This window comes from Rhamphochromis longiceps, linkage group LG23, assembly GCF_057381845.1.
Source record: "Rhamphochromis longiceps isolate RC_006_pf linkage group LG23, R_longiceps_female_GT1.1, whole genome shotgun sequence".
Taxonomy (NCBI): domain Eukaryota; kingdom Metazoa; phylum Chordata; class Actinopteri; order Cichliformes; family Cichlidae; genus Rhamphochromis; species Rhamphochromis longiceps.
Window position 1 is genome coordinate 10071985 of NC_140578.1, and position 57341 is coordinate 10129325.

At 44.4% G+C, this 57341-nt stretch overlaps 4 protein-coding genes across 8 annotated transcripts; all 4 read left to right on the plus strand.

Moving 5' to 3' along the window:
- Nucleotides 1–2053: 2053 nt before the first annotated feature.
- Nucleotides 2054–8809, plus strand: rp2 (RP2 activator of ARL3 GTPase). The gene is made up of 5 exons (XM_085399347.1): nucleotides 2054–2361; nucleotides 5598–6266; nucleotides 6992–7106; nucleotides 7825–7910; nucleotides 8001–8809. The coding sequence occupies exons 1-5, from the start codon at nucleotides 2197–2199 to the stop codon at nucleotides 8082–8084; spliced, it is 1119 nt and encodes a 372-aa protein (XP_085255473.1). The 5' UTR covers nucleotides 2054–2196; the 3' UTR covers nucleotides 8085–8809.
- A 3423-nt stretch (nucleotides 8810–12232) lies between these two features.
- Nucleotides 12233–21621, plus strand: jade3 (jade family PHD finger 3). Of its 3 annotated transcripts, none has more exons than XM_085398087.1 (12): nucleotides 12233–12744; nucleotides 13989–14050; nucleotides 14149–14208; nucleotides 14895–14977; nucleotides 15057–15214; nucleotides 15726–15916; nucleotides 16550–16761; nucleotides 16907–17074; nucleotides 17261–17377; nucleotides 17556–18014; nucleotides 18234–18351; nucleotides 18930–21621. In XM_085398087.1, the coding sequence occupies exons 3-12, from the start codon at nucleotides 14160–14162 to the stop codon at nucleotides 19685–19687; spliced, it is 2313 nt and encodes a 770-aa protein (XP_085254213.1). In that variant the 5' UTR covers nucleotides 12233–12744; nucleotides 13989–14050; nucleotides 14149–14159; the 3' UTR covers nucleotides 19688–21621. The 3 variants fall into 3 exon arrangements, with proteins under 3 accessions (XP_085254213.1, XP_085254212.1, XP_085254211.1); XM_085398086.1 differs by having other exon boundaries at nucleotides 12233–12723; XM_085398085.1 differs by having other exon boundaries at nucleotides 12233–12439.
- Nucleotides 21622–26471: 4850 nt separating this feature from the next.
- Nucleotides 26472–35737, plus strand: plcxd1.1 (phosphatidylinositol-specific phospholipase C, X domain containing 1, tandem duplicate 1). Of its 3 annotated transcripts, none has more exons than XM_085399019.1 (7): nucleotides 26472–26677; nucleotides 26892–27008; nucleotides 30013–30155; nucleotides 30383–30511; nucleotides 32701–32856; nucleotides 33331–33514; nucleotides 33604–35731. In XM_085399019.1, exons 2-7 carry the CDS (start codon nucleotides 26900–26902, stop codon nucleotides 33846–33848), a joined length of 966 nt encoding a protein of 321 aa, XP_085255145.1. In that variant the 5' UTR covers nucleotides 26472–26677; nucleotides 26892–26899; the 3' UTR covers nucleotides 33849–35731. The 3 variants fall into 3 exon arrangements, with proteins under 3 accessions (XP_085255145.1, XP_085255144.1, XP_085255146.1); XM_085399018.1 differs by having other exon boundaries at nucleotides 26895–27008; XM_085399020.1 differs by lacking the exons at nucleotides 26472–26677; nucleotides 26892–27008 and adding an exon at nucleotides 30723–30903 and having other exon boundaries at nucleotides 30017–30155; nucleotides 33604–35737.
- Nucleotides 35738–42202: 6465 nt separating this feature from the next.
- On the plus strand, nucleotides 42203–54135 carry thop1 (thimet oligopeptidase 1). The gene is made up of 14 exons (XM_085398358.1): nucleotides 42203–42319; nucleotides 43928–44134; nucleotides 46235–46383; nucleotides 46595–46702; nucleotides 47332–47434; nucleotides 47855–48012; nucleotides 48343–48478; nucleotides 48641–48783; nucleotides 49204–49427; nucleotides 51015–51216; nucleotides 51349–51535; nucleotides 52051–52179; nucleotides 52515–52651; nucleotides 53836–54135. The coding sequence occupies exons 1-14, from the start codon at nucleotides 42307–42309 to the stop codon at nucleotides 53995–53997; spliced, it is 2058 nt and encodes a 685-aa protein (XP_085254484.1). The 5' UTR covers nucleotides 42203–42306; the 3' UTR covers nucleotides 53998–54135.
- Nucleotides 54136–57341: the final 3206 nt, after the last annotated feature.

Sequence of the window (57341 nt, forward strand, 5' to 3'; positions counted from 1 at the left end):
AATGATGCTGAAACTGAACTTCTATAATTCCTCCTGATGCACAGGGTTCCCAGCATCTCTACTCCAGCAGGCTGCAGGCAGAACAGGAGCTACAAAGACATCGGCTAACCTCATGCTACTAGATTACCACAATAAACTGGAGTAATATGACACCACAAGATCTAATGAGCATGGGACTTCCTCCCATGTGGATGAAAGTGAAGTGGACACATTAAACAATGTCAGCTCATTCCTGGAATTAAAATCTATCCCCATAGCGATGTTTTAGAAAAAAACAATCAAGGCCTACAATAAGACAGAGAAAACCCAACAATGATATGAGCCCTGATGAGCAAGCGCTTTGGCCACAGTGGATCAGAACCTGATCAGAACTTGATCCAGTGAGCCATTGATGGGCTTTGATCAGTGGTCATGACAATTTGTATATTAATGATCAATTAATGAGAGAAGCTTCAGCAGGGAGAGGAGAATTACCTATAATTACAGTGGCCTGTGGCTTAACTTGCAGGCTAATCTGTCGCGAGCGTGTGTGTGTGTCTGTGTGTGTGTGGTTTTTGGTTGCGCACAGTTAGACCTCAGCACATAAACATGGCGGCCTCAAAGCAGCAGCTTTGAACTACATGATTTTCATGTCAGCGGTAATTATTTACATCACAATAATATGTTTGTGGAAGCTGCTTTCTGGTGTGAAGGAAGCAGCCTCAGGGGCGTGGCCTGGTGTCACTGCTGCTGCCTTTGCAGTACTCTGTAAAAATAAGAGTTTTTAGTTTTCACCTGGGTGGGTGCTGCCCACCTCTGTTTAGGTGTAGATGTGGAGCTAGAAACATTTTCTTAGGGTGGCAAAATCACAGTCATTTCTTTACACATATGCAGGTGTTACATCCTGTAATATGCATTATATATGGTTAAAATACAGTAAGTGCAAACATGTTTCTTATGAACATAGTCTGTAAATTTCTTACTTTCTGTAGCCCAGATAATTAAACATTTCAGTTACATAAAAGATGTGAATTTTTATTTTTATATACTGTATAGCCTGGATAATAAGTTTAAAATCCAGAAGGCTACACAACATAACGTGGTTTGGTTAGAAATACAAGTCTAAGTGAAGTTTCACACTCTTTTGTTACAAATAATCAAATTGTTATATGCTCAAATTTACAAAAAATGTCAGAAATCTGCACCGTGACAAAAAACATCAAATCAGAGTAGAAACAATGTAATTAATAAATTAAATAATTTAATACATAAATCATGAATTAAATGGCCATTCATTCCATCTAAAACATTTAATAAATTGTGTAATATGTATTTCCAATTGTAATTAATAAATCAGAATCAGAATCAGAATCAGAATACTTTATTGATCCCTGGGGGAAATTATTTTTTGTTACAGTGCTCCATTTTAAACCAACATTAAGACAAGACAGACAATACGCTAACTAAGAATAGTACAATATATACATATATATACATACATACATACATAAGTCACTTATAAATAAATATTTGGAAAAGAAACATGTGTAGTTGTAGCAGCAAACAGTGTGTTAAGTGGATGCGTTGTACAGGGAGATGGCCACAGGCAGGAATGATTTCCTGTGTCGTTCAGTGGTGCTTTTCGGTAATCTCAGTCTCTCACTGAACGAGCTCCTGTGACTGACCAACATGTCATGGAGTGGGTGGGAGGTGTTATCCAACATTGTCTTTATCTTGGACAGCATCCGCCTCTCCGACACCACCTTGAGGGAGTCCAGCTCCATCCCCACAACATTGCTGGCCTTACGGATCAGTTTATTAAGTCTGTTGGCATCTGCGACCCTCAGCCATATTTAATGATTTATTTAATTAATTAAATATTTCATTTTAGAGCTTCTGGTCTTCCACACTCTTCATGTGCGTGTTTCGCAAACATAAATCAGAGTTAGACTGGTTCTGAGCTCCTTTTTCCTACTTGTCCTTAAACGTCTTGTGAGCGTGCCCCTTGTGAGCGTGGTTTCGTCACTATGCTCACGTCTGTGATTGGCTGACACAGCGACCCTCGGGGTTTCGATTGGTTGCGAAACGAAGCCGTGAAACGGGAAGCTGAAAAATACCGAGCCAAGCGAAGAGTTCCAGCCTGAGCTTCGGCCGCATTAACCGCGTTCTCCGAGCACACAAACCCGCTCCCGCTTGCCCCGTCGTTTCGAGGCCACCATGGGCTGCTTCTTCTCCAAGAAATCCAAGAGAAAGTCGCCGGAAAAAGAGGAACGGGCGCCGACCACAACCTCCGCCGAAACTGCGTCGACGGGCAACGCGGTTCCCCTTGGCAACAACAGCGAGGAGGCTCCGAAGCAGTACAGCTGGGACAAGCGAGAGAAGGTAAGCAGCACCGGGACACACCCACAGCCAGGCTTTAGCGCAGGTAGATCACACCTGGCAAAAGACGCCGGAAATAGCCCTCTCAGGTCACCGACATTTCTGTTCCTGTCGTTGTTCACAGCCAAAACAGCCAGATGTGAATGTGTGAATTTAAACGAAACTTTATGTGTTACAAAAAAATTAAAGACAGCAGCTCGAAGCTGAAAGCAGAATAATAAGCCCAACAATTAAAAATGCAGAAGAAAAAAAGTTACACTTGAACTCAGTTTGCATGCATCTAATTAAAAAAAGCCACATGATTTAAATAAATTCATCAAAAAATAACAATAAACTCTGTGTATGCTAAATAAAATGCCATACCATGTCCTTATGAAAGGGAAAATAACTCAGCTGAGCAAAATAAAGAATAAGAAGTGTAATGTGCACAGGTCCAGCTGGAGCTCCACAGCTAAAAATGGAAAAAACACAGTGAGATCAGCAAGTCATGAAACCAAGTCCACAAACAAAAAGCTTCAATATATAAAAACGGCTCCATTATGTATACGTATTCGTTTAGGGAAAACCAGAAAATACAAGAGATGAATAAATACATCAGAATGTTGTTGGAAAAGCTCATTATAAAGTTCCAGTTGCCTACGTAAAGCTCCAGGTCATATGTTAATCAACAATAATCTTTGCTCTCATTGGTAGTCTCCCTTTCTCTCCTCAAAATAGAGAAAAGTTTAATGTGTCCATCCTCGTAGTGTCTGTGGCATTCAGTTGCCAAGTCACTTCCTGTTTGGATAGAAGTGGTGACATACACAAAAAATCGGAATAATCGGAACAAATAACACTGCATAAAAAAGTGTGGGCCTAGCACCGAACATCGTCACATGATCATCCCTGTGATGTCACATATCTGTCAGTCTCAGTGATGATAATAGTGACGTTATCTGCACTGACGGTGCTTTCGTGGGCTCCTGTTCTGGAAACATGTTTCCTGCTGTTCGCCAGCCAAAGATTCAGCTTCACGTGTTCGCTGTGAGCCGAGCAGCGAGCTAAGACAGCATGGCTCAGGCACCCCCACCCCTCCCTCCTGCAGCCGGTGTTATCTGATTATCAGATTTACTACCAAACGGCATGTGGTTCACGTGCACCCCTCTCACACATTAAAGCTGCGGTGTTACCCCACAGGAGGTCACACCTTTAAAAGTGACAACCAAAATATCCACCAACCATAAACCAGCTTCAGTTTGCTGCAGGCTCAGAGGGATGTGGTGTCAGAGTCACACATCTCAGATATCTGAACGTGTGACAGGGTCGAGTTTTGGGACCGATATTAGCTAAAAACACATATTTGTGTAGATATATCAAACAAGCATGCTTTAGAAGCTGATGAACCAGCGTCGTGTCTCAACATCACGCACAGTTGAGCAAGGAGCCAGTTTTAGGTTGTGCGTGCTGCTCTTTGTTAGCAGCAGTGATGGGAATAACGACGTTACTAACGGCGTTACTTTTTTCAGTAACGAGTAATCTAACTAATTACTATTTCTATTGTTACAACGCTGTTACCGTTACTAACAAGAAAATGCGGTGCGGTCGCGTTACTTTTTTTCAACAAACAGACGGTTAAAGCTGTCTTCAGCTTACCGCACCTTATATCAGTTGCACGGAAGTAGCTGACTACGTAAGTAATCTGGGCACTGCTGCTTTGAGCAATGACATTTGGTTGTTTAGGAAGAGGGGGAAGTTTTAGGAGCGACAGCGAGAGAGAGAGAAAAAGAGAGCGAGTTTTGAGATGTGAGAGATTTGTGACGTTTAGCGTGTTTGGAGTGTGTAGTTAATGTGTTGTCTTGTGTAGTTGGTGTGTAGTGTTGTGGATAGTTTTGCGTTGTGTGTCAGAACAATGAGGCGACTGCTGAATGAAAACAGGAAGAATGATACACCTCCTGCTTTCAGAGCTGCGGGTATCAGGATGTGATGTTCTCCTTTATAGTGGACAGAAATAATTTTTTGGAGTGGTACAGATAATTTGTGCGGCATCTTATTGAATGCAGAACACCTGATTGTTATGTAAATAGTTTGAAATGGTTATTTTAAAAAGGGTAAAAGGTAAATGGCTGCAAGTAACTTTGTTGTTTGCAAAACTTGTGCATATGATTTTAAAATTGACAATTTATATTTTCATTTAAAGTTATGAAATATGAGGTCTGGGGTCCCTTTTTGCGGTACATTGACAATGTCTCTTAGACATTATGATAAATGGTCTCTTAGAGGGATATTTCATGTGTCATTGGTATTTTGGTTGTTGCCTTTTTTTTTTTTTTGCACCAGGGGGTTTTACCCTTATTCGTTTTTGTTTTTGCTGATGTTTTCCAGGAGGCGGTGTATTATTTTGTTTCTCCTGGGTTTTATTTATTTTATTTATTTATTTATTTATGTAATTATTTTTTTTTTTTTTTTTTTTTTTTTTTTTTTTTTTTGTTTGTTAGTGTGTTGTTTGTTTGCTTGTCTTAGTTTGTTTGTTTGTTTAGAAATGGACAGAGAACTGACAGTATGATTATTGCAGTTGTATATTTATTTATTAATGTTTCTGTCCATCCAAAAATATTAATAAAAAAAAAAAAAAAAAAAAAAAAATAAAGTTATGAAATATGATTCAATAAACATGTTTGTGGTTGTTACAGTAAAAAAATATAAATTTTTCTACTCGGATTTTATGTTTTATGTCTGATTTTAGATCAACTGTGTTAATACAGTATGTCAAAATGAAAACATAACTGTAAATTCAGACACATGAGGTTGTGCTGAAAAGAATGATACCAAACAAGGCAAAGTAAATAGTTTTTAAAGGTGAAATGTAGAGGGAAAATCAAAAGTAGTTAAAAATGGCCAATTATACCCTGGAATTTTGTAACTCAGTTACTAACTCAGTTACTTTTTTGATGAAGTAACTAGTAACTATAATTAATTACTTTTTCAAAGTAACTTGCCCAACACTGGTTAGCAGCAGCAGCCTGCTGCAGAAACACATCATCGTTCTTTAGTTGAATATGACACAAATGTCAAAGATGACACAACGTGAAATAAAGTAGTACTTCTGGTCCAGCTGATTCCCACACATCTGTTATCAGCGTGTTTTTAACTCTCAGACTTTGCTTTCGGATCTTTAATGGTCACAGAAGGGTTAAAAATGGTGTCTCTGTGCATCCGTAAGAGTGTGAACAGTGTTTGAATCCTCTGTTCTCTCTGCACAGGTGGACCCGAAGGACTACATGCTGACCGGCCTCAAAGACGTGACGGTGGGCCGTCTGCCCGGCAAACTGAATGGTCAGCAGTTCGTCATCCAGGAGTGCGAGAACTGCAACATCTATGTGTTCGATCACTCGGCGACCATCACCATCGACGACTGCGTGAACTGCCGCATCGTTCTGGGGCCCGTCAAAGGCAGCGTGTTTTTCAGGGACTGCAAAGACATCAAGTGTGTGGTGGCATGTCAGCAGTTCCGCACACGAGACTGTAAAAAGATGGAGGTGTTCCTGTGCTGTGCCACCCAGCCCATCATCGAGTCGTCCACGGGGATGAAGTTCGGCTGCTTCCAGTACTACTACCCCGAGCTCGCTTTCCACTTCAAGGACGCAGGGCTGAGCATCTTCAACAACAACTGGAGCAACATCCACGACTTCACGCCCGTGTCCGGGGAGACCAACTGGAGCCTGATGCCAGAGGATTCACCCGTTCTGGATTTCGTTCCGGCACCAGACCCTGAGTCCGATTTCAAGTCAGTGCGAGTCTCCGCCGACCCCGCGCGAAGCATCGTGCCACTGACAAAAGGTGGGAGGTACAAGGACAGCGAGGAGTCCTGCCTCTTTGTCTTCTTCGCTGGAGAGTACACTACTGCAAACGCCCGCAAGCTCATTGACGAAGTGAGTCCATCGCCAGCTCTGAATTGCAAAAAAGTGAAGTTTACTTGTTAATGATGCGATCCTTTAAATCTCTCAAACACACAGGTGTGTCATACAGACAGCTCAGTACACTCTTTACTTCTGTTGGCGGCTTTATTTGATTTTAGATTATACAGTATTTAATAATGTACAACAGAATGTATACAATAGAGTAGCTTAGCATGAGTCACAGTTCAGTTCAGTGAACAGCTCATTTACAGCTCATTTCTCCGCTCTCTGTGACGTCACACAGATCCAAGAGCAGAAAGCTGAGATGAATGGAGTGTTCTGAGCTTTTGGGCATCGAGGATTGCTATTCATACACACTGAGCTGATTATTAGAACCTCTAGCTGTGGACTCTCGCCATCGGCACCTGTCCTCAGGTAGATAAAATGAGTTGCCGAAGGCTGTAAAGCTGAGCAAACAAAGGCATGTACGATGAACCCGCTCGGTCACGCTCCTGACACAGACTTGCTTCCTCGTCTCAGAAATGTTTTTACCGCTCTGAATTCTTTCAGTTCCGGCTCTTGAGGTTGACAACAAGGTGATGACTCAGTCCTCCATCCTCTGCTCGCTATGTTGAAACTTGTGTGACTCCAGCACTCAGGCATGCGGGACATGCTCTGAATCTGAGCATGCTCACTGACGGTTCTTTAAAGTGTCACTGCGAACTTTAACCTCTTTAACCTCTCTCCGATGTGGTCAGGCGACCGCTAAAGGCTTTGTGCTGATCCAGACGAAAGAAGTGTCGATGCGGCCGGAAGACGTGAAGCGAGTGTTTCAGAGGGACGCCGATGACCTCACGGAGTGGATCACCAAAGGTAAACTCGCTCCTTCCTCACTGATCAGCTGATCAGGAGCTCTTTCGTACTGACCAGAGGGTGTGTGTCAGTCAGTGTGTGATATTTGTAATCACACTCTCATTCATTTATTACATATTTGGGTGACAGCAGGTAAAACACCTGAACAGATACAGCCATTTACGTCATGTTGTAATGTAACACTCCTGGTCATAAACTGTATGTAAAAGATTGACATGACTTCAGTGATGTCACCTGGTGGTTTTGGACTGCACATTTTAGCATCTAAAGGTTACTGTTGTTTCTACAACTGAGAGGGTGGAGCTAATGCTTGTCCACAGACTGTACAAGTATATCAGTCTGACATAGATACCTGCTAATCAGTAACATCCAATCGAAATTCTGTAATTTCACTTAGCAAAGTTGGAGTTCAGCCTTGTTGGACGCTCTGTCACTACTGTGACCTCACAGCAGCCATGTTATTGGTCACGTGATGGCAAATAAAAATGCTCCAAAAGGCTCCAAAAGCACAATCACAGTCCACAGGTCCAGTTCAGGTGAAGCTAGCAGACAGCTGTCAGTCAAAGAGGCTATGCATCTAACAATGCAGACAGGCGACTTATAAAAACAATTTTTATGAAGGGGGGAGTTATGTTTGTATCAGGCTGACTCACAGGTGGAGATGGGGCGGTGGTGCTGTCGGTGTCCTAAAGGTTTGACTGTCGTGTTTTCCCCGAAGGCCCCGTCATTGCCCTTGAGATGAACGGGGACGGAGTTGTTGAAGCATGCAAGAACATTGCCAGTGAGGTGTTCAGCGGGACGAAGGTGAGCGCAGTGCGGTCCCGGCCCGATCCTTATGGCTTCACTCTGCGTTTTCGAAGATGTCACATTTACTGATATTTTTTTGTCTTGCAGCTTTTTGTCTCCGACAACAAAAACACGTCGTCTCAAGACGTCGACAACTTCTTCAATTTCGCCGACATGCAGATGGGCTTGTAGGTGATGTGATGTCACGGTGACTCCGCCCTCCACGCCGTCCAGCTCAGACTAAACTGATGGTCCTTCTGTCCTTAAAGAGTAGAGGAGGTGAAGGAGCGCGTGATGAGCTTGGGTCAGGAACCCCGCTGCACCTTCATTGCTCATAGCTGTGAATATTTATATCGCTCCGAATGTACTCGGTGATGTTGCTTCATTGTGAATGTAGCTCTGTGCTGAACCTGTAACCTGACTGTAGTTCAACCTGCTGCACGAGGGATGCTCGCGCTGCCCGAGAGAGCCAAGCCCTCTTTGTGTGTCTGACCAGGATCTGGGTGTGTTTGAGTCTGTGTTAGAGAGAGGGAGGGGAGTGTGAGCGAGAGGGAGGGGAGTGTGAGCGAGAGGGAGGGGAGTGTGAGAGAGAGGGACTGTGTGAGTGATTCACATGACAGACTCATGTGTGTATCTGATGTATTGATGATTGTTAGGCCAAAGCTGGACTGATTAAGTGATCGCTGTGTGAACAGTAGCTGTGTTTCTGATGTAGGCACTTCTGTGTGATCGTTTTTTAAAGAACAACATTTGTAATATTTGTTTTATACTCTGCTGATGTTTTTATATAGGAACATGAAGGGTTTCAATCCCGATGTTTAGTAAAAGATTCATTATGTGTGGCGTCTTTTGTACTCCGAGAATAAAACAACTTTGTTTCAGGCCGAGCTGACAGACTGGGTGATCCTGATGTGGTCAATGATCGTCTCAAGCCATCAGCACACACTCTGTGGAGTCAACTTTACACAAACACAGCATCTCAGAGTGAATAAGGGAAGCTCTCTTCTTCCTCTTTCTCAGATCACCAACATGTGTAAATGACGAGCTTTAAAGGTCACAAAAAGCTAAAGTGTGTCGGGTTGTTTGTGATCAGGTCCCGTTAGGCGATCACAGGAAGGTCAGAAATGAGTGGGAGGTTATGATCATGCTTCTGTCCTCATTAACTCAGTGTCCAGCGTTCTGGCTTAGTGTGGTGCGTTACTACTCCCTGACTGTGATGTAGGGACATCACCTGTGTTTGCACACTTGTTATACCTGTGCTGCAAGGCTGTAGTCTGTAAAGTAATGTTGTTATAAAAATCAGATTACAAGCTGAAAGATCTTGTTTTCAACCCTTCTTTTCAGTGTAAGTCCGCTTCTGCTGATGGAGGTCAGGGCTTAGAGCATGTTCTCTTTTTGTGTGTGTGTGAGTGTCAATCTAAAGAAGTCAGAGGTCAGTGTTTATACCACGCCTTGCTTTAATGACCATCTTCTTTTCCTGGACTTTATCAGTTCTGATGTGCTTCAGGGAGATTTCTTCTGATGTCTGAAACTTTCTGCACATTCAAAACACACTCACTGGTCACTTTATTAGGTACAAGTAGTACCAGGTTGGACAGTCTGCTAGGAGCATGCTTCACATGTTCCACCGCAACGAGGCGTTTCCTCCCAGAGCGCTGCTGCTCGCTCAATACTTTCTCTGTAAACTCCAACCACTTGGTGGGAAAATCCTAGAAACACGGTCGCTGAGGTCACCTTTCTTCATTGTTCTGATGCTCACTTTAAACTTCGGCAGCTCTTCTTCATCAGGTCTATATGCATAAATGCACCGAGCTGATAAGATACATGTGTTAAAGGGAAGATAAATAGGTGTAGCTAATGAAGTGGCCAGTGAGAATACTTACACACGGTGTCTGTATTTTATGAATCAGGTCTGTCTCCACTGTGTTACTGAGGGTTGACCAATATCTCCAGATTAACTGTAAAACCCAGGAAACCCTGACTGATGTGTCTGAGAGCAGAGGTTCAGTGAAGCTGGAGCGAGCGGAGGTGGTGAAGCTATGGAGCCCCCTAAAGGAGGGACAAGAAAGCATTTGAGAGGACAGGTGTTATTGTGTTTTGTTGGCAGCAGTTATAGTTTTGTATTTTCTGCCTAGTTTTATTTTTATTTAGTTTTTTAATTCCAGTTTAGTTTCCATAGCTGGTTTCATGTTTCAGTTTAGCTTTTATCGTCTTTTTTTTTTCCACTTTTAATTTTAGTCTCTGTGACTGTTACTGTATGGAGGGTGTGTGTCAGAGCCAGTCTCAGCACAGATGTAACAATTAAGATTTTTTGACTGCAGTCACTCCAGAGTGCGTCACTCTGTGTGCATCTGAGCTTCATCAAGCAAACTAGCAATACTACCGCCAGGCGGCTGGTGGAAAAGCTGATGCTTGTTTCTGTGGACACTGCAACCTGCGAATAGGTTCTCAGCTTCCTGACAAAGTGACAGCAGACAGTGAAGGTGAGCAACCACACATCAAAAACCATTTCAATGAGCACAGGCTCACCTCAGGGCTGTGTCCTCAGCCCGCTGCTGTTTAGTCTGCTCGCACAGATCCAGCACCAACCACACTGCAAAGTTTGGAGATGACACCACAGTGGTTGTTCTCATTATTACAAGTAACAATAATGAGTTCGCGTGAAGAAGCTTGAAGTGGTGTGTAGATTTCAGGAGGTTTGGCTAAGATCACCACGCAGACCTCACCATAAATGGTGCTGCTGTGGAGTGTCAGCAGTGTTCCTTGGTGTGCACTTAGCTGATGAGCCGTTCTTCTCCGCTAACACCATAGCAGTCATCAAAAAGCACAAAAGCCACCCCCTCGGAAGATTCAGGAAAGTAGGGCTCCCAACACTTCGCCTCACAGCCTTCTATAGAGGTGTAACAGAAAACATCCTGATGCTAAGCTTCACATCCTGGTTTAGCAGCTGGACGTCCCGTGAGAAGCGACAACCCAACAAGATCGTAGGACTGCCAGTAGGATAGTAGATGCTGGATGAGTTCTTTGCACTGTGAGACTGATAAATGGACTGTGCCCCCTACCCACTCACACTGTAAGACCCACAAACCAGGGGCGGATCAAGAGAAATTTTCTTTGGCTGGCATGGAAATCAAATGGGGTGGCAAAATCAAAGCCTTTTTTAAACACATATGCAGGTGTTACATGGGGTTAAAATGATTCAAATGCATAAAGTTTACGTTTCAAATAAATATAGTCAATAACTTCATTATTTTCTGTAGCCCACATAATTAAACATTTCAGTTACATAAAACGTGAACTTTGATGTCCTGTATAGCTTGTATAATAAATAAATATGTAGCCCAATAAGTATAAAATCCATAAAGTTACACAATATGGGGCCGTTTTATTTAAAAACACATATCTAACTTATGTTTCACACTTTTTTTGTTAGGAAAAAATCAAATTGTTACTTAAATTTACACAAAATATCAGAAATCTGCACCGTAATGAAGAGAAATTTGAACCTAATTTTCCATGATTTGCTGGTTTAACACTCTGAGGTCCAAATTATAATTGGCCATTTTTACTACTTTTGGTTTTACATTTGTATTTCACCTTTAAATTTTTTTTTGTGTTGCGTGGTATAATTATTTTCGGCCCAACCTCAGGTGTCTGAATTTAGAGTTATTTTTTCACTGACGTACTGTATTAACACAACTGATCTGAAATTACACAAAAAAAACCCATAGAATCCTAGTAGTAGTTATATATATATATATATATATATATATATATATATATATATATATATATATATATATATATATATATATATATATATATTTTTTTTTTTTTTTTTTTTTTTTTACTGTAAAAACAACAGACACATTTAGTAAATTATTTTATAACTTTAAATTCAAATAATAATTGTAAAGTTTGAAAACGTATGCACAAATTTTATAATCAATAAAGTTTACAAAATCTACTGAAAACTAGTGAAAACAAGAAATAAAGCCGGTCTGCGCCATGGGTAAAACCATTTGTTAACGGTGTGTGTGTATGCAATATATTCAGTTTTAGGATTTATGTTCATTTTTAATTGTTGCTGGGCTCAAAGTGTTAATGCTACCTTATTTTTACTTAAAAACAACACTGTCACATGCAAAGCTAGGGTGGCACTAGGGGTGACAAGAGATAATTTTAGAGTGGCACCCTATGCCAGCTAATGCCACCCCTGCCACAAACGGACTTTTTCATTTTCCAAAAGTCTCGTTTTATCGAACAAAAATCTGCCTGGGGTTCACACTCCCACCGCTTGGGGCGGTAATGCAGCGTTAGCACCACTCCGAGGAAGGCGGAGGCTGACTGCGACGGCGGGGTTTAGGACCCGGTGGGCTGCGCTGTACAATAGGGCCGTTGTGGCGTGTTGGTGTCCGGGCAGCAGAGCTGGATCCTCCCGTTGAGCTGCGGGGACAGAAGTACCGAGTCCGGAACCAGAGCCCGGGCCGAGGCCGTGTGAGGACCGTGTGAGCGGAATAACGCGGGCGGCAGCGGCGGGACTGCAGGTATGAGCGGGAAAATGTGAACAATATGGTGGCGAGCTGAGCTCTGGGCTCTGCCCTGGACTGTCCCTTCAGGCCCGGGGCCTGCGCTCTCTCTGGGGCCGTCCTGCCTCTTTACCCCGGTACCACGAGCGGCTGGTAGGCTCCCGGGGTATGAACCCAGCGGAGCAGCACAGATGCCCGCCTCAGAGCCTCCGAGGAAGTGACATGTTTGAGTGATGGAGGCGCCTATGTTTGATTTCCCAGCCCGCGGGCAGGCCTTACAGTTTGGCGCCAACACTACACAGGTGTGTGAGGCTTTCTTTCAGGTGAGCCAAGAAACGGCACAAAACAGGAAGAGGGAGGGAAGTAAACAGTGTGTTAGCCTTTTCTCATCGTTTCCTGTCAGATGAGCTTTTTAAACAACCTGACGTCATATCCGTACGCCCTCCCTCCACAGGTTAGATGTCAGGTGGAGAACACCTGCCACACCTTGCTGTGGAGTAATGAGATCTTACATATATGAACCTGTTTGAACAGCCTCCACACACTGTACATGAAAGATGGAGGGAGCACTCATCGTCAGCGTGGAACCCTCAGCATTGAAGTGGTAGCTGCTGCCATACTGGTTTTATTTGGGGGCAGAAGTGAGCCCACTGTTTAGTATTAGTACCTACCCGGGTAGGCTCGTCGCGATTTTTAGGGTTCTCTGTTAGGGATAGGTTATAGTACCCGGTATTTTTTTGAACATATTCCACCGTGTTCCAAGCGATCTGAAAAAGTGATGTCAACAGACTGCATGATACCGATTGACTAGTCAATGGCGTCACTTGAGGAGTCATGAGAGTGTCTCCTTCATGAGCCACTATTTTAAAAACCTGGCGACGAGGAAATTGGCAACATAGAAACAATACTGTGGTCCTCGAGTCCATGAGGGAGTCTATGAGAACTAACTCACTGCTGCCGCTGCTGGAAAATAAAGGAACTGCAGCTTCTGGTGCTTAAGGTTACTGAAAAGTCAAGTGGAAAAGCACAAACATGGAGTGAAAATATGATTTTTGTTTATCAGGGAGAACCTGCTGTTATATTTACCAACAGCTTCCAACACTGTAAGTTGACTTGAGCTTTTCACGTGAGGTGTACGCCACTATGATATGGCAAGGAGAGGGGCTCCTGGCTCCTCCTCTTCCTTGTGTCTTTATGGGGAATGTCAGGCTTGTGCCCCCTGTTGAAACAGCGTTCTGTATCTAGGACTGGTGTCGCTCTGGCCTCTTCCACCTCCTGTTTATTGACACAGATATGCTTTAAAAGTTATAAAAACCAACATCACACACAACAGTCTTTGTTGTGTGTGATGAATCACTACACCTGTGTCTGTATGACACCTGTGAGGCGGGTGAGTGCTGCTCCGTCCTTCACAGATAGAGATGCAACACAAAGTAATAAAACAAAAGTGATCATATGTGATGATGACGCGTTAAAAGCAAGTGAATTAGAAAGTTACAGCAGAGATATAATAACATGTAATAGTTGAGTAATTTTATAAATGTCTTTATTTACTTGTGGTTTGCAGATATGAACTGAAGCGGTCTGACAGAAGAATCTACTAGTATGCTTTTCAATTTGAAGTTTACGGTGAGTACAAATTTCTTCTTTGTGTCCACAAACTTCTGTTCCGTTGGCCTTAAAAATCATCAATATTTGAATGTCATCATCTTTTTTTGCTGCTGCAGGATGATACAGGATGAAACGCCTCCGGTCCTCCAGCAGCAGTGACACTTCTGACAATGAGAGTGAGTCAAGCTTGCCACTTCGTTTCCAGCGTCATCATCATTTCTAACCTGTGACTGCTCTGTAACTATTTCTGTAACAACAGACGAAAGTGATCTGTGTGCAGTCTTGCCTGTTTGTGCAAAAGAATCAAAAGGATCCCATTTGAATAATCAGTGTGAGACGGCAGCATCATTAAAACTGGAAAATAATAAGCATGTTCCAGTTTTAAAATGTGAAAACGCTCTTCGAGCATTTCAGATTTATGCTATTGGTGCGTCACACTTGTAAATGTGCCTGACGTGCGTCTCCCTGAACACGTCACATGGATGCTGTTCGTGGTTCTGTGGAGACATTGTCTTAACATGTTTAAAGAATTTACCAAGGCCAAAAAGATTCTTATTTAACCTTTCTGATAAAAAAACAACCAAAAAAATTAACATCAAAATCTGATGCCACACCTCAGCCTAACGTCGCCCTCTAGTGATGGCAAGTTTCAATTGACTGAAGAGTGTCGGTCACAGAGAGAAACTGTGCTGCCTCCTGGTGTTTTGGATGTGAGAACAGACGGACACAGGTACACCACTCTCAGGCTGACCACACGTCTCAGGCTTGGGGTCCAAAAACAGTCGCGGCATGGCAGCGTGACCCGTAACCCAGACCAAACTGTCTCCTTCATTTCTTTTTATTCGCCTCTTTCTTCTTTCAGGTCCATCGACCTCGTTCTGCTCCTCCAACAAATATGGGAGCAAACCTGGAACGCCTGCATCCAACCCGAAGAAGCCAGCTGAGGTGCGTATCAGACTTTGCTGAGCGTCAGTAAATGTCAGGATGGCGTTTGACTACCTGTGTGCGTCTCTCTCCCCCACAGGTGTTCAGGAAAGACCTGATCAGTGCAATGAAGCTGCCTGACTCCCACCACATCTCCCCAGAGGACTGCTACCTGCTGGCAGACACCTGGAAGCAGGAGTGGGAGAAAGGAGTGCAGGTACCAGCGAGCCCAGACACCATCCCAGAGCCGTCCGTCAGGTGAGTCTGACCGCCTCCCAAACGTCTTAGTTTGCCACCTCCTCTTCATACAGGTACTTGAGTACGCTGATCAGCGTACTCAAGTGACAAGTTTACACGAGTCAGCCGTAGCTGAGCACATGACCACGTCAGACACAGCCTCAGAGACTGAACGCTCTGGAGGAGCTCCACCCCAACGGGAACCGGCTCAGGTATCTCATGACCCAGTGGTAGGAGCCCTGGGGGGGAATTCACCTGTCAGCTGGATCGGTAATGCTCCTGCGTCTCCTGGAGGAGGAGGAGAAAGAATCTGTGCCATGGCTTCAACATGACCACAGACCAGTCTGAAAGTGCAAACAGGAGAGCAAATACGTTCGGCGTCAGCTGATCGCCTCGCTCTCTCAATCACAGCAGGAGGAGATATCGCAATCATTACAGCTTTGACCTTTAAATGTGTTTGTTGGCTCTCTTTGAAGCAGGTTCTGGTTGGTTCAGCTATTCAGTCTAACGGCTCTCTGCTGTTTCTTTTCAGAGTAATCGTGGAGAAGCAGAAGGAAACGCTGTACACCCACCAGAAGAAGTACATCCAGTGCTGGAGCCAGGAGTCCAAGGAGCCGGGTTTCGTGAGCATCAAAGAGCTGGCGGAGGCCATGTGCCGCTACGACCTGGATGACATGGACCTCTACTGGCTGCACGCGCTCAACCACGAGCTTGAACGCATGGGTAAGACGGGCCCGATGATCCAGCGTGATGCTTAGTGACGCTGCATCTTCCTTTTTTCTGTTTCTGCACATTTGTTTTTGTCTTCTGTTGGCTTTGTATTTGAGGCTTTTTACATGTATTTTAATATTTGGCTGTTTTTCAAAGTTAAACCTTCCTGTTTATTATGGTAAATGGTAAATGGCCTGTATTTGTATAGCGCTTTTCTAGTCCCTAAGGACCCCAAAGCGCTTTACACAACCTGTCATCCACCCATTCACACACACATTCACACACTGGTGATGGCAAGCTACAATGTAGCCACAGCCACCCTGGGGCGCACTGACAGAGGCGAGGCTGCCGGACACTGGCGCCACCGGGCCCTCTGACCACCACCAGTAGGCAACGGGTGAAGTGTCTTGCCCAAGGACACAACGACCAAGACTGTCCAAGCCGGGGCTCGAACCGGCAACCTTCCGATTACAAGGCGAACTCCCAACTCTTGAGCCACGATCGCCCCATTATAAATGAGGGCCATCTGCAGCACCGGTGCTGCCCACTGGGGGGGCACAGTCCACACTTTGAATACTTCAGACACCTCTGTTCTTGTTCTCGGGAGTGTCTGATCACGTGGGGTGTTGCTGTTTGGTCCTGCAGGTGAAGAGCCGGTGGACGAGCTAATGATGGAGCGAGCGATGGAGGCGCTGGAGAGGCAGTGCCACGACAACATGAAGCACGCCATCGAGACAGTGGAGGGTCTGGGGATTGAATATGATGAAGACGTCATCTGCGATGTGTGCCGCTCTCCGGACAGCGAGGAGGGCAACGACATGGTGTTCTGTGACAAGTGCAACATCTGTGTGCACCAGGTAGGAAACGCCTTTCTGCTTTTGCTAGCCCTGACCTTGTGACCGGAGCGTGTGTCGGAACCCCGGGCAGCACACTTGTGTTTTTGTGTTGTTTCTGTTGATGTTCTGGTTACACATCACTTGCATCCCGCTGTTCTTTCCGCAGGCGTGCTACGGCATTGTTAAGGTGCCCATTGGTAACTGGCTGTGCCGGACATGCGTCCTCGGTATTGACCCGCAGTGCCTCCTGTGTCCCCAGAAAGGCGGGGCCATGAAGGCGACACGAGCCGGCACAAGGTGGGCTCATGTGAGCTGCGCTCTGTGGATCCCTGAGGTAAGTGAATCCGGGATGAGGGGAAGCGGGTGCAACAACACAAACAGTGACAAATAATGTTTTGGGGTTTTTTGTATCAGAGACTAAGATGAAAATATTTACTGCTTTGGTCTATAGACCTTTAATAAAGGAGCACACGTGCAGAAATGATAGTGATAGTGACAGTGAAAATGTGTGGTCCTGCAGGTGAGCATTGCCTGTCCAGAGAGGATGGAGCCCATCACCAAAGTCTCCCACATCCCCCCCAGTCGCTGGTCTCTGATCTGCAGTCTGTGCAAGCTGAAGACAGGTGCGTGCATCCAGGTGAGTTATTCCTTCCGTTTTATGCCATAGAGATTACTTTAGAATGATTGCATGTCTGCAGACATTCAAGTTTGATTTTATGATCCTCGAAGCGTCTGCAGCAAGAAGTCTGCACTGGAGCTGGACGTAAGCTGGCTTTTCCCTCAAGTAACTCGATCCGCTCTCTCCCCCTGTTCAGTGTTCAGTAAAGAACTGCACCACCCCCTTCCACGTGACCTGTGCGTTCCAGCACAGCCTGGAGATGAAGACGATCCTGGATGAAGGGGATGAAGTCAAGTTCAAGTCGTACTGCCTAAAACACAGCCAGCCCAAAGCCGGAGAGGCCGGCCTGAGCCCGGCTCGATCCAAAGCCCCTGGAGAGGCGGGGAAGGGGGGCCAGCGAGCTCAGCGGCTGCAGGAGCTGGAGGAGGAGTTCTACACCCTGATCGAGCCCGAGCAGCTGGCCCGGGACCTTGGGCTGTCCCCGCACCTGGTGGACTTCATCTACCAGTACTGGAAGCTGAAAAGGAAGAGCAGCTTCAACAGGGCTCTGCTGCCCCCTAAAGAGGAGGAGGAGCAGCTGGTGCTCCAGCCGCAGGAGGACAGCATCCACACCCGGATGCGCATGTTCATGCACCTGAGGCAGGACCTAGAAAGGGTGGGTGCTTCCTCTGTGCCATGTGTGTGTGCAGCCTGTGTTAGTGGTGATGTGGTTTTTTAGCTTTAGCCTAAAAGATCAGAGCATGTACTCAGTGTCAGAGCAACCATTGCTGATTCAGTAGCATTTATAGAAACTCTGAGGAGTGAACCTGCTGTCACCCAATCAGATCCCATCTATACTGCTGTCTTTAATAAAGTTGTGTGTATCTGGCTGCAGGTGAGGAACCTGTGTTACATGGTGAGTCGGCGGGAGAAGCTGAAGCTGCTGCAGAGCAAAGCTCAGGAGCAAATGTTCAACTTGCATGTGAAGCTCACGAACCAGGAGATTTCTGCAGGTGAGTTCACAGTGAAAAGCAGCACCAGCTCCGTGACTTGCTCTTTGTATCAGCTGACCTCAGAGCAGGTCATGTGACGCAGAAAAATACAAAGCAAAGCTCAGACTCGGCTCAGTTCAGAGGGATCATCCCACATAGGATGTCAAAGCTTTCCAGTGAGAAATTAGTGATTTTTGACCCCTATGAAAAGTTTCTGTGTATTTTACCTGTTAATGAGCAGGTAGAAACCAACACTCGGTATGTGATAAGAAGAACGTCCTGTCAGAATCATAAATTAATTTTATGATTTGGATCCTTTTAAATCAGCCCAGATTTTAAAGTGACTAATCAGAAATGGGGTCGAAGTTCACACTGTAAAATGATCTGGTTTGAGTTTTGAATAATTATGTAAATTAATATATGTAATGCCTGTAACACAATAACTTGGGATCAGCAGGATTTATGATGGATTTATGATTCTTTTTTTTTTCTTTTTTATGGTGAAGTAAAGGATAAAACAGTTTGTGAGGACTCTTAAGCTGTCTGTGATGTGATTATGGAAAAGAGAAAAAGGGACTGAACATGTGTTTTCTCTGCAGGTCTTCCTGCTTCGTTCCCCTTGGAGAGTGTGCTGTCCCGGCCTCCTCCGAGGATCACTCTGAAGCTGAAGATGCCCAAAGCTCTGGGTGTTGGGAACGGACCGCTGTGCCCAGACAACAGCGGGAACGTGGGTGAGCACGGCGGTGAGGGGGTGGGCCAGGGGAAGCCTCAGCTGCACGGCCGCAGCATCAGAGACGAGCGCTCCACCAGCCGAACGTCTTCGACCAGTGGTGCACCGCAGCACGTTAAACCAAGCGGGAAACCTCTGACGCTGCACGGCGCGCTTCACGGACAGCCTTCCAACAGCAATGGCAGACTGGAGCGAGACCGAGCACGCCTGGCCAAATCTAATGGCGTGCTGGAGAAGGGCGCTGCTCAGAGGGACGGCTCATGCCAGACGCCCGCTGACCGCAACACTGCAAACGAGAAGAGCGTCTTTCGCAAGTCCGCCATGGAGCACTTTGGCCGCTCCTTCAAACAGGCCACAATCAACCTGGTCCGGACCACCGAGGACCTGCGGGCAGACAAACTGTCCCGGAAGAGCGGTGCCAAGGAGAGGCTGTGGGCCAAACCAGCACCGGAGCACCGCTTGAAGAGTGCGCGATCGTATCAGGACAGCGACGGGTACTGCCCCGACGCTGAGCTCAGCGACTCTGAGCCAGAGGCCAAAGGTCAGTGCAGGCGGCCACTCGGGCTGCCGGACATTCCGAGGAAAGGGAAACAGGCACCAGGCTCTAGGCACGCCATGCAGAGGTGACGGCTGTGCAAACTGTGGGGCTGACGGTCCGCACGAGGACGCACGGTGAAGGCGATCGGCTCGCTAAGTCCTAACATACTGACCATGTTTCCGGCCCCAGCATCTCTTGGAGCGCACGTGCAGAAACAGACACACCCGGCACTGTCTTCCCATCATGTGACGATGTTTGTCTCCACCCATGTTGGTCCTGAGAACGGTCAGTGATTTCACAGCTAATGAGCAGATCGCCAAGAAGAGGACAGGATTTCTGAAGGGACGCTCGGGGTGGGAGGCGCTGTGGGGTGGGGGGGGGACCCTAGTGTATTGTGTGCACACGGGCATGTAAATATCACGTGACTCCCGCCCGTCAGCGCTGCACGTCTCCTTGTCTCTGCCTTCACACCGAGGTGCTGCAACTCTTTGTCTACCTTTCTGAAAACACGAATGCCTTCTGTGTGCAGAAACACTCCACACGCTTTAGCTTCCAGAAACAGTTAGAAACAATAGAAACACATTCCATGGTGCGACAGACACTGGACTGAGGTCTTCAATCATCATGATGAGCCTTTATTATATCACAACCTTTAATTGTGAAAGCGAGCTGCAGTTTTTGTTACGAGGTGCAATTCTTGCTGCTCAGCCCAAAAAAAATAGAATAAAAAGTGGGCGTGCTCTTCTCCTTACTTCCTGTCGTGTACCTGCACTTCGTGCTCGATGATCGCGTCAGTTGAGCTCCAACTCCTCTGAACACTCAGTTTATCAGTTTGTTTTTTTGTTTTTGTATATCTTTGGCCCTCTGAAGTCACAGAGAGAGAATAGAAACCCCGCCTACAAGCTGTTTGGAACAGCTAGAGGGGCAGCTAATCAGAAGACGATAACCTGGAGCAGTGGTAAACAGCTTGTTTCAGGTGGAAGGGCTGTTGGAGCTGAGAATCACGCAAAGTTGCTGTCATAGGGCGGAGTTTAAACCTCAGCTGTGATCTGAAAATCAGGAAAACGTGTTCAGAGCTCGACTGACGCGTTCGGGTGTAGAAACAGGGTAAAAGACAACATCTGTGCTGCTTCCACATGATCTAACCGCCTCTCTTAGGGCATCTCCACTTGTGTCACTACGAGCAGCCGAGAGGTTCGCTTTGAGGATTAAACCATCTTGGAGAGCGACTTCACTGCGAATGCTTCAGTGTCGATCAGGTTCAGTTATAACGTTCAAATGCAACCTCTGGTGAATGTGCGTGTGGTCTTGAGTCGACGTTCTGACCTTCAGATGTCTGCTTTTGGTTTATTGCAGTAATGATATTAGTCGGCGGTCTGAGTTGAGCTGCGTGCACACTGTCGCTCAGTTTTCGTGTCCTGTTTGCTGCCCACGAACCACTAAAGCTCGAGTGTCCGCAAACATGGCCAAAACAGTGACATCATCTCCAGGACCAAAGCACCAGTAGCGTGACGCGGCGGTCGGAAGCTGGAGGCAAGCGCCATATTTGAAACGAGTCGGTTTCTTTTTTTGGGTTGAGCTGCAGAAACAGAACCCGTCATGGGTTTGTCCTATTTTTCTACAGATGCTGAGTCAGTGCTTTTATTTTATACCTTCATTTTTACCTCATTTTTATGCAGATCCTTCCTCATTTAACAGAAACCGTCTCTCGTGGCTCAGCGTGGTGTCTCCACACAGACCGCAGGCATGGTCACAGGCTGTAAACGGGCCTGTCGGCTCAGCTGCGAGCAGAAGGTTGAATCCTCGGCGGCTCCAAGCAGGTGGAGCGGCTGCAGGAAACACTACATGAAGCCCAGAGTTAAACTTTGACCTCCATCGCTCGCCATTCTGAGCCTGTGTGTGAGAGTGAAGCTGTGCGCCCACCCACGGCGCTCCAACACTAACGTATTCGCAAAGATCTTTTTTTCATGTTTTTTCCTCGTTTGGAAAATCATTTTTTAATAAAGTCTAAATGTTAAAGTCTGATGCTTGAATTAATTGAATGTTCATCAGTTTTCAGGGAAAGTCAGCAAGCAGGTTTTCTGTTTGTGGTTTCAGGTACTGCTGCACAATACTGCAATACTTATGGTATTAATCCAAGGCCAAGTAAGTAGAAGGTCAATACTGCTGGTACTGGTATCGATACTCGTGTAGGGGAGAGCAGTGTGTCGTCATCTATGAGATAAATTTAAACTTCACTCAGTCACAATAATAATAAAACACTTCATTCTTTTATCTTTCCAAAGCTTTCAGGACACCGGGCCTGTGAAATGTACAGTACCTGTGATGCTCTTAGCGTGTGTAGTTTAAATAAAACCGTTAACAAAAAAACATTCAGATGTTTTTCACTTCAAAGTTAGTTTTATTGTCAAAAACCACGTGTACAGATCATACACAGGAATTTGAAATTGCAGTTCTCCCACACCCCTCAGTGTGACACTTAAGTCTTATATACAACACAATCTTTTATAAACAATAGTGTCAAACACAATCAGAGTTCTTGTAGGGTGGTTGGGTCAGAGGTGGGTATGGAGATGGTGTGTATGATAGAGCAGGGAAAGAGTTCACACCACCCAGTCACCTCTGTCCCGCAGCAGTCACACATTTGTGTTTTATTGGCACTGCCTTCATTTTAATTGTTTCCATTTTAACTCATATTTAATCAGCCAATCACAGCAGCAGCTCAGTGCTCTTGATGATGAGCCGCTTAACTTCAAACTGAGCATTGTTTTAGGATCTGCTGGGATTTTCCCATGACCATGTCTGGATCCATCCTGCCTGGTTCCCGGTGGTCGTCAGCTGTGCGATGATGTCACAATGATCAGCTCTGAAGCGTCAATCTGGTGCTAGTGAGGTGTACCTAGTGAAGTGTCCAGTGAGAGTAAGTGCGCATATTTGCAGAGACCCTCTCCCTAAACTAGATGGAACTGTGATCGAGATCCTTCTGAGGTTGTGGCTGTATCCCAATTCAGGGTCTGCAGCCTTAAAGGCCGCATTTTAAGGCCGATTACGTCACAGCGACGAAGGCTGCTCCAAATGCGGCCCTCAAATGCGGCCTTCATTTCCCTGAATTTTAAGGATGTGGCGGTGTACACTTCGTGGCCCAACATATCCCAGAATGCATAGCGCGGCGGTGGGTGTGGATAATTTTGCCGAAAAAAACGGCGGATGAGGGGCGCCCGAAGAGTGAACTTTAAGTGAGTACTGAATATTATGTCACTTATTTATGTGCAAATGTTCAATAACGAAGAACATTAAAACATCACTGTTGGCCACATGTCGGCAAAGTTATGTGACATTAGTGACGTTTGTACTAACTTGGTTTTAAAGCCTTTACTTTAAAATATACGCCGTTCAATAGCTGACTTTAATCTTACAGAGAATGTGGTGATTTTATGGATAATTAAAGTCAGTCATATATCCACAAACACAAGCTGAAAGTCAGTGATGCTGCTCGGTTTGCAGTCCTGAATATCACGGCACAAGCAGGATTCACTGCACTGTTAATGTTAGCTGTGTTATATTGCTGCCTCTGTTCGGTGGGGTCGACCCAAACGGACTTTAACATGTGTTTGAACGAGCTGACGGTTCACTCGTTAAGCTGAAAGAAAGATGCTTTAATCACAGGAGTCACACATGTGTCCACTGTACCATCTGGGAACTCTTCTTGTTTAGCACTCTAATAACACAAACACTAAATCCTCCTTCTCTGGTGCTGTTTTGTAGCAGTGTACACACCTGAGACTGTCACCTGTCTGTCTGTCCTGCACTTTCTCTCTGTTTCTTTCTCTCTGATTGTGTAATAAAAGTATGAACATGTATTTAAAAGTTACACTTGTGTTTGAATCCTGCAGCTTATCACACATTTGATTTCCATGTGTGACAACTGCAAGTGTCCCGAGTGAGGACAGACTGAGGGACCCACTGCTGCACATCATCTGTGAGGCTTTGCACCCCTGATGATCCACCAGGACAAACTCAGCAGTGTGTGAGGAAGAGGAGGAGGAAGAGCCTGCAGCAGCTGACAGATGGAGAGAATAGACAGACTGTTCCCTGTTTGTGAAGGACTGCTAGAAAAGTTTAAACTAACTGTCTGTCCTGAATCTGTCTTATTAGGTAATGTTCAAATAATTTTATCATTCCAGTGTTTTCAGTGTGGGAGAAAGTACTCAGGGCCTTCAAGTTACACACTATGAAAGGCAGCAAGAAGTTTAATGTTCAGAAACCTAAAGTATGTATCAGCAGCAGAATGGACCTAAAAATAAATGTTTGTTTCAGTTCTATGAAGCTTTGAGTATTTAGCATTAGTAGTACTGCTGTGTTTGTTGTATCATCTTGCTGTAATTGTTTATATGCTTTATATATTCTGAGGTAAGTTGATCTATAGTGTTACATCATATTCTATAATGATGTTATGTGTTTGTATACTTTGTGCCCAGTTTGACCCATTTAGCAGAAGTCAGCCTGTTTAAGGCTCTGATATCTATTCTGTATGACGTAAAGCAGTTATGACATGGTATGATTTTCTCACCCAACAAAGGAATATTTAATATACTCTTCATTCTATCAGAAACAGTTTTCACAGCTCGTGCATTTTCTTTTTAGACATATATGTAAGCACTGAGCCAAATGTAATGTAATGCCAACATATTAAAAGAACAATATTTGTCTCTTATGTATAATACATCTGTATATACACTGTCAAAGGTAATTGTCTTTGAGTGAAGATTTAAGGTGATAGGAAATATAAATAACTGCAACTTGAATCTTTGACCCAGAGTTCAAGCTCACTGCTGTAATATCCTGTTTAAAAAAATCTATGTATATATATATATATATATTTATATATATATATATATATATATATATATATATATATATATATATATATATATATATAAATGTGTATATATATGTGTATATATATATCATAATAATCTGACAATAACTATAATATTGGCCATATTATATTTACATTACCAAAGTGAGATGACTTTAGTCTCATGAACAACATGAGCTAATTGTTATTTACTAACTAATCTTAAATGACTGTTCAGTACAGAAATGAAGCCCGACTATCATGTTTTACAGTCCTGTGGTCTCAGTCTCAGATACTCAACTAATCAAAGTGATGTCATGACAAAAATGATTGACCAAGAAAACATTTTTCCTCCTTCATTTCTGTCACACAATGCTGTATGAAACGTTTCTCGCGGTTAGTATCATGGTTGCTAGGCAACCTGAGCAGCGTGATGAAGGCTGAACCGTCCCATTTCACAAGCCTCTCACTTCCTCACTTCTTGTACATAGTACGTACTGCGCGTATGTCAAGCGTGCGGTCTCTTAATTGGGACACAGCCAGGGCTGGACTGGGACAAAAAATCGGCCCGGGCATTTTGACTAGAGACCGGCCCACCAAAAATGTGACGTCATTCAGGGGTAAAACCGCAAAGGATTCTGGGAATTTGTGGCAAGAGGTACTAGCGCATGCAGGCTTTCAATTGAACTCAGTTACACAGCGATAAAAAGAAACACAAAAAATGGCAAGAAGCTGTTGTATTATTAACTGCAATAGCCGGTGTTGTGCCAAAAAGTGATTGTCTGCCAAAAACTGATTTCTGGTATTTACCAAAAACTGATTGCTCGTATTTAAATTGCTATAAGTAACTTGTTGGGCTATAATATGTGAAACATATGTCAAATGCATCCCTCATGGATGACATAAAGTCATCTCTCCATCTCTCTCTCCTGCTCTTTTATTTCTCTCTCTTGCTCCATCTCTCTCTGCTGCTCTTCTCTCCTCTGTCACAGACTTCTCCACTTTTGATGATAAATCAGCCTGGTGCAACATGTAAGGATTGGTGCAATTTGTTAAGATTTTGAGGAGTTTGAGAAACTAACCTTAAGCATAAAATAAAATTTACTATCAGTAACTTCATAGCACCCGCCCAGCAGTATATAAACTCCGTCATGCTAGCTAGTACGCAGTACCAGTTATTCTAAGCGACTGTAAAAAGTCAGCACAACGAAAACAAACTACAACTAAACTTGGTTTATATCTGACACAGATAGACAGCAGGTCATAACTTTTTACCTGAAGTTCAGTTCCTCTGCCACTATGACCGGCGGCCGCCTCGGGTCTCTCCTCCTCTTGCCTCCCCTTTCCCTTATCCACCTGCTGGCCTCCACCACTTGCTGATGTTGCTAAATCTGTGGAAGCTATGCCATAGCTACCGCCAAACAATTCAGTTATTTTTTAAACATTTGGCAGCGTCTGCCTGAAGGGCTTGTTTCTTTTTGGCCCTAATTTTTTCTGCACCTCCTTTCCTTTTTTTGTTCTCCATTTCTTTAGTTCGTCGATTGCTAAACAAGGGGGAGGGTGCATCCGACCTCCTCGGCTGTAATTGGTCCAGCCCAGAGTCGATCATGACCAATTGGCCAATCCAACACCTTTCATTATTTATACCCTTCCAAAAAAACAAAACAAAACAAAAATCGATCGGCCCATAAAAACAAAAAATCGCCAGCGGCCCACTGGGCAAATGCCCGGTATGCCCGATGGCCAGTCCAGCTATGGACACAGCCTCAGTGTGCTCACTGGAATGTCCGGCACCTGTACAGTCCCACAATAAACACAGGAAGACCAGAGACCAGACGAGTCGCCCCCTGCTGGAAACGGGAGAGAATGTCCATCTTTTATGTACAGGCGTTTCATCAGCTGATCAAACGTCGTGACGTCTCTCCAGATGTTTTACCTTCACGTGCATTATGGAGGTGAGCCGCGTGTGCGCGCGGGGCTGCAGCAGCCTCGAGGTCCTGCGGTCTCTTTAAGAGCGGAGCCGCGCTCTCGCAGCGGCGACCGGAAGCGACAGACAGAGATCTGCTGCGGAGGATCCCAGCTTTCTCCGCGTGTCAGTCACACATGCTTAATGTGCCGCTCCGGTCATGACTCGTGCACGCGCTCTCAGACCGGCGGCTCGTGGCCTTTGTCAGCGGGCTCTGCTCGCGTAAGCGGATCTGAGACACAGAGGGATGATCAGGTGAGGAGGGCTGACTGCAGCACACACACATAAACACACAGGCACGCGCAAGTTTACTGCTGTGAAACAGCGCAGTGCACGCACCTGCTCACTTTCACTTTATTAAACATTAATAACACAATGTAATCAGTGAACCTGTGTGTGTGTGTGTGTGTGTGTGTGTGTGTGTGTGTGTGTGTGTGTGTGTGTGTGTGTGTGTGTGTGTGTGTGTCAGCAGCAGTGATGTCCGGGCTGAGTGAGCCCAGCCTGATGGAGCTGCCCATGGAGAGTTGGATGTCTCGCCTGCCATGTGCGCTGTGGGATGTCCCGCTGTTCCACCTGGCCATCCCAGGTAGGCCTGGTGTTGGGGGCAGATGGTGCTGATGGTGTGATGGGACCTGAATCAGTTTGTTCTGTCTTATTGTCTCTGGTTTATTGATGATTCTCTGACTGTGAGGACGTGATGAACGCATTGTGTCCACATTTCACACACACACAGTTCACCTGCTGCTCTCACAGTCAGAGATTCACCTGTTCATTCATTTATCAGCCTCTTCATGTTTTCTGCCTGATTGAACTGTTTCCTATTGAACTACAATTTTATTATGTGTCTCTTATCTTATCTCAGGAAAGTGGTAATTAAAATAACCAATGACAGAAATCTGAGATCAAACAGCAGACTCAGTAAGAAAGGAAAGATTGGAGCGATAAAGGAAATGTGCTGCAAGGAGACCAAGAAAAGCCAAATGCAGATTTGTGTGTTTGCATTTCTGTTTGTTATGCAGCATGTCTTATTGTCGTCTTAGTGAATGGCTTTATTTCTTGACCCACAAGTACAAACCCAGAAAAGCTCCAACAAAGTCAGACGCTGAGTAAAACATAAAGAAAGGCGCATTTTCTTCACTGTAGAACAGAAAAAACTGTTTTGAATCAGTGAGTGATTGTGGATACAGTTTACGAAAAAAAAAGAAAAGAAAAGGGAAACACAAAAACAGGTTACATTGAATACAAAACAGAACGTTTTATGTTAGCACATAGGTAAAGAAAAAGAAAACAAACAAACAAACAAACATAAACAGAAAAAGACAACCCAGGAGGGGCGATTGATACTAACAAACCCTTTTCTTACAAACCACGCAGAAGTTAGCTGCAACACCACTGAGCTTCACATTCCCATTAACACGGACACACATTGGACCTCTATGGAATAAGCAAATCAGTTAGTCAGCAGAAACATCCTTAAATTAAAGGTTAGAGAGGTTTGTCAGAAAAAGACCCCAGATTTAATCAAATGTACCCTTTTGGTTCTGGATGGAGCAGTGGATCTTTTCAAGACTAAGACACGACATGAGATCAGTTTCCTCTTTGTCTTGGTCCATTTTAAAGAGGAGGCAGTGCCGTTTCTCCATCATGGTCACACGTGGCTTCGTGTCGGAGTGACGGAGCTGTAGCTGCATGTGTGGACGGCATGCCGAGCTGCTTGAAGACACTGGTTTCTGGAAGTGTTCCTGAGCCGTGCACAGATTTATCACAGAGCAGTGTTTCTGCTGAAGGTTACAGTCATCAGCCTGCGCACAGAGATTCCCCCAGATCCTCCGAGTGTGCTGATGATGTCATGTTGTGTAGATGATGAGATGTTCACAGCGAGGACTGCGATTCTGAAACAGGTTGTGAACCTCTGAGAAGCTCCGCATCTCTGAGATGATCTTTTTCTACCTGATCACGTGACCGACCTGCTGCCAGCTCACTTTTGATCTTCTCTTTAGCACCGCTGACTTTCACACGCTTTTGTTGCTCGATCCCAACTTATAGGGCACGTCGCCCCCGCCAAATTCCACATGAGCTCGGATTTGTCACGAGCAGTAAAATGAAAATTCATTTTCTCAGTTACATTTTCCTGGTTTTATTGAACATTTGAAATATCTGTCAGAGAAACAGGAACAGCGGCTTTAACAAGGATCATACATGTGCTGACTCGGTCGTTTCAGCTGCTAAAAATGGTTGATTAATAAATGAAGACATTGATGAAGCACCTTTTTACACACACGTGCCAAAAACAGTATTTATTGTGTGACTTTAAAGGTTTTGGGCTCAGTTTGGGGGTTGGAGAAGCTCCAGATCCACAGCTTCATACACTCAACAAAAATATAAACGCAACACCTTTGTTACTGCTCCCATTCCCCATGGGATGGACGAAACAAAAGGCCACCCTGGAATGTGCAGTTTTTTGTGCTATTGGGGGTCTGGGGACCCAGAACCGGTCAGGATCTGGTGTGACCACCATTTGCCTCATGCAGTGCAACACATCGTTGCATGGAGTCTATCAGATTGTCAATTGTGGCCTGTGGAATGTTGGTCCACTCCACTTCAATGGCTGTGCGAGGTTGTTGGATATTCGTGGGAACTGGTACACGCTGTCGTATACGCCGGTCAAGCACATCCCGAACATGCTCAATGGGTGACATGTCCGGTGAGTATGCTGGCCATGCAAGAACTGGGACATTCTCAGCTGCCGTCTGCCCTGAACAATGTGAACCATGATTCATCCGTGAAGCGCACACCTCTCCAACGTGCCAGACGCCATCGAATGTGAGCATTTGCCCACACAAGTCTGTTACGGCGACGAGCTGGAGTCAGGTCAAGACCCCGATGAGGACGACGGGCATGCAGTTGAGCGTCCCTGAGACGGTTTCTGACAGTTTGTGCAGAAATTGTTTGGTTGTGCAAACCAATTGTTCCAGCAGCTGTCTGGGTGGCTGGTCTCAGACGATCTTGGAGGTGAACCTGCTGGATGTGGAGGTCCTGGGCTGGTGTGGTTACACGAGGTCTGCGGTTGTGAGGCCGGTTGGATGTGCTGCCATATTCTCTGAAACGCCTGTGGAGACGGCTTATGGTTGAGAAATGAACATTCAATGCACGGGCGACAGATCTGGTTGACATTCCTGCTGTCAGCATGCCAATTGCACGCTCCCTCATTGCTTGTGGCATCTGTGGCATTTTGCTGTGAGACAAAACTGCACATTCCAGGGTGGCCTTTTGTTGTGGGCAGTCTGAGGTACACCTGTGCACTACTCATGATGTCAGATCAGCATCCTGATGTGGCACACCTGTGAGGTGGGATGGATTATCTCAATATAGCAGATGTGCCCACTACCACACATTTGGACTGATTTGTGACCACTGTTTGGGAGGGATGGTTATATTGTGTATCTGGAATGAATTTTAGGTCTCTACGTCCATCCCATGGGGAATGGGAGCAGTAACAAAGGTGTTGCGTTTATATTTTTGTTGAGTGTATGTGCAGGAAGTCTGTCAGGGCCAAGTGGAACATTCAGGATTATCTTTGTCCCTTTCAGGCAGCCATAATGCAATAACCTACTGCCTGGATACGGACGACAGGTCTCCCATCGACCTCATGCAGCCTGACATGCTGCAGAAGCTCGACAAATTCATGAAGCCCCTCATTCGTCCATTTGTGTACAAGTGGGCAAAAACCCAGGTAATACTTTTACAGCACTGTTCTGAAACAGCTGTCGCCTCAGGCGGATTACACTGTACAGTATCAGAGAGAAACCCAGCCATCCCACGATCCTCTACCAGCAGCTCACGGTGACAGTGGGGAGGAGGAGCACAATGTGATGACAGGCTGTAACTGTACCTGTGTTAGTCCTTCTTGTGTATAAAGCCGGACCTGCTGTGATGAGTTGTGTGTCCTCCATGTTTCAGGAGTGTTGTATAAAGCATCAGCTGGACTGTGGGGTGAGGTACTGCGACCTGAGGATTGCACACAGGCCCAACGACAGCTCCACACACCTGTACTTCTACCATGGCGTCTACACCACGCTCACTGTGGAGGTGACTCACAGCCCGGTCACACATATGCAAACAGATGCTAAATCCATGACAGGTTTAGATTTGGAATTCTGTGGGCTTCATGGTTATCCAGTCTGGCTTTTAGCTTTCTTCTTCACAGCTTACAGAGAAAGTTATGTTTCAATAGAGAGCAACAGAATATCAACCAAAAATCCAGAAACTCAGTTTGAAATAAGTATTTGATCCCCTACAGACGCCCACAGAATGGCTGTGTGGCCCACGTAGCACAATCACCCAGTCAGATACTCCTGATCTCAGCTCGGTGTGCGAATAAAGCACCGCTGTCCACAGACTGCAAGACCAAAGAGCTGTCACCGGATGTCAGGGGCAGGACTGCAGACCTGCACCAGGGTGACGGAGCGACAGGAGAGAAGGTGAAGCTGTCAGTGCGATTATTCAGAAATCTAAAGTGAGGATGATCCTGAGAAAGGTGGTGGGAGGAGCTTGTTAACGACAGTCACAGATGACACCGCAAGTAGCATGAAGTTTGCAGTGAACATGTGAATCACAAGCTTGACAGAAAGTGCTGAGTCGCGTTTTCAAATTCAAATTCAAATTTTATTTGTCACGTACACAGTCATACACAGTACGATATGTAGTGAAATGCTTGGACAACTGCTCGTGACCTAAAGAAAACAAAAAAGGAAAAGGCTATGAATAAGATAGGAAATAAATATGAAAAATTAAAAAGGGTAAATTTAACTAGGAAGGAATAAAATATAAATTAAGGTTAAAAATGAAATAACTGTACAACACAAATTAGAATGAAGGGTAAATTTAACTGGGAAAGAATAAGATAAAATATATAAATTAAAGTTGAAAATAAAATAACTGTACAACAAAATACACAATATAGAACTATATAAGAATGTATGAAGAAATCTAAATATATACACAATAACAGCAGCTGTACAAGTATTAACCGGAAATGAAGAATATAGTGACCAGTGTTGTGCAAAAACAATGTCCAGAATGTCCAGTGTGTGTAAGAACCATATGTGTGGGTCAGTACTGTGTGGTGGTGTGATTGTGATTGAGAGACCGTATCGCCTGCGGGAAGAAGCTCCTCCTCAGTCTCTCTGTGTTGGTCTTCAGGGAGCGGAATCGCTTTCCTGACCTCAGCAGAGAGAACAGTCTGTTGTTGGGATGGCTGAGGTCCTTCACGATCTTCCTGGCCTTGGTCCGGCACCGCCTGCTGTAGATTGAGTGCAGGTCAGGGAGCTCGGAGCGGATGGTGCGCTCAGCTGACCGCACAACCCTCTGTAGAGCTCGTCTGTCCTGCATGGTGCTGTTCCCGAACCAGGTTAAGATGTTTCCCGCCAGGATGCTCTCTATGGTGCACGAGTAAAAGTTCCTGAGCACCTTGGAGGGCAGTTGGAAGTCTCTCAAGCGTCTGAGGTGGTAGAGACGCTGTCGGGCCTTTTTCACCACGGTGTTGATGTGACAGGACCATGACAGGTCCTGCGTGATGTGAACTCCGAGGTATTTGAAGCTGTCCACTCTCTCCACTGGGCACTCGTTGATGACGGGGGTCTGGTAGTTCCTCTCCTGCTTAGTGCTGAAGTCCACTATCAGCTCCTTTGTCTTACTGACGTTTAGAAGGAGGTTGTTCCTCTGGCACCAGTTCTCCAGATTCCTAATCTCCTTCAGGTAGGCCGTCTCGTTGTTATCAGAGATCCTGCTGCTTTCCTTTAATACGCGTTCACTCAATGACATGAAAACCAGTTTATACCTTTCAGGTTTGTTCTGCGTCTTTGGTTGATATTCTGTGATAACTTCCATAAGAGACAGACCATCTTTGGAAGTGAGCACACACACACACACACACACACACACACACACACACACACACACACACACACACACACACACACACACACACACACACACACACACACACACACACACACACACACACAGAGTAAGAGTATCCCTATGTTAATCTGAGTGTTCAGGGATTACTGCACACACACTGAGCTCATTTTTAGAAACTTTGACTATGTTTGACATGAGCAATCCCACACGCGTGTTTTAAAGCAGGAACAGAAAACAGCAGGACTACATCATTAGGAACAAAATGGCAGCAATAACACGTCAAATCAGCTGTGCACGTGGGCGGGATGAAGTTCATTTTGGTGTGTGAGGGTTGAGCTCGCCTGTGTCTCTGACAGACAGTGCTGACGGAGATCCGAGAGTGGCTGGACGCCCATCCCAAAGAGGTGGTCGTCCTCTCCTTCAGCCACTTCCTCGGCCTGAGCCAGGAGCTCCACGCGGTGCTGCTCACCACCATACGTACCGTGTTTGCCTCCAAACTCTGTCCCAAAAAGGTACGGATGCACTTCCTGTTTCCTGAAACATCTCATAGGTTTCTAACTGTAAGGGTGAAGCCGGCACAGAATCCCAAAGTATCCTGTTATACAGATTTACAGCAGAGGTGCTGACAGGGCGCTCCTGTTAAATAGCTCACACTGGATGAACCCATTTCACGGCAGTCGCACACGCATCAGTCAGCCAGTGTCAGTATCAAACACCTGGACGTGACCACAGAGAGGATTCATCCATCCATTTATGCCTCCTCCAGTTTAGCTCCGCCCACAAAATGTGCAAACATTAAAACCGACTGTACACAAACTTCATATATCAAAAAAGTGGACTTCCATTAAGTGTACTTCTTTGACCTTTAACTCATATTAAAGAGCCTGGTGGGGTTTATTTAAACTTTTAGGGAGGATTATGGGAGCCGTGGTGATTGCATTACCTGGATTATTAAGGCGTTCACGGCTCTGATGTGTTGCTTTCAGGCTGAGGTCACTCTTCGTAAGCTCTGGGCTTCGGGCTACCAGGTGATCGCGTCCTACGAGCACAGCACGGAGCGCCGGCACACTGAGCTGTGGCCGGACATCCCATACTGGTGGGCCAACAAATGCAAAGCCGAGGCTCTGATTGATGAGTTTGAACGCATGAAGCAACAAAACAGGAGACCAGGTGACCTGCTGACGAGTCATGATGTCAGACAGGTGAGGATTAAACACATTCACCATCTGGATCTCACCGTGTGTGCGTGTGTGTTTCAGGAGGTTTCTTTGTGACGGGGATTAATCTGACGGAGGACCTGAAGTACATCTGCACCCACCCAACTGAGTCCCTGAAGGACCTGGTGATGTCCACGTACCCGACGCTGCTCGGCTGGGTCAAAGAGCAGACGCCCGGCGAGGAGGACGGCTCGCTGAACATCATCGCCGGCGACTTCGTCTCGGAGAGCTGCTTCGTGCCCACCGTCGTGGCGCTGAACCAGAAGCTTCTGAAGCGGTCCTCGTGACTGTAACAAGCGTGGCCTGAGGAGAACATGAACCACAGCATGAGAAGCACACAGGCCTTTTTGTTAGCGGTGACACAATAATACTTGAATATTTGTTCAGACATGGACGTTTCAGCCTTTAAGCTGCTTGAAAACAGACGTTCTGGTATTTGGACCTGCACTGTTTGTTTACACTCACCTCATTATTTATGCAATGTTGGAGGCAGCGCCGTGGCCGGACTCACGTTACGCTGACCGGAGCAATAATTCTACAAATAATCCAGTGCGTAGGCTTTTTAGAGCGGGGTCGTGCTGCGTGAGATCGATCCGAACCCCTCACAGTCAGCTGCAACATGACCCTACCGTACAAGCGAGCCTTCACCTGCTCTCCCCTGTCCCACCTGCTGATATGAGCCTGAAATTTACCCAGGATGCACCTAAACTGTGACAGATCGTCACACTGTTGCTCACAGCTGCTCAGAGATGAGGAACAGAGTTCAGAGGTCTGCAGAGTTAAACTGAGTGGCGTTAAACACCTGGTGTCTTCTGGATAAGAGCTGAAACATCTTCACAAAGTCGAACTGCTGCAGTCTGAAACACAGTTTAAATGTCCCAAAAGGTTGATTCTGTCCATCTGGAAGAAACAGCCCAGTGTTCATTCAGTGGGCTGGTTTCAGTCATTGTGCAGAGGTACTGTTTATAAGGTTGGAGACCTGCAGTCAGCTGAGACTGAAGAAGTCTCTAAACTCTCACTGAAGAAGGATGAGGACAAAACGTTTCTCCCACTGAAAGCATCCAGATGAACAGAATCAACTTTACTGGTATTTCTTTACCTGGATGACTGAGCATGTATCGAGATGCAGCTTAAATGTGTTTTCAGCCCTGACGGGTTCATGTGCACTTATGAAAGTAATCATGAGTGTAAAATATTCCCGGTATGAAGGTAAAGATATGTGTGGCATCAGTAAATAATCTGAAAGAATCAGCTTATTGTGAGGGGTCAGATGGGAGCTGCTGCTTGATTTTATTTTGAAATGACCCACGAATAAGCACAACGAATTCAGCGAGCACACGTGACTGTACTCTTTTATAATATTGTGTGTGCAATATTATTTCGTATTTAACCACAGAGAATGTAGAAGAGATTTGAAACTTATGCAAACTGCATGGAAAACATATTTGCATGAACACAGCCCCGACTGTTCTACTAAAGCCTGATTTAGCCAGTAGATTGAGGTTTTCCTCCCAATGATGCTGTGCCGCTGTGCCTGTGGACATGAGCTTTTCCAATAAACACAAGCATTTGTAAGAAAATCCTCTTTTTGTTCCCTGACTCATCAGCACAGTGTGAGAGGTTTTTCCCATTACAGCTGAACTCAGCCGGAGTGATCTGCCCTCTGCAGGGTTTCGCCAGCAGGGCGCAGTGTGACTGCTCTGTCTTTTCCTGACCACTTTCTGTGTCATGAGGTGAAGGAAAGGAGCACGGAGCTCAGAAAATCTGATATGTTTGTTACATCATTCATTTTTTCTTCCCCCTGCTGATCCCGTCCATCTCCTCTGGATCTCCTTTATTCAGGTTTCCTGTGACTGAAGTTCATCATCATCCTAAAAGCTGAAACACAGAGCTAATGCAAACTGAGTTACAGGCGCACGACATATAAGGAATGACACAAGTGACAGCTGTCATTGTAATCAGCTTGTGAATGGACGTGTGGCTTTAAAAGTACAATGATAGACGGAACCTTCAAAACCTTTAAAACTCTGAACTTTTCTTTTTGATAGAGCTTATACAGCAGGACAGTTAATCAAAAACACAGCAACAAGTCCACCTCTGATTCGCTGAAAGACTCTGAAAGACTAAATGAATGTTTTGGAGTCAAAGTCTGGACTTAAATCAGACTGAGCTGCTTCATTGTGACCTTAAACAGGCGTTCATGCTGGAAAATTCTCTAATGTGTCTGAATTAAAGCATTTCTGCAAAGAAGAGTGGGCTAAATTTCCTCCACAGTGACATGAAAGACTCACTGAAGGCATCACAAATACTTGGTGGTGGAACAGCCAGTTATCAGGTTTAGGGGCCGTTACTTTTGCACACAGGGCAGGTAGGTTTACATAACTTTCATCACTATCTTTGTCCAATATTCAAATTTGATGATCTGAAAAATGTAAATATGCAAAAACAGGACAAACTCATTCTTAGCAGTGGGAGGCAGATATCGGTATAATGCAGCCACAACTAGATCTCTGTTATTCTTTTTGATTGTCTCTGCTTGTGCTCAGCATAACAGATGTTAAAGCTGAGTGCATTAATCTAATGCACTCATGATTTTTTTTTTAATATATATAATAGCTGGTAGAAAACACTCTAATCTTCTACTGCTACTAGTATCTACTACTACTGTATTTTTTCACTTAAAGAGTAAAAAATTGACTTAGTACTTCAACTACTTTGTCCTCTGAAGATCATGATGCTACCTGGAAAATGAAAGCTGTGGAAGCTGGTGAAAGCATACACTGTCAAACAAACACCCGTCCCACAGGTTTTTTCTGCCACTCCCTTATGATAAAACTTGGCTCCAACATGTTTTGAGTTTACACACGAGCTTACACATGAGCTTAAACATGAGCCCACAGATATATTTCCTGTCTCTGGTTCTTTGAGAGTTCAAATACTTTTTTCTCATGAGGTGGCCAATGAGTATTCTTACACCATTTTTCACAAAATCCCACAGCCTACCTTTAGGCCTTCATGTGCCTGAGGGGGTGGAGGCGGTACATAAACATCACAGCCACAGTTGGTTTCTTATGTCATGGTGGATTTCTTCCAAGGAACTAAAGACTCAACGGACACATTCTATATCAGTGATGTTCCTGAAGCCATGTGGCAATAACTGGGCGGTAAACCCACGCGTCTCCACTTGTACACCAACTGAAATGAAATGAACTGAATTGATGCAAGAGAGGAGATTCTGAGAATGAGCCAGCAGGCTGTAACTGAGTTCATGCTCATGGACAGTTCAGTTGCCTCCACTGAATCGTTTATCCAGGTGTGTGTTAGAAAACGCCTGACAGAAATCAGCACAGGTATAAAACTGAACATACTGACTGACAGTTCAGTTCATATCTAAGCTTCTAACTTGGAAGACTGTATTATAAATCTGTAGAAAAGAGAATTCCTGGAGAATCAGGAAGTGGACACACTTCAGTTTCTTATCACTGCAGAGCTGCCGAACTGAGTTTTTTTTTTTAATTTAGGAGGAGGACAGAAGATGCAGTCTGTGTGGCTTCACTGAAGATGACAGTTATTCTATTTCAATACTTTATATTAACAGTCTCAGTTATTCAGAGACTGTCAGAGCTAGAACAACCAATCGCAGCTGCCAGACCTCGACTCTGGACGTGATTAAATATGACGCATTGCTCACTTGATTGATTTAAATGGTGTAACTGAAATCCTGGGGCCAGCTGTAATGTGGATCATGTTAAAACACCTCACTCATTATATTTCGCTTTTTGCCTCAGTAAAACAAATATATATTCATCTACAGGATTTTCCTTCCATATAAGACAGTTTGATGCAGATGTTTTTGTCACTTGATGATGGGTCAGTGTGCAGATGTTACACATGAACTTCAGCGTGAGCAGGAGAAGAGAGAGCTCCCACACCATCCTCTTCCTTTCAATAAGAAGCTAAGCTGTATTTCCACATTACTTTGCGATGTTGTGTTCCTTGTGTCTCACACAAAGAGCAGAAGGCACCCAGATTTGAATTAAACATGTGAAACTAGATCTTCAGTATAGTGTGAACAGGATGGTGCACAGACATCCCAAAGTCACCTGTTCACCAGTGGAGTCATAAAAGAGATCAACTGTTTCATACACTGCACTCTGAAACACGATATATGAGCCTTCTTTTTGCAAAGATGTGCTTGGGTTGAACGCTTTCACATGCAGACAAAGCTTTGAATTACATAACAGAAGGTTCTAATTTACAAAAATGTTCATCCACAGTGGAAGAAGACATGTATGACGAACTGTGGGACAACAATATAGAGACTGCTCAGGAGACACTTCAGAATCCATTTCTACAGCACGATTTCTTTGCATCTTCACTTAAAATTTAGAGCAGTGAATTTAGAGCTGACTGCTCATTCACAGGGGGTCGTCTCAGTGTTTCTGTATCAGTGTAGGGTCTTTGTAATACAAAGCACCTCAAGGTGACTACTGTTACAGAAATAATAAATGCTGTGTGTGTCTATGAAACATTAGCACACTGTGTACCTCGCATCTCTGCTTTACTGCTACTGACGTGCAGCTTCCTGTGATGGTGTCATCATTCAGTCAGTATAACCGCCTTTTACCATGCTGCTCTGCCATAGCTGTGGTTTAATTCTGCTAAACCACAATGTCTATGCTGAGTGCAGAACTGTGGAAATAACACAACACATTTGTTCTTGAATTCCCAGTTGAGGTGCTAAAATCACTACAACGTTATTTTAGGGACATAAATTGGAGTACAGTGTCATTGTTCAGCTGATGATCTGCAGTGCCTCTGCTTCTTCGTGCTCACCTGCAGGAGTCCCACAGTGACAGCTTTTCATGTCTGCAGGCGTGTCCTGCACAGCTTTTCCACCAGGCTGTGCTGTGGAATAAACATGGGTTTTCCCACAGTTAAAAAGGTTTGCTTCACTTTTGATTTCCACTGTGGCTGTGAACTGTTTAATCATTTATTTTAAAGTGAAATTAAACATTAGTTTAGCACATTTTATATTTATGAATGGCTTTGAATTAATTCAACACAGCTTTTACAATGATAAGAGATGCAGGTCTAATTTTTCGGTGCGTACTCTCTATACCCAGCGCCAATGATTTCACCAACGCCACAACACCAGGCTGGGTCGTGCTCGGATGTTAAAAGTTAATGCTTTACACTGAAAACCCATCTTACACACACATGCTACTAAATGAGAAACTTTAAGTTAAATGTTAACAGTCTGCAAGTCTTTGAAAAATCATCTGCAAATGATCCAAAACTACAGCAGCATAACTGAAGCCCCAGCATGAGCTGCACAAACTGGAATAAAAAGCCTGAAGGTGGCGATTTAAATTGTTTCACTCTGACACTGCTCCTCACACTCTGCAGCTTCACTCTTCCTTTTGTTCTTCCCACTACACCACAGGTGTTGAACTCCAGTTCTCGAGGGCCAGTGTCGTGAAACTTTTACAGGTGTCCTTGCTGCAATACACCTGAATAGAATTTGTAGGTCATTAGTTTAAAAAAAAAAAAAAAACTCCTAAAACCACTTTTATTGCACCATGTTCATTCACTCTTGAGCTGCTGTAACATGAGTCAAATAGCTGAATTGCCACCCCTGAGAGGTGACCCCTGCACTACACCCAGTTTCCTGGTGTAAATAGCAGCCACCTCCACTTTACCGGTAACTGTGATTAAAAAATGTCATATCGACCATTTTTGTGCACACAGGCTAAATAATCATTTTAACAGTAGATGTTGTCATAAATAATTTTGTCATGTCTCAGAAATGCTGTCTGTATCCTGACACAAATTTGAGCGGTCGTTGTCATTCCAACGCATCTAACTACAACAAAGGTGGCCTTGGAGGCGGGAATATACCTACTGTGCATTGTTTTATGCAGCTGTTTCCTCGTTGATGAGTTTAAAAGAGGAGATGCTGTCATGACTCATCGAGTGATGCCACTGACCAGCCAATCGGTGACATGCAGACTGACAACCACATGTTAGTACCTGCTCAGAACTCATTCTTGCTTGGAATCCGGCCCTGGAGCTAGGATACTAAAAAAGTACCAGGTACCAGGAACTATGACCTAATGAAAAACCGTGAAAACCGTGCTGAGTCGATCCGAGTAGGTATGAATGGAAAAGTGAGCGCCTCATGTCACTCATCACTCTTTAAACTTCAGTTTGATTTCTTGAGTGAATTCTCTGATGTGCCAAGTTACTTCATTCAGTGTTATTGACCCCAGAGAGTGGATTTTACTCAGGTCTGTCTGTGACATCAGAATCAGAATACTTCAATAATCCCTAAGGAAATTATATGGGTTACAATTGCTCCAAGACAGTAACAGTAACAGACTAAACTAATGAAATAATACAATATATTACAAAGTTTACAAATTGAAGAAATAGCACTAATATATACAAATCGCCAGTGTTGGGGAGTAACGGAATACATGTACCGCCGTTATGTATCTAGAATACAAAATATGAGTAACTATATTCCGTTACAGTTACAGTTTATTAGGGTGGTATTTAGAATACAGTTACTTTGTTGAAATAAAGGGATTACACGGTGGTCTTTTCCTGTTTCATATGTTAGGCTATGGTCTCTCTATTTTTGGTAATTCCACACCATTGGAAACCCAAACAAAACACGCATTAAGAGGCTCAAATGCCTGTGTCTCAATTTCATGTCTCATAATGACTTGAAGAGATATTTTTTAAAATGATTTAATATGAAAGCAATAGCAGAGTGTTACAGGCATAGCCCTAAATAATGTAGCTTCATGGGCAGTGTAGTCCGTGCTGCAGGGAGAATGGACTGCCATACCTGTTATGTGTCTGTGAGTGAGGGAGGGAGAAAAAGGTGAGTGGAAAAGTACGACTTGTCACTGAGCAGAAACGTGAGCCGGAAGCATGTAAATATAATAACCAAAAAGAGTGCCTGACAAGCCCAGTTGTAAGTAAGCCATTAAGACTCGACTGTACACTGTGTTCCTGTTTTCCTCCGAAACAATAAGTTCCGCTGGAGCAGCCTTTCAACGCCTCCCTCTGTCTCTGGCTAGCAACGTTTACCCAGACAACAAAGTAAAGCTAGTTTTCGGCCGTATTAGCCAGAGGTCCCTTTACTATGGTTCAGAGCCGCGGACCTCTTTTATGCATGGAAAAGTTTTCTATACTAGATCGCTGCAAAAAGTGCAGCCTTGCCTAATGTCCACCCTATTACTCATTTTAGTTGTAAAAAGCATGATAATATATTAAGTAATCCAAGGTATTCAGAATACGTTACTCTCATTGAGTAACATAACGGAATACGTTGCAAAATACATTTTGGGGCATGTATTCTGTATAATCTGCAATCCAAAAGTAACCTTCCCAACACTGCAAATCGCTCAATTATAAACATTAAGACTACTGACAAAGAATATAACAGTGGTGAGAATATTACAGAGGTGGAATATATGTGGTTGACATTTAACTCTAGCCTGTGAACTTTGTCATTTGCTATTTTACTGTAGAGCGTGTGCAAAAGGGTGTAACTATTGCAGTGTTTACAATGTATTAGACGGAGTGTCTCGGGCTTTTGTGTTTGTGGATGTGACTTTCTTTTGTTATTTAGTTGGGAGCGTCTGTTCCCGGAATCCGTGGGTTAATCCATCCTGTGCTCCCAGTCTGTTCCTTCCTGTTTGTCTTTCGTCTCTGTGTTAAACTAAGCTCTCCTGTTTGAGTCTGTCATCTGTTACTTCCTGTTTTACTTTGGTGGTCTTGTTTCTTGTCCTTGTGTCTGGTTTAACTTTCCTTGTCTCGTTATCCCTGATTTGTTCCCACCTGTTTCCACTTGTTTCCTCGCCCCTTATCATCTGCTGTGTGTTTATTATCCGAGCCTCCCCTTGTCCTCTGTCTGCACATAGTCTGACAGGTTCACAGCCACTGCTGCTTCGCTTCAGATCGCCTGTCTGATGGGAGCTCCTCTACATCCCATTTTTCACATCTCTGTGACTACGTTATTTTTTTTTTTAAAATTTTGGATAGCACAGTCATCAGTCCTTCGACCTGGATCATCAAAAAGGAGAGTACAGTTGGAAAACACCAATCTCCATGTTCACCAGTTCATAAAAGAGGCCTGACCCTGGATAACGTTAATAAACACAACCTAAGCTGTAATGTCTAAAGCTAATGACCGTGAAAAATCTCTACGTTTTTTTTACTGGCAAGATCAGCAGCATCAGGTCAGAGTTCAAGTGCCCCAGCCAGCTGTGCTCCCAAAGCTTGAACTGATCAGAAGTTGGTTTTGAACTGATTTCCAGGACAGGTACACATCTTCCCTTTCCGACGAACACCATTAAAGCATTCATACATTTATTCATGCATTTAAAGAGATATGTCAGGATTGATTTAGGAACAGCACAAACAGTTTATGTGCATTTCATTTGTAATTTAATGGGGGTATGTGTACCCTGGCAATGGCTGGGTTATTGTCTTTTATTTATTTTTTATTTTTATTTTTAGTGTTTATAATTTCCTGTTGTTCTGCTGTTACCTTCAGCGGATTTTTGTTTTTTTTAAAAGCTTGGAAAATAAACAGTAAACGTTTTCATTTGGTTTTATTTTGAAAGGTGTGACCGGAAGGGGCGAGGGTCTGTTTTTTTAGTCCAGAGCCGCGGAGCCACCTGTCAGTGAGCTACACGCACAGAGCCAAGCTTTATCGAATCTGTGAGCATGGGGCCAACAGGTGAGTGACGGCGGGGAGTCTGTCGCCTGACCGCGGCGTTTTCAGGTGAAATGAGCGGCTGTCTGCGCGTGCCTCCTCCCGGGTCCTCTCTGAGCTCCAGCTGCGGACTCTGAGGCAGCTAGCAGCAGCTTAGCTAGCCGCTAGCAGCTGAGCTCGGTAATAAAAGCTCAACTGGAGAAGAAAAGGTGTCCATATTTGTTCGAGAGCAGAATAAAGGAGCCGGTAGGCCAGTGTGTCCAGGTGTTCTGCACGTTTCTGTAGCATGTGAGCTAACCGGGCTGCTTATTCATGGAGCTAGCTATGAACTACCTGCCTGTGGGGCAGCATGTTCTTTAACGGGGAAGCGCGATTTTACTCGCAGACACACAACACGGGTTAACTTCCACAGATCAGAGACAAACTCCGCCGGACTTCATTCAAAAATCCGCCAATTTAACGTTAGCGCTGTTCTCTACCACACGTGTAACTTCCTAAAACAAAAGTAAACACCTCTTCTAAACCTTCATCGCCTAATAATGATTCCGGCAAAGCGCTGAATGCCAAACATGACGTATTCCATCATGGGAGGTGTTAAAGCTGATCGCCTTTTATACGTTTTTATTAGGTATTAATTAAATGGTGTGAGAAGCAGACCTGTTGTTATCCCTTTATGTTCTGCTCTCTGACACGCAGCAGACGATGTCTCTCTGCAACTGCAGCGTGAAAAAAGTGAGCCTTTAATCGTTTTTAGCCAGATTTAGTTGGATGATCATTTATATTTCATGGAAAATCTAGGATATTATGTAAATATATAAGGCTATGATTACTGTTATTATTTCAGTATAACTGGCCTTTTATATCAATTTAGAATGGCCCATTCTTCAGTTGGGAGTTTACAAAGGGGAAAACAAATAAATCCACACAACCAACACCATCAGTAATAATAATCTATAATAATGTTGCTTGGCTCTGTTAACAGATACGTGGCACAGATCTGTAGAGTACAGACTGCTTTGTCCTCTTATAGCTTTGATGTTTTCTCACTTTCTGTGCTTTAATCAATATCCGGATCATTGGCATTACTCTTCAGCATCTGGTTTAATGAAGTTCAGCTCTGAAGCAAGCTGGACTTTTTCAGACAATAAGACGGCCATGAAATTAATAGATCCTAATCAATATTCTAAATTTCTATATTGGATTAGATTTACAGCAGTATGGATGCCTCGTCTCCTCCAGCGGCTCCTCCAGCTTCTAAAAGCTGGAGCACTCATCACTGAACGACTTTGTGCAGGAGGAAAAGGGTGCTGTCGGTCCTGCTGTCTGTGACGTCGGCTCACGCTGTAACAGGATAACAGTGATTTGAGTCTGAATTCAGCAGCAGCCCGCCTGGCAGACACTTTAAAACTTGTGTCGTCATTGATGTTGTTCTAATCTTCATATAAAAAGCTGCATCTTAGTTTTTCACCTGTGGGATTGAAAGTGGTGTCGAGGTAGACAGGTAGACAAACCTGTTATAAGCCTGCTGCTCAGCTCCCAGCTCCCAACGGCATGTTCAGCGCTAAAGACACGTACCTTCCTCTTCTCCATCCTCTTCCTCTGCTGTGATGTCCTCACCTGTCTCCTCCTCAGGTGAGGTGGTGTTTGGCAGCCCGGTGCCGGTCTGCCCTGAGAACCGGTTGCGATGGGATCTGAACCCCGAGCAGATCCAGCAGCTCTCCGAGGAGCTCATTGCCAACACCAAGAAGGTGTACGACTGCATCGGAGCCCTTGACCTTGACAACGTCACCTTTGAGAACACGCTGAAGGCGCTCGCCAACGTGGAGGTCGAGTACACCGGTGAGCGCTTCCCTGACCCTGAAGACTGACTTTTTCATAATAATAATAATAAATAATATTGGTAACAGCTTTACTTTATAACACTGTTCAAAGACACAATTACAACCTGCTTCAGAGTTTGGATATTTAAAAAAAAAAACACCACATTAAACACACACACACACACACACACACACACACACACACACACACACACACAGAGTTAGGTCCATAGGTTTCAGTGTCCATGTTGCAAGTACATCAGATTTTAAATCAGATTGTCAGGATGTAACTGAAGTGCCGACTCTCAGCTTTCACGTTTAAAGTTGACGTGATTTAAGAAATAAGTGCTTCAAGTTTTTAAAACATGTTCAGCCCCATCTTCTGTCAGTAAAGGAGATTACATCACTGGGTTGGTTGGTTGTGACTAATTGAGTTTCATTAGTTTATGTTAGCTCATGAGTGAGCCTCTGAAAATAAATGAGAAAAAAGTAAAGATAATTCCTGAATAGCTGGTGCAGATTGTCATCTTTTGTTCTTTAATGTAGCGCTGCACTGAGGCAGAATTACAGGAACAGCGTCCCCGTGCAAAAACGTATTGAGTGATGACGTAATGAGTGAACATGTCAGAACGTTTGAGCTGAGCACGGAGCAAGCGAGAGGCCTGAGAAACTGAAGGTTTCTCCATGTGAGGGTCAAAGTTCAGATTCTGGTCAGAAGTAACTTCCTGTCAGTCAGCTGACTGGACGAGCACCGATATCTGATCAGATATCACTGACAGCTGTTCATCATCATCACCCCGGCAGTGAGCATGGAGGCTTCACACTAACACACCTGCAGCTTCTCTGGACGTTTGGATTCTTTTTGGTCTGAAATGTTTTTGGACTCTTAAAACCTGCAGCAGGAAATGATGATCTGTAGATTTGTTATATCAAGTACTCACGCGGTACTGCCTTTTCTCAGTATTATAACCAGAGAAGGAGCAGAGCTCTGTGATGATGCATGCTCATAACTGTAATCTGTAACTGTAATTTTTTTTAAGCATTTTGTGAACACAGATTCTAGTTTTAGTTTTATGAAGTATAATAACTGTGAGGACGTAGTTACTACGTTCTGCTGGAATTTGAGCTTGATGAAGATGGGCTGTGTTTAATGTACGCTTTCTTTTCCAGATCTAACTTTGTTACACGACATTATAACATAAAACCAAAGAAAAAAAACATTTTTGAAATAAATACAAGTAACATGGTCAGATCGGGGGATTTAGGCAAGTCTGCGGAGGTTTTCCATGCTCCGTGGGTACAGTTGTCCTTCCAGATGTTTCGGTGGTGAGATGGTGACCCTGAATGTAAAGGGATCGAGCGTGCTGCGTGGACCTCGTGGGCTGTTGGGTCTTTGTGAGCGCTCGCTGCAGTGAAGCTCTGTGTCAGCACAGTGGGGCTGTGATGGTAAAGACTCATCAGCAGTTTGCAGAGAAAGCAGCTGAACCAGCTGCTGCAACAATGGAGACTGAGGCTTTGTTCACAGGCAGCTGAAACCCAAAAACACCTCCAGCTCTGCAGGAGGAAGCGCACAAACAGCCATGCACGCCACTGAGGCTGAACACGGGCATCCATTGCGGCCTCCGCGTTTCTGATATCTGAGCAGACGCTCGAACCACTAACAGGATAAAACAAACTGCACCAAAGCCAAAGAGTAAAAGCGTGAGCTAGAAATGAGCTGAATAAGAGTTCCTTTAGGAATAAAAGAATAATTAAAGGTGGAATAAGAAGTAAAATCTCACTTTTACTTCAAATATTTGATCGTTTGGAGTTTGTCTTTGTTCTGCATGAACTCTGAAACAAAACCTCAGACGTCACTGTGGTTCAGTGGAAATGTCCAACATACTAATGTATAAATGACTGTGGTAAGTGCTCCTCGCTGTTAACTGCAGCCTGACAACAGCTGAAGACCAACCTCCATGTTTGATTCACACGTTTGAATCCAGGAAAGCATCTTTTTGTTCTTTTCTTTCAAGCATTGTTTTTCCTATCAATACTCATAAATCTGTCAAAAGTCTGCCTCATACATGGCCCTGCCCTTCCTCTGTCTCTTTGTTTGCCCCTGCCTTCTGCACCCCAGTTCAGAGGAACACATTGGACTTCCCGCAGCATGTGTCTCCCTGTAAGGAGGTGCGAGCAGCGAGCACAGATGCCGACAAACGCCTTTCCGAGTTTGACGTGGAGATGAGCATGAGGGAAGACGTCTACCAGAGGATCGTCGCTCTGGAGGTGAGATGATGTCACTTTGCAGTCAGTTTTCCAGGAGTCAGCCAATCAGGAGGAAGACAGCTTTTAGGGAGAGATTAGGGGAGGGGTATGAAGAGGGAGGTTGCAGAGGTGCTGCAATGGTTTTATTCTGTTACTGAAAAAGAATAAAGCCCATTTTTACACCCTGGAGCTCTGCTGCTCTTTGAACGTCCTGTTGTGTTTGTGTCTGCAGAAGAAGATTGACCCTGAAAGCCTCACCGTGGAGTCCAAGCGGTACATGGAGCGACTGATCAAACTGGGGAAGAGGAATGGCCTCCACCTGCCCAAAGACACACAGGAGGTAGCTCCTTCCTTTTTTCTAACCTTTATTTAAAAGCTCTTGTGTACAATACCTCCTGCTGTGACCTTCAGATTACCGCAGGCCTCAAATCCTCAAGTCTTGCCAAATTAGGGTCCTCGACCCCAAAAGTAGAGCTGAGAGAGAAAAACATCTCCTTACTTACTGCTGAGATGGTCAGGTGACTAATGCACCTGTTGTACTGTGATTAATCAACCTATCAGGCTGCAGCAGGAAGTCTTTTTTTTTTTTTTTTTTCCTTAATTGGTTGCGTGTGTTAAACATGTGACCAACCATCAGTAAAGCCGCCGCACCTGAAGGAGAAGTGTTACAGGCCAGCTTTCACCCACACGCTGCTTCATGTGTAACATGGGTGTGTCTCTGCCACTGTAGAGGTATCCTCGGGTGTCACCCTAACCCAGTAACGAGCAGTGTAATCAGTCTCCTGCATGCAGTTCTGCAGCTGGTGGTCCCGGTTCCTGAGTGTGCTGAGCCAGGATGGACAGGCTAATGCCGGTGCCTTCGCTCATGATTTAAATGCTGAACTGTATGATGACGCACCCATTCAGAGCTGAAATGTGTTTTTAAGTTTAATGTAAGGTCTGACCTGACTTCTCTCTCTGCTGTCACAGGAGATCAAAACCATCAAGAAGAAGCTGAGCAACCTGTGCATCGACTTCAACAAGAACCTAAACGAAGACACCACCAGCCTGTCCTTCACCAGAGATGAGCTGGGTGAGTGGAGCTCCTTCAACATTTTAAAAGCCCTAAAAGCTGCTGTTTGTAGATCGCTGTACAGTCAAAGTGCCACTGAGGCCTGCTGGGTAATTTGCCATCCACCTGACCAATCAGAAAACACTTTGGTTAACCACAGCTCGGTTTTTACTGCAGCAGCTCAGTGGCGGATGATCCTGGTCTCTAAATGTAGGTAGGAAGGAGACCTCTCACCTGCTCTCACTCACGCCTGCCCCAAAAGCGGATATGAGCTATCAAAGTTTACCCAGAATGCACCAGCGCCGGTGGTGTGATGCTCACGCTGCTCAGAGGAAAAGTAGATGTAGCCTCAGTGATCCGGGAGTGGGTGGTGCATTGTTTATTGTCGATGATAGAGAAGCACATTTAATTCATCACATTTAAACAGTCAAACTGTTTCAGGCGGCCTCCCCGAAGACTTCCTGAGCTCTCTGGAGAAGGACGGCGACAAGCTGAAAGTCACGCTGAAGTATCCTCATTACTTCCCCACCATGAAGAAATGCTTTGTCCCAGAAACCCGCCAGAAGCTGGAGGAGGCCTTCAACTCCCGCTGCAAGGAGGTGAGAGCAGAGGACCTCCAGAAAACATTTAAGACAGACTCACAGAGCTGTCCTCCTTAATTTACACACAGGGCGAGCTGTAACTTCAGGCAGAGGAGAAAAATGATTTATTATTTTGTGTATTGGCTTTATTTCCAGTAAACTGAAGGAAAAACAATCATTTATTTTTGCCCTGTCCACAGGAAAACTGTTATTGATTTTGGTTGATGTGTGAGGTCTGCTGAAGTGCAGATGTCAGTCAGGAGTCGGACGAGCTGTGGGGTGGGGGTGAAACTTGGCAATGTCATCCACAAACAGTTTGGTCTTAATGGATCTCGTGCTGGTTTGCAGGAGAACTCGGCGATCCTGAAGGAGCTAGTGGAGCTCCGGGCTCAGAAGTGCGCTCTGCTTGGCTTCACCACGCACGCCGACTTCATCCTGGAGATGAACATGGCCAAGTCTGGGAAGAAGGTGGCCAGCTTCCTGGGTGAGTCCTGAGAGCCCAGCTGCAGCCTCAGAGCTGCTGTTGGTGATGATGGTGGCAATTACCTGCTGGGAGATTTTATTCTTGCTGAAATAAACGAGATGGTGTTGTGAAGTGTAGTTTTCACACCGCGGTGATGTCCGGTTTTTCTCTGTTGTCTCTCAGAGGACCTCGCCCGGAAGCTGAAGCCGCTGGGTGAGGAAGAGCGAGCGGTTATCCTCAAGCTGAAGGAGAAGGAGTGTCAGAAGAGAGGCCTGCCTTTCAACGGGGAGCTGCACGCCTGGGACACGCGCTACTACATGACCCAGGTAAGAAAGAAAGAAAGAAAGAAAGTGTACTTTATTGGTCCCCGTGGGGAAAATCCCTCTCTGCATTTAACCCATTCACTCAGTGAAGCAGTGGGCAGCCATTGGGCGCCCGGGGAGCAGTGTGTAGGGACGGTACCTTGCTCAGGGGTACCTCAGGGTAGCTGTTCAGGGGAATCGAACCCCTGACCTTCCAATCATGGGGCCACCACTCTACCTACTGAGCTATCCCTGCCCCTACAAAGGATGGTAGGTAATGGTGTACTGCAGTCCCACTGATGCTCTGTAAGGAGCTAAAAGACTGACATCCACAGAGCTTTAGACTCACGTTAGGTCTGTCCAAGTTTAACAAGGAAGCAGAGGAACTGAGGCCATTTGATAAGTCGTATTTCTGTTTATCTCCTCCTCTTCCTCTCCTGTCAGGTGGAGGAGACTCAATATGCCGTGGATCAAAACCTGTTGAAGGAGTACTTTCCGATGGAGGTGGTGACTCAGGGTCTGCTGGACATCTACCAGGAGCTGCTGGGTCTGTCCTTCGAGCTGGTGGACGGAGCTGCCACCTGGCATCCTGATGTCACTCTGTACTGCGTGAAGGACCGTGTCACTGGTCAGGTGGTCGGGCAGTTCTACCTGGACCTCTATCCGCGGTATGAAACTTTGCATCCTGGGTAATGAAGTTATCCTGAAACACACGCAGAGATTCATCAGGACAACCAAAACAGGAAATTTTCTTCAGGAGCTGCTCGGCAAATGTTTTAGTGGCACCATGATGCTGGACATTAGACAGAACAGGCTAAATACGCGGCTCCTGGGGTTTGGAGGTCCATGTTCTAGATCAGCCTCAGATATTTTCACGGTAATATGTTTAGAATAAAGAGTCTAAACTAAAGAAGGTACATGTGCGGCTTCTGTGGCACTCTGGTTGGAGTTTTGGGCGCGCTGCAGGTGTGTAGGCTTTGGAGTGTTTGCTGTAAATTCAGGTGTCCTGATTTTGACGGGCAGCGTGAAAACAGAGGGAAGTGGATGGTAGCCAGGTGAAACGGCGAGCTGCTGTTACAGAGAGTTGAGCTGAATTTTAACCCTCTGGGGTCGACGGACGCACGTCCAAATTACACGACTAACTTAAGACAACACAGCAACAAGATCCATTTCTACTTGTGTCTAAAGTGCAGACTTCAAACTACTTACCAGTTTTCAAATTGTGTTGATAGGCCACCTAAAACCTGAGTTATGATAAAAAAATACACGCGGTGGAGTTTTTTCTGAATAAACCATGGTATGTTCTAAGGACAGCGCTAACAAGCACTGTCCGAGTAAAAAAAAAAAGGAAAAATCACCCCTTCCCTATTGGTGTTAAAGTTTACCATGTTGACCAATCAAAAGCATTATATAGCAGCATGTGGCATTTGGTTGTTTAGGATGAGGTGGAAGTTTTAGGTGTGACGCTGGCGAGAGAGAGAGCGAGTTTTGAGATGTGAGAGACTTGTGATGTTTAGCGTGTTTGGAGTCTGTAGTTAGTGTGTTGTCTTGTGTAGTTAGTGTGTAGTGTAGTCGTTGTTTTGTTTTGTTTTGTATGTCCGAACAATGCTGAATGTCACAGTTTCTTCCAAAAAGCCACAAAAGGCAAATTGCAGTGTTAACACTGTCACCAGCTGGAAAACAGGTGATACACCTCATGTTGTCAGACCTGCAGCGTTTAGGCCTGTGGTGTTCTCCTCTGTCTTATAGTGGACAGAAACAAGTTTTTGGAGTGGCACAAATGATTGTTCTGTAAATAGTTTGAAATGGTTATATAAAAAACGCCTTGGCTGCATTTTTAGGTAAATAGCCACATATAACTTTGTTTGCAAAACTTTTAGGTTTTAAAATGTACTATTTCTATTTGCATTTCAAGTTATGAAAAGGATTCGTTAAACATGTTTGTGGTTGTTACAGTAAAAAATCTTTTAAAAAATACTATTTTTCTACTCGGATTTTGTTTTTTTGTTGTTTTTTTTGTCTGAATTTAGATCAATTGTGTTACAGTACAGTACAGACATACAGTATGTCAAAATGAAAAAATAACTATAAATTCAGACATATGAGATTGTGCTGAAGAGAATGATACCAAACAAGGCGAGCTAAATGGTTTTTAAAGGTGAAATGTAGAGGTAAAATAAAAGTAGTCAAAAATGGCCAATTGTATCCTGGACCCCAGAGGGTTAACTTGGCACTGTGCTTCCTGTTCCGTGCAGTGAAGGGAAGTACGGCCACGCCGCCTGCTTCGGCCTGCAGCCAGGCTGTCTGCTGAGTGATGGCACGCGCCAGATGTCGGTGGCTGCAATGGTGGCCAACTTCAGCAAACCGACGGCGGATGCCCCGTCGCTCCTGCAGCACGACGAGGTGGAGACGTACTTCCATGAGTTTGGCCACGTCATGCACCAGCTGTGCGCTCAGGTTAGTTGATGTTCACCTGGGGCCAATAACGATGCCCAGGTTCTCGTGGTTGTGATGAATAGTTTCAGATAAACACTCTTTAATGTGGCACTAAATGATAAAATTATGTCATGGTGAACTTCCTCACTGCAGGCAGACTACGCCATGTTTAGCGGGACTCATGTGGAGCGGGACTTTGTGGAGGCTCCGTCTCAGATGTTGGAGAACTGGGTTTGGGAAAAGGAGCCTCTGCAAAGGATGTCCAAGCACTATAAGACCAGAAACCCGATCCCTGACGAGCTGCTTGACAAACTCATCAAGTCCCGCCTTGCTAACACCGGTACGTATTGCACAGGGCCCTCTGTTACACTGGAGACGGTTTGTCTGGTTAAATCTTGTCATTGGGAATTCAGCAGGGCTTATGTTTTTTTTGAAAATCTGGGACAGTTGGGAGAAGCTTTAATACGCTCACACAGCTTCACTGGACAGATCGGAATCAAATAAAATGAGCTTTGCTGCTAAACTGGGTCTTCTGATAATCACATTTCTACATGACATCACAACAAAAATAATCCAATTCATAATTAACACAGTAAATTATTTTTCAGCCAAAGTTTCAACTCCGCCTCTCCTCAGTCTCTCCAGCAGAGAGCATCATTACGCAAAGCACGGCTTAGTTCCACCAGCTGACAGCTCGCATGTGGAAGCAGGGACGTGCTTTGTGGATGTTTGGCTCATTAAACTTAATAAAGCCATCGAGAGCGCTCCAACTAGTAATGCAGTGTCTTTGTTTCTTTGGCTGAGACGCTCGACCACACGGCCGTAATCACCCTGATGACCTCTGACTCTCTGCAGGTCTCTTTAACTTGAGGCAGATCGTCCTGGCCAAAGTGGATCAGGCTCTGCACACCAGGAAAGGCCTGGACCCCGCAGAGGAGTACGGACGCCTCTGCCAGGATATCCTGGGAATACCTGCCTCACCTGGTATGTACTTCTGATTGGTCGTGGCAGGATGTGACACTAGCACACACGGATCTTTCACCTCCGTTTGTGTTTGTGCTTTTTTTGTGGTCACTTTTGTCTCTGGAGCGTCACTGCATTCCTCTTCTGGATCATTCTTGTCTCTTTATATCCACTGTGCTCTCTTTGGTTCACCTTCCACTATTAAAAACTTTGATATAACGAAACTCTCCATCTTCATTTACAGTCTGTGTAAAAGCAAATGAAGTGAACATGATGAAGACAAGTGTCCAAACTCCACCTTCACTGTTGCCTCTTTCTTCTTCTCTGGCCATTGACCTCTCCTTCCTATCCTGCAGGAACCAACATGCCGGCGACCTTTGGACACCTGGCGGGCGGGTACGATGCTCAGTACTACGGTTACCTGTGGAGCGAGGTGTTCTCCATGGACATGTTCTATGCCCGCTTCAAACAGGAGGGAATAATGAACCCAAAGGTCAGCAGCTCCAACGTTTACATTCAGATAGACAGGCAGGAGGTCAAAGGTCACTCTGCTAAACTACTACAAGATCAGCTTTGAGGTATAAATAAAGTTGAGCGGCTGAACATGTGACAGGAGGTCGTCCTGATTTATAGTTTGTCAATGAACAGCCTTCAAATAATCAATAAAATAACAACAAAATGTTAATGAAACACAAACTCTACACAAAAAAATCAACAGTTTACAAAACACTGCAGAACAGTCTGAAACTGCACAAAGTCAAACCTTCAGATATAGTTATTTTAAATAAATATGGAAGATGATAAAAAGCAGTGTGTCAGAACATCTGTCATTAAAAAAAACGTAAATGTTTATTAAACAAATGAAGTGAAAAGTGTGACATTTAGGGCATTTACAGCAAAATGTATACAAGCAGAAATATTAATAAACAGTGTTAAACTGTGTGATCACATAAAAAACTGATAATCTTGGGATCCTTTAACTTCATGTAGTTCAGAACTACAATTCTCATTTAAAATGTGTTTGGAAAAAAAAAAGTGAAAAACAGCACAGCTCTGTTTGAACAGTCTGTATCTCTGATGGAGCACACCTGTCCAGGTGCACTCGTTACCATGGTGATTAGATAAGCAGAGACTTTAATGATCCCCGCAGAGGAAACGAGGCCTCACAGCAACTGAGTGACTGTGAGGAGGAGGAGGAGGTCTGGAGGCTACGGTGGCCCAAAAGTACCAAAACAGAGACGGAGATGTGTTTTCAGGGCCGCAATGAAAAGCATCAGGATTTATTAATTTCAGTAAAAGAGTAAAAACACTTTCTCAAGTTTTTGTATTAGAAGCTGACGGAGGTTCTCCAGATGTTTTAGCCCCTCTCCTCCTCCATAATTTAGTGTTTTAGTTTCTGGATAAAACAGTTGATCAGCTGATGTTACTGGTCATCCCTGAGCTGAGCCGATTTTCTTTATCCGTGTGACATGAACAGGTGTTGTCACCTGCCAAGTGAGGGTGATGTTTCCAAGTGACAGGATTTACCGTGCGGTGACTCAGAAATGCAGAGCTCACCTCGTATTTGACCATCTTTACTTCTCACAGTCTAAGGAAACTGAGCGAGGATGGTTTCAGGACTTTCCCTGAGGGTCATCTAACTCATTCCTAGTTTCTCTTCTCTGATTGGTCCCCCAGGTGGGTCTTGACTACAGGAAGTTCATCCTGCGGCCCGGCGGCTCAGAGGACGCCTCTGAGATGCTGAGGAAGTTCCTCGGGCGGGAACCCAAACAGGAAGCCTTCCTACTGAGCAAAGGACTAACGTTGGAGCTGGACGCCAGCACACCATGTCCCTGCTGACCAATCACAGCAGCTGGCTCCACCCCCTCCTCGTTCCCAGACATGAAACATATAAAAGTACAGACTGAGATTTTCTAGAAAAAACTGTAAAATGTTCCAACATGGAGAAAAACCTGTGAATAAAACGATTCAAGGTGACTTGTGTTGTGTCTCAATACCTGACTGAGGGTGCTCACAGGAAGTTTCCTTCTGAGTGAGTTTTCTAAAATAAGAGTCTGCTTTTGGACATTTGGTTTCAGAGTCCACATTTTTGCCAAATGACATAAAAGAAAAACGTGGCAGATAAGAACCGATTGGTTAAAGTCGGCGTCTCCATCGCGTTTCTCCGGCGTTGGATGAAGCTTGCATCATCTTAACATGCTGCAGTTCAGCTTCAAACATGGCTGCCGTTTACTGATGAGGACCGAATTATTAGCCCCAGCATTAATTTAGGCAGCAGATTTAGTTTGTCACAGTTTAGCCATTAAATTCATCTAGCTTTAGTTGACTAAACAAAGATTATCGTAAATAAAATCAAAAGATTTTACGCCCTCTTTGTCGGTAACCTCACTGCATGACACAGAGGTTCCTTCTGATTGGATCACTTTAAACTATCCCTGCCTTTCTGCACAACTTAAGTACTTCTGATTGGTCCCCAAAACAGTTTTCCTTAATTTTTGATAAAAGTTTCGACACGTTTCATCACTTTTTTTTGTGATTGAGGTATTTGGTTATCAACATGTTTTTGTCAGGAAAAAAATGATTGTTGACAAAATAAAACGATTAGCCCCCAATGAAAATTCATTCTTAAGTGTTCCGGGGTGCTGTTAAACAGAAGCTTTTCCAAACTTTTTTTTTTTTTTAAATTTTGTCCCCCATCCTTCCCCCTCCTCCGATGCTAATGATCAGCTGTGTGGCCTTTTGGCTGATAACAGCCTGTAGTCGACTCACTAACTCATCTCTGGGGCGATCCCAGCCCATTAATCTTTGGAGAACCTGTCAGGCTCTTCTGACTATTTTCTGGCATGGACCATGGTCTTCACTCCAGCCCACGGTCAGGGTTTTGTGCAGGCTGCTCAGTAACGCTCACTTTGGTCTTCTGGAGCTCATTCTTGGGTTGTTGTGTTGGGAGCAGTGTTGATTAAGTTACTTGAAAAAAGTAATTGGTTACTAATTGCTGATTATTTAAGAAAGTAATCTTGTTACTTATCTGATTACTTATTTTCAAAAGTAATTAGTTTATTACTTAGTTACTTTTTAAAAACATGATACACAACCTCAATACATAATAAAGCAATAGACCTTTCAGCCCAATTCTATTTTCTCTGCATAATCAATCATATAAAACTGAATCAAATGGAAAAAGTCTCTTTAAAACTTGTTTTATTAGTTTTAATCTTTTAACTACCATGCACATTTATGCACATTGCATCAAGCACAAATTAAATTATATGCAGTCTCTGGCTTGAAGAAATTTAATATTTAAACCTATTTTCTGTATATTCCAGCATATAAAATAATTGCACTCAATTTTTCAATTAGATAATAATAATAATAATAATAATAATAATAATAATAATAATAATACATTTTATTTAAATAGTAAGTGCAAGTAAAACACAGCAAAAATAAATAAAATCAAAGATTCAGCAGCACTAAGTCCTATCACTCTTAAATCTATTTTCACCTGTTTAGCAGGAGTGGGGCCGTCAGAGGTTTGCCCGTTGTCTCAGTGGTCATGTCCGTGGGGGGGGGGGATCTGGGGGTTTCTTTGTAAATTTCACATTCCTGTGGCAGCGTGCTAGGTGCTTGCTCAGATTTAAAGTTTTATTTTTATGCTGTAAAAAGAAGTTTTCTTCCCATGCAGTGTAAAGCGGACGCTAATGTTTTGTTTTTTACGGAATCCAGCTCAAAGTAATGTCAGTACTTCCAAGCTTTAAACGCTGCATGGTCGTACTCACTCCCACACTACATATGATCCATTATTGAGCTACACACGTCTGTTGCACGCTCGTACATCATTGTCATGAGACACAAACAAAATTACTGTTTAGTAATGCAGTGTGTTTACAGGAAAGAAACAGTAATGTAATTACTTCTTTTACAATAGCAATCTCTTACTTTACTCATTACTTGAAAAAAGCAATCATATTACACTAACGCCCACCTCTGGTTGGGAGACCCAGCTTTGCTTCTCAGTGGATCCTTCCTCCTTTCTTCATGATTCCTTCCAGTTTGATGAAATTCCCAGTTCCCACAGCATAATGCTGCCATCACCATGCTTCAGTGTTTCTGTGTCCACTGAGCGCCAGTTTAATTTCATTTGACCAAGGAAGGTTCAGTCTGCAGGATCTTTCACCAGGTTGTCCTTGGCATCCTTCAGTCTGGCTGTAAAGTGTCTGTTTTTGTCTCCATGCCATTCCTGTGCAGGGTTCTTTAATATTACAATCCCTGACTCTACTAAATCGTCCACGTGTCTCTATAGATGGACTGGGGTCAGAGACATCTCTCATCTTTTCTTCAGAGAAGATTGAAGGACACAAAGGTGGTGTAAAGGTGATATCCAGCATCATACAACTTCCTTTTACTGTCAAAATGTTAAAAAAGGTTGTTGGAGAAGCACAATATTCTTGCTGTGGTGTGGTGTGGGAAGTTACGGAAAAGGCTCTCCTCAAAGTTTCAAACAACCTTTTGCAGATAAATGTGTGCCCGGCTCTGCATTTGATACCTTTTATCATCGTTAATCTTAATCAAACCACATGGTAGGGATCCATGCCTTGTGTTTGAGTGATTCAATCTTGCTGATGAAACATTTTCAGTCTCACTGTCTCGTGTGGTGTTCCTCAAGGATCTGGTTTAAGTCCCTACTTATTTCCATTGTATATTCTGCCATTGGGTCACATAATTAGTTTTAATACTCTTCATCAACCGTACCTCTCCTTTAAACCTTACATACAGTATATATTATCTGTTGTAACTGTCTTAATGGAAAAAAATTAGCTTTTTAACATGGGAGTCTATGGTGACTGACCCACAGCTGGAGACCTGCTGGAGGGCAGAGGAGTTGCAGCTTTGTGTGTTCAGCATCTAAAACAGTGAGACCGTGTCTGATTAACTTTTACTGAAGAACAAACTCTAAAAATCTCTCTAGAACCTAAAGTTGTGACGTCTCTTTGTCTTCACCACTCATAAAGCTTCATCTGGCAAGTAATAAAACATAGATCTTCCTGGAAGCTTGTTGTTCTTCTAAGTAGTCAAACTGCTGACTTTCAGCCTGCAGCAGAGCAGTAAACAGCTGCTACTTCTTTCTGCTTTATGAACTCGGGCGCCTGCAGGAGGGGATCCAAACCCCGACAGGTTCGTGT

Excerpts from the sequence above, each read along its gene's own strand:
- rp2 (XM_085399347.1), top strand. The coding sequence starts at position 2,197 with ATGGGCTGCTTCTTCTCCAAGAAATCCAAGAGAAAGTCGCCGGAAAAA. Across the intron at positions 2,362-5,597 it reads GCTGGGACAAGCGAGAGAAG|GTGGACCCGAAGGACTACAT; the intron begins GTAAGCAGCACC and ends CTCTCTGCACAG. Across the intron at positions 7,107-7,824 it reads CACGGAGTGGATCACCAAAG|GCCCCGTCATTGCCCTTGAG; the intron begins GTAAACTCGCTC and ends TTTTCCCCGAAG.
- jade3 (XM_085398087.1), top strand. The coding sequence starts at position 14,160 with ATGAAACGCCTCCGGTCCTCCAGCAGCAGTGACACTTCTGACAATGAG. Across the intron at positions 14,209-14,894 it reads TGACACTTCTGACAATGAGA|GTCCATCGACCTCGTTCTGC; the intron begins GTGAGTCAAGCT and ends TTCTTCTTTCAG. Across the intron at positions 18,015-18,233 it reads TGAGGCAGGACCTAGAAAGG|GTGAGGAACCTGTGTTACAT; the intron begins GTGGGTGCTTCC and ends ATCTGGCTGCAG.
- plcxd1.1 (XM_085399019.1), top strand. The coding sequence starts at position 26,900 with ATGTCCGGGCTGAGTGAGCCCAGCCTGATGGAGCTGCCCATGGAGAGT. Across the intron at positions 27,009-30,012 it reads GTTCCACCTGGCCATCCCAG|GCAGCCATAATGCAATAACC; the intron begins GTAGGCCTGGTG and ends TGTCCCTTTCAG. Across the intron at positions 30,156-30,382 it reads ACAAGTGGGCAAAAACCCAG|GAGTGTTGTATAAAGCATCA; the intron begins GTAATACTTTTA and ends TCCATGTTTCAG.
- thop1 (XM_085398358.1), top strand. Across the intron at positions 48,784-49,203 it reads CGCGCTACTACATGACCCAG|GTGGAGGAGACTCAATATGC; the intron begins GTAAGAAAGAAA and ends CTCTCCTGTCAG. Across the intron at positions 52,180-52,514 it reads GGGAATACCTGCCTCACCTG|GAACCAACATGCCGGCGACC; the intron begins GTATGTACTTCT and ends CCTATCCTGCAG.